The 59,262-nt window shown below is 40.0% G+C and overlaps 10 protein-coding genes and 2 long non-coding RNA genes across 19 annotated transcripts; 6 read left to right on the top strand and 6 right to left on the bottom strand.

Moving 5' to 3' along the window:
• Positions 1 to 376: 376 nt before the first annotated feature.
• LOC120902152 lies at positions 377 to 1,578 on the top strand. Its single transcript, XR_005739381.1, has 3 exons — positions 377 to 767; positions 1,111 to 1,362; positions 1,474 to 1,578. It is a non-coding gene; the product is annotated as an uncharacterized LOC120902152 (long non-coding RNA).
• A 17-nt stretch (positions 1,579 to 1,595) lies between these two features.
• On the bottom strand, positions 1,596 to 20,962 carry LOC120902145 (protein pangolin, isoforms A/H/I/S-like). Of its 5 annotated transcripts, XM_040310680.1 has the most exons (4): positions 19,361 to 20,962; positions 18,315 to 18,660; positions 16,047 to 18,247; positions 14,892 to 14,988 (listed from the first exon to the last, which is right to left on the bottom strand). In XM_040310680.1, the coding sequence occupies exons 3-4, from the start codon at positions 17,513 to 17,515 to the stop codon at positions 14,892 to 14,894; spliced, it is 1,566 nt and encodes a 521-aa protein (XP_040166614.1). In that variant the 5' UTR covers positions 17,516 to 18,247; positions 18,315 to 18,660; positions 19,361 to 20,962. The 5 variants fall into 5 exon arrangements, with proteins under 5 accessions (XP_040166618.1, XP_040166615.1, XP_040166614.1 ...); XM_040310684.1 differs by lacking the exon at positions 14,892 to 14,988 and adding an exon at positions 1,596 to 1,677 and having other exon boundaries at positions 16,047 to 18,660; XM_040310681.1 differs by having other exon boundaries at positions 13,713 to 14,988; positions 16,047 to 18,660.
• A 127-nt stretch (positions 20,963 to 21,089) lies between these two features.
• LOC120902148 (ceramide glucosyltransferase) lies at positions 21,090 to 24,422 on the bottom strand. 2 transcript variants are annotated; one of them, XM_040310688.1, is made up of 3 exons: positions 24,099 to 24,422; positions 23,467 to 23,666; positions 21,090 to 23,388 (listed from the first exon to the last, which is right to left on the bottom strand). In XM_040310688.1, the coding sequence occupies exon 3, from the start codon at positions 22,845 to 22,847 to the stop codon at positions 21,651 to 21,653; it is 1,197 nt and encodes a 398-aa protein (XP_040166622.1). In that variant the 5' UTR covers positions 22,848 to 23,388; positions 23,467 to 23,666; positions 24,099 to 24,422; the 3' UTR covers positions 21,090 to 21,650. The 2 variants fall into 2 exon arrangements, with proteins under 2 accessions (XP_040166622.1, XP_040166621.1); XM_040310687.1 differs by having other exon boundaries at positions 21,090 to 23,666.
• A 2,318-nt stretch (positions 24,423 to 26,740) lies between these two features.
• Positions 26,741 to 29,954, top strand: LOC120902147 (G2/mitotic-specific cyclin-A). The gene is made up of 7 exons (XM_040310685.1): positions 26,741 to 27,182; positions 27,294 to 27,585; positions 27,669 to 27,904; positions 27,992 to 28,414; positions 28,487 to 28,691; positions 28,768 to 29,015; positions 29,108 to 29,954. The coding sequence occupies exons 2-7, from the start codon at positions 27,361 to 27,363 to the stop codon at positions 29,277 to 29,279; spliced, it is 1,509 nt and encodes a 502-aa protein (XP_040166619.1). The 5' UTR covers positions 26,741 to 27,182; positions 27,294 to 27,360; the 3' UTR covers positions 29,280 to 29,954.
• A 1,320-nt stretch (positions 29,955 to 31,274) lies between these two features.
• LOC120902144 (N-acetylgalactosaminyltransferase 6-like) lies at positions 31,275 to 34,161 on the top strand. Of its 2 annotated transcripts, none has more exons than XM_040310679.1 (2): positions 31,275 to 31,746; positions 31,810 to 34,161. In XM_040310679.1, exon 2 carries the CDS (start codon positions 31,862 to 31,864, stop codon positions 33,689 to 33,691), a length of 1,830 nt encoding a protein of 609 aa, XP_040166613.1. In that variant the 5' UTR covers positions 31,275 to 31,746; positions 31,810 to 31,861; the 3' UTR covers positions 33,692 to 34,161. The 2 variants fall into 2 exon arrangements, with proteins under 2 accessions (XP_040166613.1, XP_040166612.1); XM_040310678.1 differs by having other exon boundaries at positions 31,276 to 31,746; positions 31,847 to 34,161.
• Positions 33,809 to 35,098, bottom strand: LOC120902150 (mpv17-like protein 2). Its single transcript, XM_040310690.1, has 2 exons — positions 34,720 to 35,098; positions 33,809 to 34,641 (listed from the first exon to the last, which is right to left on the bottom strand). Exons 1-2 carry the CDS (start codon positions 34,880 to 34,882, stop codon positions 34,220 to 34,222), a joined length of 585 nt encoding a protein of 194 aa, XP_040166624.1. The 5' UTR covers positions 34,883 to 35,098; the 3' UTR covers positions 33,809 to 34,219.
• Positions 35,099 to 35,364: 266 nt separating this feature from the next.
• On the top strand, positions 35,365 to 36,475 carry LOC120902149 (DNA-directed RNA polymerase III subunit RPC7). Its single transcript, XM_040310689.1, has 4 exons — positions 35,365 to 35,541; positions 35,611 to 35,765; positions 35,832 to 35,960; positions 36,037 to 36,475. Exons 2-4 carry the CDS (start codon positions 35,613 to 35,615, stop codon positions 36,409 to 36,411), a joined length of 657 nt encoding a protein of 218 aa, XP_040166623.1. The 5' UTR covers positions 35,365 to 35,541; positions 35,611 to 35,612; the 3' UTR covers positions 36,412 to 36,475.
• Positions 36,387 to 39,522, bottom strand: LOC120902143 (exocyst complex component 1). The gene is made up of 3 exons (XM_040310677.1): positions 37,515 to 39,522; positions 36,915 to 37,425; positions 36,387 to 36,836 (listed from the first exon to the last, which is right to left on the bottom strand). The coding sequence occupies exons 1-3, from the start codon at positions 39,326 to 39,328 to the stop codon at positions 36,489 to 36,491; spliced, it is 2,673 nt and encodes an 890-aa protein (XP_040166611.1). The 5' UTR covers positions 39,329 to 39,522; the 3' UTR covers positions 36,387 to 36,488.
• A 324-nt stretch (positions 39,523 to 39,846) lies between these two features.
• LOC120902151 lies at positions 39,847 to 40,615 on the bottom strand. The gene is made up of 3 exons (XM_040310691.1): positions 40,471 to 40,615; positions 40,190 to 40,359; positions 39,847 to 39,980 (listed from the first exon to the last, which is right to left on the bottom strand). Exons 1-3 carry the CDS (start codon positions 40,511 to 40,513, stop codon positions 39,924 to 39,926), a joined length of 270 nt encoding a protein of 89 aa, XP_040166625.1. The 5' UTR covers positions 40,514 to 40,615; the 3' UTR covers positions 39,847 to 39,923.
• Positions 40,616 to 42,362: 1,747 nt separating this feature from the next.
• Positions 42,363 to 44,688, bottom strand: LOC120904104 (feline leukemia virus subgroup C receptor-related protein 2-like). Of its 2 annotated transcripts, XM_040313865.1 has the most exons (5): positions 44,532 to 44,688; positions 43,218 to 43,332; positions 43,059 to 43,153; positions 42,816 to 42,993; positions 42,363 to 42,747 (listed from the first exon to the last, which is right to left on the bottom strand). In XM_040313865.1, the coding sequence occupies exons 1-5, from the start codon at positions 44,552 to 44,554 to the stop codon at positions 42,553 to 42,555; spliced, it is 606 nt and encodes a 201-aa protein (XP_040169799.1). In that variant the 5' UTR covers positions 44,555 to 44,688; the 3' UTR covers positions 42,363 to 42,552. The 2 variants fall into 2 exon arrangements, with proteins under 2 accessions (XP_040169799.1, XP_040169798.1); XM_040313864.1 differs by lacking the exon at positions 44,532 to 44,688 and having other exon boundaries at positions 43,218 to 44,525.
• A 7,769-nt stretch (positions 44,689 to 52,457) lies between these two features.
• On the top strand, positions 52,458 to 55,951 carry LOC120901260 (uncharacterized protein K02A2.6-like). The gene is made up of 4 exons (XM_040308961.1): positions 52,458 to 52,631; positions 53,030 to 53,333; positions 54,489 to 55,314; positions 55,408 to 55,951. Exons 1-4 carry the CDS (start codon positions 52,458 to 52,460, stop codon positions 55,949 to 55,951), a joined length of 1,848 nt encoding a protein of 615 aa, XP_040164895.1.
• Positions 55,952 to 57,851: 1,900 nt separating this feature from the next.
• On the top strand, positions 57,852 to 59,003 carry LOC120903850. Its single transcript, XR_005739663.1, has 2 exons — positions 57,852 to 58,351; positions 58,416 to 59,003. It is a non-coding gene; the product is annotated as an uncharacterized LOC120903850 (long non-coding RNA).
• Positions 59,004 to 59,262: the final 259 nt, after the last annotated feature.

Raw genomic sequence — 59,262 nt, forward strand, 5'->3', positions numbered from 1 at the left:
TTATTCTCCTCATAAGTCAACTTCGAGATATTACAGGGGAGTAATGCTTCTCAATCTCACATGTGGGAATTGTTTAAAGTAGTCCTTCTTTTTCGCACCTGCATTCTCAAGAATACGTGACGAGATGCGAAACAGAGATAGAGATAGATAGAGAGAGAGAGATAGAGAGAGAGAGAGAGAGAGAGAGAGAGAGAGAGAGAGAGAGAGAGAGAGAGCACTTGCGATTATTGTACGAACTTGTGCTAGATTTGATCCAAGCAGCCTGCGATATTTCTTCCACAATACTCTCCCAATATTTCTTGCTCATTTTTCTCATTTCTATTGTATCCCTTTCTCATTTTCTCTTTTGGCGTACACTATTTAATACGAGGGAAAAAGATGAAGTTAGTTTGTAATTTGTCCGCTAGTAGCCGGGATCGTCTGTTTGCGTGGTATTTTCCCTGCCTCCCTTACAAGGGGAAGCCGTTACAGCGCAGGTGAAAAAGGCGGCAAGGGGTTGCATTCGCGAAAGTTCACTCATTCGTTCGCTCGTTAGTTCCGCGTGTTTCTGGACTCAATTTCTGAGCGCTGAACGCGATCTCGTTTGTATATGTGTTTCCTTACAATCCTCAGCAATATGTATACTGTAAACGGTGAGGTATGGGTTGATCGGTGGTGAGCATGAGGAAAGTTATGAAAAGATTGCAACCCCGTTTGAAGAGCGAGCGAACTTATGCACGGCGTTATAATATAACATCGCAGCGTAACTTTTCGAAACACGCGAAACGGTAAGGAACGTGGAGACTTCTTCTGATTGTGAGCGTTGGTTTGTGTGTGTGTGTGTGTGTGTGTGTGTGTGTGTGTGTGTGTGTGTGTGTGTGTGTGTGTGTGTGTGTGTGTGTATTTGCTGGTGTAGCACGTACGACGAGATTTCCTTTTTTCTCTCAATATGAACTGTATGACTGTTCTTTTCCATCGTTTTCTACAAACCTCCTACATCGCTCTTCGCTTGACCTACCATTCCCTCTTGCTTCCAAGCCCTATATCTCGTCTCTGTGTCATGTACATTAGTCAGATTTTTGTGCCATTGTAATGCATGTACAAGCTTTCCATTCATCCACTTTCTGGCAGTGGAAGAGGAAATGGCGCGCAGCCAAGTAGGTACGTGGGAGAACAGACGATGGATGGAGGGGAAAGGCATGCTGCCACTTGCCAGAACCAGCACACCATATCAAACTCATCCAACAAACCCTAAGGCCGCATCGTCGATGGAGCCCGTTATGTTATAGCATAACCTACCTGCCCACTGGCTTCCGCATTTCCTCTTTCGCGTTGCTCGTGGAACAGTTCAGCCTCGGGCGGGGATGTATTGAAACGGGAAGGGTAAGTTGATGGCAAACCATACCGACCGTTCCTTCGCATCCACCTAACCGTCCGACTCGTTTCCACCGTTCAATTTCCATCTGGATTCCGGATATTTTCCTTCACCAACAGCATCACACGGAGTAACACGGTGGCGGCAGCTGCAGCCATGATTTGGTTTGGTTCAGTACAGCTCGTTTTGTAGATTGTTGCGCTTGCGAGATTTTAATCAATAATAGTAAATTGGAAAAAGGCAACATTCAGTTTCAGCTTCTTTTCAGTTTCAGCAACAAGGTAGTGTAGCGCAAGAAAAACCAAGCGTTGTGACGAATCGTACTAAAACGGCAAATGGACAAAAGATGCAAACGAATGCATTGGCAAATGAGAAAGTTGAAATTTTTGCAATCGCAAAGTGTAAATTTTTGCACCCAAACTTAATTTTTACATCCAATCGAGCTAGTTTGACATTTGTTAAACAGTATGTGTTACGTATGTAGTAGTAAAAAATGTTCTCAAAAAAGCAACATAGTTGCACACTGAGTTTTGGACGTAGTTCGAGCAAAACATTTAAGGCTTTAATTTTTTTATTAAATGTAAGGTACTAACATATAGACATCATATACGGAATATTATTATTATTATTATTATTATTATCTACATTATTTATATGGTTTTTTAGCATGTCCTTGTGTTATTTAATAAATCATATTATCAGTTGTAACGGAATCACCTGACAATTGATTAAACTGATGTACTGAAAGTGTGCAATTCGAATCATTCAATTTCGGCAGAGGCCAGAATCAGCTGGTGTTGATTGAAGTGAATTTTTCGTTTGTTGACTAATTATATTACATATTCAAGTTGTTGCGTAACTGATTAGTTGAATGTTCAATATCCATCCACTTGTTGGTGTATCTATTCATCTCTTTGTAGTTGTAAGCAAATGTCTAATATAAAATAATGGTATTTCAGAATTATTCGCTGAGTAAGAGAAGGGTGAACCGGTGCAGGAAACAATCAAGCTGATCTGTTTCCTTTTTACTTAATGCTGTCATCGAATCTGCTATAGCTACTGCAGAGGCGTGGCAGCAATCGATGTTTGTTTTCCAAATATTTACAATAATAAGCATGTAATAATTCATTCAGTTCCGGCGAGGTTCGAGAGCAGCGAACTAGTGAAATAATTGTTAATTGGAAGCTGCTCAATAATTGGCAGTTTGCTTTCAAGAATATACTTTACAAAACTAAATGATGGCCAATAGTTTGTGGAATAACATAATAAAAAGGTGGAACAATTATAAAACGCGAAATAAAATTAGGAATATGTCTAAAAAAATAGAGACGGGGGACTTGTAGATCATATTGTTACAATTACAGGTAATGATAGCATTTTCATTATTCCATGATTCAAAACATGGTACAAACCCTGCGGTACATGTTTACAACAAGGCGTAAAGGCGCTATTTTTATACTTCATACACATTTCCTGCGGCGCTTCGTGTGTTTGTGTGAAATTTGTTTACATCCGATCACTTCAAATGGCACTGAAACGCTACGCACCACATGAACCAGGTTGTAACACTGTAAACTGCAGGTGGGCTCAGTGGCGAAGCCATCAGTTATCATTGTTGTGACTAATTGTATTAACACTCTACTGATTCACGCGGCCCAAAACAGGTCTGTTGGCGGTTGGTACACCGAAGAGTGTTGATTTATATTGGCGCCAGTGGCATAAGTGACATGATGACAGATCGGGCTAGGCGATATCACGTCCGTTGGTGGAAGTGCAAATTTTTTAATCACTCATGCTTTGTTTCGCTTCTCGAGCGCTGGTACGCGATGAATGCAGCTAGATTCTTTTGTTTCATTTTGAAAGGTGCACTATATTCCATGAGGTGCCGTTCATTAATTGCGAACCAGTTCTATTTATCACTTGCCCGTCGCCTCGAATACGACTGAAGCACCATTTGTTTCCTCTTGTGGTATTGTCCCTACCGGTGCCTTCGGCGATGTCGCTGTTGCATTTTCACCCACAAAACTTTGACACCCTTGGATAGGCAACATAACATGTAACACAAAGCAAAAAGAAATCAGAACCTTGCTATGTCACCGATTTTATTCTTTTCGTTCCGTTTTATACACAACGGCATGGTATGGAGGAGCTGCCATTCGACTGCACCAAGAACCAAAATTGTTATTCCCTACCGAGAAATCACTCACGCACTTGTCGTGGAATATCTTCGGGTAGCGTAGAACAATGGTCTGTGGATTTTGTCATTTTCTTGCACCCTTTGAATGCATGTTGTTCGCCAGCTCCGACCAATTATCCTTGTCTCATGAACAATTTCTTTGGCTTTTTCTATGTTTTTTTCATATGGAATGAAAAAATAGGAAATGAATAAAATACCTACAGGGAATCAATGTGAGAATGATGAACTCGATACAAATTTACAACATTTACAAAGAAAAATGACCGAGAATACTAAGGCAACATATAAATGTACACTGTTTCAGATTTCAATATCTATTTTTTCAATTGCAATCGCCGAATTAAAATGGAACAATTCATTTCGTCAAAAAGTGCTTACAACCCAGGTTGAACGTAAATCTTAAAATTCCATCCAAAATGACTGAAAATCTCGGTGGGTTGGACGATAAAGTATGGTACAATGAATTAGGTTTAAAATTTAAGTGATTAAACATTATACAATACGCTTAACGTAATCCGTGGTCCAACTCTAACAAGGTTTTCAGCTATCTTGCATGCAAAATTGGAACTGTCATGCAATCTCGATTATAAGTACTTTTTATCATTTACACAATGCCTCGACCTCCACGCATAAAATGTGTAGCATAACAATCGAAGCGCAACTGTGTCAAATACCGGGCGTCTCCATGCGTCAACAGTGCATAGCGGCATAGGCACCGTTGCAAAAATATGTAAGTAATAAATAAATAAGATATAGTGTAACTAATAAACCAAGTATTGAACCCTTCATTACAAAAGAATACTTACCCGAATGTGGATTGCATTCATGGTGATCTGTTTAATCATAAACAACGGAGACGTTTAAATCAACAATTGAGTTTGAAGAGAACAAAATTTGAAGTATTTCTCAATTTTTTAATAAACTAACACATAAAAATATCTTAATCGCTTGTCAATGATTACAATAACATGTACAATGTTTTCTTCTAATGTGGCTTTGCAGATCATTGTTTGCCCGGTTTTGAATGTTTCTTTTTCATCCTTAAATGGTGAAATAGTTGTCTTGCAATTTTCGTTTTGTTTTCGAATCCTTTTCTTATACTCTTGTTGTATATATAGCTCGTTTATGTTCACAAATATTTCATTTTTGTATTTACTCTCATTGTTCATCTTTGCATGTTATTTTCGTTATCTTTGTGATGTGGTTTTTGTAAGACAACAAAATACAGAACATGTGTTGTAGTTTCTGTATTTTTTGTGCATAAGCTTTACTTTTGTATTTTACCATATTTCTGGAGTAATAGCTTTTCTATCGGATTCGATTGCTCACGCGTTGTACATACAGCGCATTGTAGACATGTCAGAACTAGCTTGACAAAGTATTTACATTTTTTATCATAGAGTAAAATTTTGTGATTCATTGTTACGGATTTTGCTGCGCCTATTTTCTAATGTTTTCGTGGTTGGAAAATATGTGTCACATTTTCTATCACCATTACCAATAACTCACACCTCCACTGTTCGTCATTTAATCGTTATTTCCATCATTTCGAATTTCACAACATTCTCTTTTTTCCCTATTTGTAACATACACCCTGCTTTTTGTCGGTAGACATGTAGTTTACCATCTTTTTATTAAGCTCCAAAAAAGGATTGTTTACAAAAATTCTAAAAAGTCATTATTTTAAATAATTACTTTGTGATAAATTCGATCGTTTTGCCATTTTTTGTTCATAGTTATCTATGACTGGGTGTTTTTTCACTTTGGCATTTAAATTTTTGGCGTCCTCCCAAGTTCTATGATGAGATTGAAATTGTTGTTTTCTTTAAGGATGTAATTAGCATTCTTTTACAGGTTTACGGCATTTGAGCGACCATATGAACTTTTTTTTTTATTTTCTGTCATAATCAGTACATCCTTCGACAAACTAAGTAATAATATATGCTTTTCAAATACATGCTCGCATTCAGCGATGAGATTCCAATCGAAAATTCTCTAAGGAACATACAATAGGAAAAATCTCGATAGTGCTTCATGATTCTCATTATCGTTTATAGGGTTTCTCTAGCCAACTGAACACCGTAGAGTTCATTTTCAATCTGGTAAATCCGTATATTTCAACATTGGCAACTACATATTGCATGTAGTAAAATCAACTAATGACACATCATTCGAGCTACCATTGCTATCCCGTTCACGACCATAAGATTTCGAAGACTAAATGTGGCAATGCTATTGTGAATATAAAGTAAGAGACTATTACCAAAAAATTGTTTTATTTTTTTATTCGTTCAGAACTACATTTGCCACCTTTGACAAGTGTTTTATTTTGGCATTTTGTCAATAAACATATCGATTTAATAATAATTTATAAACCTATGACAAGTTGTTTTTACAAGGGAAACATATTTCCCGTAATTGTGAAATTGGTATTGAGCTGTCTAGAGAAGTCCTATAATGTGTAATTTCGTTACTGAAGCGTGTCACACACACTTCATAGAATTTTTTTTTTCAAATAGTACCATTCCATTTTAGAAAATTAATATGAATAATTTCACGATTGCAAAATGTCCCCTTGCATGATATCTTATAGTTCAGCGAATTTCCCTGTATTTCTACAATCAAGTCTCATTCTCTTGTTTGCTTCATGGGAAAAAATAAATGTGTTTGAAATGATTCTACAGCAACGTAAAAACCCAACAAAATAAAATAAGCCATAAAACTAATTTAAGATAAACGATAAAATTACTAATAACCAACAAAAAAACAAATTTCATTCTAAATTAAGCAATCATTTGCATTCAATTTTTTGTGTTTTCTATTTTTTCTTGTCTTGTTACCTCTTGACAAGCTAAAACCAAATAATGTTGCTTAATTGTTGAAAAAAATACTTTGGCACAAATTACTCGACGTTTCAATTTCTTGTGTTTGATATATTTGTTTGGTTTTCAACAGGTTTTACATTTTTGATAAGCAGTTTCAATTCGATTCATTCTCAACCATGTAAATTATAGATGCATTTTGTCTATAGTCGTTTGCATAACCGGAGCATGATTGTTGGAATATTTTTTCCATAGTTTTAACGTTATAGACGTGCTTGTAAGCTACATCACCAACAGCCGTTACAGTTAGAGGAAAATATGTTAAACAAACAGGCTTTCATCTTCCTCTCTACCGTATCATTCCGGCTTTATCTCTCTCTAGCTTTCTTACTCGCTCCCACATTCTCCATCATCGTTGCCGCATCGTTACCGTTACCGTGCCGATACCCAGCATAACACTGTTCGGCACGATGGCTGATTTTATGCTATGGGTAAATAATCATTAAAAACTTGATTGTTGATCAGTAAGCCATAGGGTGGGACTAACACAAACAGGGTGTTGTACAAAAAAGAAGATTGTAGGAACTGCGCACTGAATCGTCTTGTCACTCTTACTACTCTTAGGCTACTCTTCTACTGGTCCCAAGGCAAACTGCGATAGAATATACCTGTTACGTTACAGACCAATTGTCCATTTTCGTTACCGTACAGACGAACCAGATTACAAAGCTCAACCACAAATATTTGTAAAATTGTCTGATTTAAGCCTCTTCAACATTCCTACACATTGAAGATAAAAAAAAGTCTCATTCGACCAACTAACGAAAAACTTAATTGAATCACTAATTGAGGAATGACCCAACTGTCAGGTTTTTAAAATAAAACATTTGTTTAAAATGTTCAATAAATGAATACACTCTGTTCCCGAGTTACGCGGTTTCTGCGTTCCCAACGAATCCGCGTAACTCGAATATCCGCGTAAGTCGAATTTCACATTTTTTTACTAAAATTCTATTGATTACTCCGAGTTTTTGATTAAATGTAGTACTTTTATACACTTTATCATTTATTTGTTATGATTCGTGCAGAAAATTCTAATATTTCTGGCTTTTAAGCGGTTTCAATTTGTTAGCAAAAATGCAATTTATACCGATCTTGAAGCAAATTGTATTGATTTGACATTTAATCTGTCAAATTTACAAAAACCACGTATCTCCGAATCCGCGTAAGTCGAGAACCGTGTAACTCGGGAACAGACTGTAACTGCAAAAGAAACTTAAATGACCCAGCAGCAAAAAGTGCGAACTGTATAAACGAACTGCTCCAAACACAATGCTAAAGTCCCTTGTATAGCAGTGAAAGACATGTCTTAAAACATTTCAGAATAACAAATAAGCTAAATCTGTTCGAGGCATGTTATGATCTCTATTGAAAGTAAGCAATAGAGAGTGTTTGTTACCACTGTACCAGACCAGCTAGGCTTGGTGAAGACTCTAAAAGGAAGTGATTGCATTGTACCTGTTATGAAAAACCCGATGAATGCTCATAAATCCACGATTACTTTACAGACGGGGAATATGCGTCGCACTATTTTGAGCAGCGAAAGCACATTTAGATTGCATGAAAACATGTATACGAAAAGCAAAACGAAAACGTTCTCTGTTATTCCATCACAAAACACCAACAACATGTGCGTTAAATTATAGCGTTTCTGAATAAGCAACGCTGGTTTAGAATAAGTAAATACCATTGGCAAGCAAATAACAATGGTAGCGACTTAACTGGTTTGGCTTGTTTTTTAACCTAATTAAATTTTTTTATTTTTTTAACCCTCTACTTCTGTAAAATTTAGAATGAAGCTATTTTCATAATCAGGACGATCAGGTGAGGCGGTCGGCCTTTGTCTGACGGCAGAATTGTATGCAATGTGTCCACAAGAATGTTTAGTGTTTCCACTAATGTTCAGATAAACACTATTTATTCTTTAAACCTTGAAATAATTTTATGGAACATGCATAAACTCCTACAAATAAAAATGGAGGTAGTTAAGGTGAGTTTGTTTCACAATACTTTGAACAGATATTCTTGACTGCTCTACTTTAAAATATATATATATTGTTATTATCAAGAGTATCTGATTATTCTGAGAGAAAATAACGTTTTTACGTTTTTCCATACCCTTTCCATAATTGTTAATGGCGGCACGTGACCACGTTCAGAAGCGTGCCGTAGCAGTGAATGATCAATGTGGTGTGTTTTGCATCCGTTTTTGACAGTTGCCTTTGAAACGGGTAATAAGAGAGTAAGTGCGCGCCGTAACCGTTTTTGTTCCACTAACAAATCACAGCGTGATTTAAATTGAACTTTTAATCAAGGGCCTAAAAACTTTTTTTTTATAATTATGCTGGTCTTATGGTTATTGTTAACATATTGGCAAACATATCTATCTATCTATTAACAATAATGCATGTTACTGGAGTTGTATTCAAATGATTTATTGACCTTATATATATATATATATATATATATATATATATATATATATATATATATATATATATATATATATATATATATATATATATATATATATATATATATATATATATATATATATATGTAAGGTATATAAGTCATTTAAATACAACTCCAGTACCATGCATTATTGTTATTCGTTGTGTTCCATACCTTATCGATTTACAGGTATTTATCTTTTTCTTATTTTTTGTCACTAGAGGTGTGTATCGACTTGTAGTGCAAAAGTATTGGAGAAGTTGAAAAATATATGTGTCAAGTGACAGGGAGCAGGAGGATTTTCCCTGTCATACACATACACATGCACGTACACATTCCCGCTCGCGACGAACTGTGATACCAAACTTTTTATGAACGTTCCGTGCTTTCGCTATTATTTTGCCCTTTATGTTGTAGTGCACATTTTAACCAATCTTTTAACATGCTCATAGTAGGAAAAAAGGGGACCGAAATATGTGTATAGCTACGGTATGTTGCTTTACATTTACAAAGCTCTGAACCCGAAGCGCAGCAAAAGGCATAGATGAGCCTTTTCGTCCTTTTTATGCGCTTAACCAAAAGATAGTGCTAGCGAACAGTGGATTGAAATGCTCTAGATATCCTGTCTAAGATTCCAGATTATGCTGGTAGGTCTACCATTGTATACATTCTTTTTACGAGACGGTTGCACAGATTTTGTAGATTTTTTAGCATCCTGCATGAAATGGTATGCGTGTAGAGAAAAGAGAGGGGCGGTGCCGTGGTACGGTCGTCAACTCGAACGACTCAATAACATGCCCGTCATGGGTTCAAGCCTAGAATGGACCGTGCCCCCGTAGCAAGGATTGACTATCCTATCCGGCTGCGTGGTAATGAATTAAGTCTCGAAAGCCTGAATAGGCCGGCATGTCCGCGTAGGACGTTACGCCAAATAGATGAGATGATGATGTAGAGAAAAGACATGTATATGGCATAGCATTTGAATTAATATTGCATACCAATGTAAAGAAGCGCTAAATAGAAATCAATGGTTGCGTTGTTTACATTAAAATTTGGTGATATTAAATTTAACAAACATAAGACGAGCGCGCTTTACACGTCTGCTCATAGACACTTTGCATGCTTACTTGTTTAGTGAGATGTTTAAGACAACACCTAACCTGTGCCAAACAATCTAAAATGTAACTGTTTCAAAAACTCCAAACTACCAGAGAGATATATTAAGTAAAACTTAACCACATTTGAAAGGATATTGTATATCCACCATGCAGTATAACAAGCGGTATTTAGTGTTCAAGTATTATAATATTTTCAAAGTAGCTGTTACTCGGCTACAAAGAATGTAAACCTGTGGGATGTTGTTATGGCTTATCCAGCTGCACGTGTCGTTGTCGCTTTGTTGTAGTACTGTATTTAGTGACAGAATTAACGAAAATCATCATATTTTCACATTCCAATGCATACAACGCTTTACTATATTGCCTCAGTTTAGTTCTAAAGAAATCGGATACCAGGCCATGTTTCTGCAATACAGTGTAACGCATAGGGGAAAAGGTGGTGGTCGGCATACATCACAACAAAACATTCATCTTTTTGTTTTTGTTTTGCTTTGGTTATTTATACATCGAAGGGAGTACCATACATCGATATTTGTTTATTTAACTTCCGCTTCCTTTCAGTCCCGCCCATACCTATCATCACGCAGAGAAATAGAGATGCTTCATGGCCTAGGTCTGTTCAACACATCCTAATCCTACAATACCGGTTCACTCGCTTATAGTAATTTGTTCAGCATTGTGCCTTTTGATGTTTAACACACGATTACATGTACTGTGAATACAAAATAATGACTCACAATGAATATGTGCAGGTTGATAGTTGAAATCTGGTCAATTTTTGTGAATAAAGTTTCCGAAAACACGTGTCTCGCATTGTACATACGTACAAGGGTGATTAAAATCATTTTTAGTGATCTAAAATGCTGAACTCCCTGCTACCTAAACTTACAAAATTTAAAACAGGCGTCACAGTTAGAAATTTATATTTTTTAATTCCTCCGCAATTCCGTCCCCTCTCCTATCCTACGGTATAGATGCATACATTTCTGGTGTAGTTTTTTTTCATTTTGAAGGAACTTTTAATGTATTCTCATTGAATACTTCTTCTTCTTCTTCTTTGTCACAACAACCGCTGTCGGTCAAGGCCTGCCTGTACCCACTAGTGAAGTGAGCTTGGCTTTCAGTGACTTATTGTTACCATAGCAGGATAGTCAGTCCTGCGTATGGGGACACGGTCTATTCAGGGCTTGAATCCATGACGGGTATGTTGTTACGTCGTACGAGTTGACGACTGTACCACCAGACTGGCCCCATTGAATACTAACAATACCATAATTTCTGTTTAACTTCATTTACAACCGGAAGAACAGATTACACATTCATCCCTCACTTTTATTTTCTTTTTGCACACGAGGCCGCACATGTGATCATCTTTGCTGCCGTCAGTTCGAAAAACGTCAACAACAATAGAGAGGGTTTACATTTTACCACACGCTAGGCTTTCCGCAGTATTTCTCCATCATCATGCGAAAGGATGACAAAAAATCCAAGTTACCTATCAGTTCCCGTGTGTTTGCGAACCGAGAACGAAGCAGGGCAACAGGAGTGCATGAATGTGCCTAGACTATTGTTTACAATTATATTTACATCCTTTTTTCACAACCTTCACTGTGTCTCCTACCACACACAGTTTACTCTCGCTTGCTCTGTTTGTTTCAAATGATACAATGTGGCCTTACGCAGAAGTGCAAGGAGCACTGTGGTTGTTGTTATTGTTGTTGTTAGAAGTTTCCGCTTTTGTTTGCTTTTCTATTGTAAATATGCTTTGGCCCTTTTCATAGCTCGCCCCTGTATGTATCTGTAAGATATACATTGCACTCACCGATTCCCTTCATTCCTTGGAATCATTTAAAGATTAAACCCATCCCCTGCATTGACCCGACGTCGCATGAACGTCGACACGGTATGTGAAACCCTACAAGTAGAGTGAAGCTGAGCCCTATGCCCGGAAAGGAAACCAGCAGCAGCAACCCTCTCGTTGCGAAACGACACACGGATGAATAACTCATTCGCAAGTAAATTCATCACGAAAATAATACTCTCATCACACACTTGTGTTATTTCACATTCTGCAATATTGTTCATTGCACGACACGAAATGGCTTGTCATTCATTTTGAAATATTTTTTTACCAGCCAGTAAGTGTGATAAAATCAAATTCATTCCTCTCATACTAGAAGATAGTGAAATATGGTGTAATTATGTCGAGCGTTGTAATATGTTGTATTTTCGTGTTAATGTAATGATTTAAAAAATCCCATATATTGATCCATGCATTTTATATTATAACGCCCCGAAACGTCTTTTAATACCTGCTTAATTACTTAAATAAATTTAAAACTCTTGTTAATTGAAAAATATTCCCATAGTTGGATTCCGAACCACACAACATTATGGCTTTTTGGTCACTTTACGGCAATGTGTACGTCGCTGAAAAGTACATACGTTTCCCCTCAAACGATTCTAATTTAGAAGATTAAAATATTCATTCATTGTCCCATTACACTACTTACATTGCTTTCCTTATCTTGCTTTAAATAAATGGTATGTTTCCATCTCTATTTATTATCAATACCTACGGTATAGCTTCTTGCGCGTATTACTCTCCATTAAAACCGATTCTGATGATGACGATGCAAAGGGCAAGTCGCGAAGGCGGCAAAAGACGCGATTTAATTTCCCCTAGTTGCTGTGCAGCCAGAGCATCGGTTGAATTCATCTGTCCCTCACAATCCACGGGACGCAATTTTACGTCCGTTTCAAGCCCAGACCGACCATGCGGCAACCCGATTATTAGCAAATGCTCTAATGATGACACTACCAATGGCTGCAAACGGTAGCATTAGAACCGAATGAAACCATTTCATATCCGAATCGGAGGCATGGCACATACACACACATATTTTTACTTTTACCCCTGGTTTAATGCTGGTTCTGAGGGATTATGTGTCTGATTCAAAATAGAAAACCAAAAAAACATCCAACCGAACTGGAACACGGAAAACCAGAGGGAATGGCAACCAAATTAGGAGAGCAAAATGGCGCACGACCATCATGTAGCACCCACGTAAGAGCGAAGGCGAAGAACGACCTGAACTATTCTCTAACGGTAATCATTGAAAGGTTGTATCCAAAAGGAATGATGTAAAGAGGACTCCGGCTTGGTTCCACGGAAGTTTTTAATTAGCCTTGTTCCGGTCTCATCTATTGTTGGGTTACAATCCAGTGGAAGTGAGTTCGAACAGACGGTTCGACACCCTCGTTATCTGTAAAAATGTATCTACCGCAACTTTGACGAAATATTCGCTCTCCAACAAATTAACGTAGTTCCGGTTGAAGTGTTTGCTTACCAAATTGACAGGTGATAACGATTAACGTTATCTCAAGCAAAAAGTGCGAATTGAATTTTACTGTGCATTTTTTAACTGCAGTGTCGGCAGATAATGGATATGCTCATGGGGGGAAATATTTTTACAAAATAGACAAAACACGTCTATATTACACTTGGATGCAAATGAGATTGGTTTGAAACCTGCTATCAATACGTAAAAATGATACTTTTGATGTTAAGAAAACAATTAGAATACTCTCAATTCAAAGCAGTATAATAAAATTAAACCATTACAAAAATGATAAATTGTTTCAAAACCTCCTTCTATTACTTCCGATTGCAATCTAGGCTTTAAAATGCCATAAACAATTCGAAATTTGACATTGACATGTTCTATTACTCGCATTTTGGCTTTTTACTATCAGCTACATTGTTACACATTTTTATTTGTCTCTTACGTGCTAAAAATACCTATTATGTATATCTATATATAGTATGTATATAATTATATTCAAGCAGGATCCCTTCTAGCCTGATTGGGAATCATCTTTGTGTGCATGTAAAAAGATTCTAGCCTGCAACCATTACCCATTAGAAGATATTGACTTATGGATTGACTATAGCTTATTTGCGCTGGTTGTAAACAAACACTTTTGCATGATGATTAAATCAAATGACCGAAAATTTATTCTGGGTGAGAAACATCTTATGAAATATTTCATAAAAGAAACACTCTCTAAAAGGCTTGTGCATCAAACATTAGAGACACAATTAGAGAAGTGTATATAGCCTTTCCATTGCGCCATCGATGGCTTCCCTGTACTGGTATATTAATTCGACTACGTCGGTGGTATAACCGAAAAACATTATCATCTTGAATCTAAACTACATTTACATGTTGTTCAATTTCTAAAATGCACATTCTTTTACATTTGATACAGTTCCAGTTTTAATGCGGCACCGTATTAAGTACCATTCGTAAACTATTTTTGGAATAATTTCTTAAAACAGAAATTAATAGTACACACTGTACATGATCCACAACTTTTGTTAAAAGTGCATTCTGAGTTGTTAATTGCACATAAATTACTTGCAACATGTGCATTTTCTAGAACATCGCTTCATTACTGCTTAAATTATCTTTGGCCAATGGTCTTTTCTACCTAGCATAATCGTACGACGAAGTAAAAGAAATCCGGTGAGTTAAACGTAAGAGTCGATCGATATACACACAGATGACGTACGTAAATATGGTTTAGGTAAGTGAAACATTCGTCGATCTCCACGTAAATTCGTACAAAGACATCGTACTATCGTTGGGTTAGGCTGCCTTGCTTTGCTCTACTTCACACGATCATTTATCTTATGCTTATATTTCCTACACATATACAAAGTGTCGTTTGAAGTCTTATTGAGTAAAGCTTCGCAGTCATGCGTTGCTCTTGCCGGTGCTACTTCTATTAGGGATAGGCAGCCGGTACTCCCGGTTCTCTAAAGAGGCATCATCGTGACGGCCTGTGGGCATGGAAGGTGGGGGTGTGTTAGAGGTGTTTTATTACACCACTGTGCCATAGCTTCCCATGTACTCGTCCGACATACGCGATCCATCGTAGTTGTCAGATTCCTCGTTACGTATACAGATTTTCTTACGCCTGCAATAAAGTGGATCGTTTGACGGTATTTTGATTTCATTTTCAGTTTTAGTTCTTTCACATATGGCTATGCTAATATAATGGTAGATAATAGGAAGGGATGTATTATGGAAAACGGCAAGCGTGTTGCTGATAAAAAAAAAACATTATAATTAATCTAAGTGTATCTTCAGTGTATTTAAGTATTTTTATAAGAAAAAAAGCCACAATTCATTAATTTCCTAGGCACATTTTGATATCAAATTAACCAACGCTGAGTCATCCAACAATAGAGGATGATGTTACATAATAACATTTACTCACACAATATCTTCAATATTATACGACTAATGTATTGGCGATTACAGCAAAACAATAATATTAATGATCTCGTCATCTTTAATTTATACTACCGTTTTGAAAAATTAAAACAAATAAAAAACTATATATTTGCATAATCAATTGCAGACGCAATTCCAACAAAATATTATGAACAGTGCCACTAGAAGCTACAAGAATGATATTGAAAAGCAAGGTATGGTGTAAAAGCCAAAAAAACTGCAATTAATTATTGTTTTTAACGCTGAATTTCATCATGTGTTATCTTTGGAAACCATCTCAAATGCTATTTTTTCATATTGTGCACCATACCATACACCATACGTTGTTTATGTTATGTCTTGGACGAAATAAACGGTACACCATTTGGTCGTATATGCCAGAAAACATGAAATAAGGTAGAAACCATATGTCTAGCCTTCAAGACGCTTTACTAAATATAAACGAAGTTTTTGAAATTGGTTGGAATGATGGGTATTTCCTACATCGATCTCACTCTCTATTTGTCTATCTCTATTCTCTAAATATGTTTCAATTATTTTTAGTTCGAATCAAAACTAGAATATATATAAATATATATATATATATATATATATATATATATATATATATATATATATATATATATATATATATATATATATATATATATATATATATATATATATATATATATATATATATAGAATATAAAATGTCTTATACCAGGAAGGAAAACAGAAACTACCGTTTAGACTTACCTGCTGGGTGGTTCGCTGCCCAGTTGGTCCTTCTTTTTCGCTTTCCGTTTCTTTTTCGAGCCGTATCCATAGTTGTCCCGAGCCGTCCATCCTGGATACATTTCCATGTGTAGTTGACGTTCCTGTCGCGCCTTGTCGTAGTACACGCTCTGTTCATCTCGTGACAAGGAATGCCATTTTCGACCAAGGATCTGGTTTATGGCAGCAGATTCCTTTAACGTACATTCAGCCACAACTTTCGCACGCATTTCTTTCATGTACAACATGAATGCATTCAGAGGTTTCTTGATATGTGGCCGGTTTGGTTGTTGCTGGTTCTGCGACTGCACTTGTTGCTGATGACCTCGCTCGGATGCACACTTTTTCTTGGAACCTCCACTGGATGTTCCGCTCCCGCTACTTCCACCACTGCTAGCTCCGTTGCCGATTGCGCTACCGACACTACCTCCACCACCGCCACCACTGCCGGTACTCCCAACACTCTGGGCACGACCGAAGCGATTCGTTAACTCCTGCGGCAGATCAACAACTGCGGACTTGCTTCCCGGACTATGCACGTGCTGCCGAACACTGTAGTTGTGTCCAATCCCTAAATCTTGCCCTATACCGTTTCCACCCGCTCCAACCAGACCCGTTTCCTGTTTCACCTGTTGCAGACTCTGATTAAGCACGTTATGCGAGTGCACCGAGTTAAGCAGCGACTGCGAGGATTGATAGCGCGAGTATAGATCGCTAGCCAACGTTGTGTAGATCTGTAGCGAAGATGGATATGAGTTGCGGAAACTAGGTGCAGTAGAGTACATGGAAGGCGAATGCCATGATGGCGGTACTGGCAACATGTTGGAGGATAGAATCGATGGATATGGATACTGGCTGGTGGAGAACGAGTACAATGACTGCCTTGCAGAAAGACCGATAGCTTTTGAATCTAGTTGATACGGCAGGATACCGCAATGAGCGGGGGGTGGGTTAGAAAGTGGATCATCGTTGCAAAAAAATTGCGTTAAACCCAATGCACCCTTGCCCATTGAACCGGCCGCCTGCAATGCGCTGGCTGTTCCGCTCGAATACTGATACGGGGGAAGGTAACCCATTCCGCTGAAGCCCGGCGAATGGTCCGGTGAATTTAGTTTTCCGGCGCTGCTAGTACCGGCACTCCCACCACCCGTACCGCTACCAGTTGGGGTGGGCTCGGAACGGCTAACAGGTGCATATGAAGAAGGGCTGAGGTCCTGCCGAGCCGACGAATTCTTCACCAAGTTCTCAGCACTTTCGGTAAGATCGATCAGATTAAATTTTTCCTCGAGTAAATTTTCCGACGAAGCCTTTTCATCCTCTCGATCACCTTCGTCCTTGAATACTTTCACCTCGTCTGTGCTACCGAGGTCATCCCCAGCATTTGCTGCTGCAGCTGCCGCCGCCACCGTCGTAGTCGTGCCGGAATGCGAGCTTTCGTTTGTGTTGGGCATTCTGTGCACATCAAACCGAGCGTTTTCTTTGCGTCGCTTACGGTTCGGTATGGTTCTCGAAATGGCCGTTGTTTTACACCACCTCCACCGCGGAAACCGTCCTGGTGGCCACTGTACATAAATATTGCACAATGCCTCACTCTGCACTGATCAACGTGTTCCACACCGTTAAATCAAAGAATACTAGTCAACACTGTTGTAATCCATCAGTTATGCTTTCACTGGCGTACATCTCCAAGTTTTTAGAGTAACGCAATTGCGACCAAGAAAAATATTCGTCGTAATTTAGCTGATAATCATTAACACGCTCTTGGCAAACCAATTATTCTACCCACTTTTACACTTTTATTGAAAGGAAATGTAGAACATATGATATAATGTGAACTACAGTTTCCCCTAGCACTACTAATGCACACGAATGGAACTAACGTGGCACACTTCTATGTGTTTTACGGGCACTTATTACAAAATGAGAAAACTTTCTTGCCGTGCCACACAGATGCAATACAAATATATACTTTTCACTTCATAACTTCCTGGTCGATTTTTCATCATTTAACTTTCTTGCTAATTGTAAGGTAGACCTTTTTATTCACTTTCCACTGAACTCCACAGCTCAAACGTTGCAGCTTACTTTAGCTTTGCAATTTGTTTAGCGACCTTCACTTTTTTAGCAGCCTGCTCACACATCTATGACTAGATAGGGAACTATTATTATTGCACTTTTTCAGCCTATAGTGGAATGCGAAAAATAAGTCACACTTTTCTATTAATTTCATACGTTTCTTAAGCCTCTTACCGAAACCTGGTGCTCATTGTAATCTTCTTTTAGTATTTTGCTCTACTTCATAATCTTCACAGCACCGCCGATGCAATCACTTTTTCCACCATATTCTAACAACAAAAGCTTATCGCTCGAATGGTTGCATTCTCGCATGTTTCTTTTCTCTTGTGGCAAAAACAAACACCTTCGCACACATGTATATACACAGACACATACTACGTTCACATACGCACGCTCGAAATTGAGTAATGCATTACCAGCAGCTTCGATTAATGGTGCATTTCCAACATCCTGCTGATGGAGACGCCTTGCATGGCGTTCTTTGTTCAATTTTCTAGCAACCGTTGCGATAATTTGACTCCTATACACATGTGTTAGAAAATTTGATATAAGATAAACGATATTAAAATTGATTTGATCAAACATCTGCTGTTTGACTCATTTTGGACTCATAAAAATATGTATTGGGTCTGTAAAACATTTCCAATAGATTAATATGTTCATGTATGATGTTATGTGTCACTCAAAAAATGCTATACACAGTGGATTACAATCTCAATCGACGAGCTGCTTACTCTATTCTTGTTACATCAAAGTCATGCACAGATGGTGTAGATAGCATGTTGACTCGTGGTGCCCGCGCACATAAGCATAAATTTAAGAATGTTCCAACACACGTACGCAACATGCGAGTGAGCAAGGCAGTTCTATAAATAAACGCCAACCCGTCTTCACGCAGGTCTCTCCTCCTTTGCAACTCGGAATCCTCGCACAGACACTTCCATACTCAGCAAGCCCGCTTTGATGCTGTAGAAGTAGCAAAAATTGCAATAAACGCAACAACTCCAGACTGGCTACGAATATGATTTCACTTGCTGCTCAGCTTACTCTAATCTCAGTGATAACAAAATGGTTCAAACAGATATTCCTTTGGTAGCTGGTATCGCTTGGTATTATATTATGGACTTGCTTTTGTACACATAGTAACATCACAATACTTTCTTTCTTTTGTCTACGAACCACGAACTCACAGACAGAGATTATTCCATTTTATGCCTTACCAACAAAGTGAACCATTACAACTATTTCACTTCCTCTAGACATTCACCAACTATGCACTCTTCCTCAATACGCACGTATTTGAAACAATTTGCAATTAGTACTACTCTTCTAATATGGACATATTAGACGTTGTTGTTGCAGCTATTGATGTTGGCCTATAGTCCTGTGATCCTTCCAACACTCGTGTGCTCTGCTCTCACCAATTCCGAGTGTTGTTGCTTCAACAGAGAAAAAACTTGTCTTCGTTAATCCGGGGTTTTTCATTCTAGGAAATTTACGAATAATTGAACACCACGGATTATCCAACAACTGTTCGTTAAAATTCGTTTAGCATGATAAGTTCAATACTAGAAGCATGCCTTATAAATGTTCCTTGTGTTAGTTAAAAAAGATGGTCATTTCCGCAAATTGCAGTTAAAAAAACAACATTGTGCCTATCTCGTTTGCCGCACAACAAAATGCAATATACTCGTCTGTTAAAAAATACTCGCTAATGTAGTATGGTACGTATGTCTCCCTTTAAACATAAGAATGTTATTTGAAAACTTTTAATTACATTTTTACGCAATAATAGCCTCTACATAAATTTGATGTATAGATTTTGAAACGTGGGAGAAGATTTTTTTTTGGAAACGCATTTTAATATTTAAATGACTAAAATTGTCACATTACTTTTAAAAATGTAGTCTCATGCTTTAACAAATATAGGTTCATTTTTGTTCTTATTCTTTATTTCAATGGTACGACCTAATAGCATCGTGTAATGAGGTTTTTTTTTCGCACTTTCGGTTTAATTTCCTTTCATTCTGACACATGTTTATTCTTAGTTCAACGTCTGCAGGTAATCTCATACGGGTTGAACCTACCATCAAGCTCAACCAACTATTCTATAAAAACGCCTATCAAGTAACTTTAATGCCTCAAGCTCCAAGTTATCTTAGGGTAGACAGTGTCAACTCGCACAACTTAACAGCATGCTCGTGATGGCCTCAAACCTCATATGGACCATCGCCCCCGTAGCAAGGACTGTGACTATCCGGCTGCGTGGTACTAATAAGTCTTGAAAGCCTTTATAGGTCGGCATGACCGCGTAGATCGTTACGCCAAATAGAAACAAAAGCTAGGTTAATAGAACATGCTTCCTTGTAGCAATCTAATAATATAGCTTTAAGTTCGTTAAACTCGAATCAGCAGAACTGTCGCCAGTATAATTAACAAAAATAAAAATAAGAACAAGTATTCTAATACTTTTCACATGATTTGGTATGTGGCTTGCTATTAAGATATTATTTTCCTTACTATTTACGTCCACAGTTTGTAATTCATAAGATAGGTTACCGAAGAATCTTGCTACACATGTTCAACCTCTTATTGATAAGAAACAGTCGTTTGGTTGGTTACAAATTTTGGTAAAGAAACGTGATTTCATCGGTTAATATTTAAATCGTATCACACTTGCTTTTTGTAAGCCTTCACTTGAACGCGCATCGCTATCAGTACGAACATTTCGTTAATCCCAGGTTTCTTATCTACAATAGCCAACAGACAAAAAACTCATATGATTAGAACCGGTAGTTTGGTGAATAATACAAATCCGCAAATTTAAAGCATTTATTAAACAACATTAACGGGGATGATGGTTAGCATTGTACATATGTTAGAGAGATACATTCTTGTCAGAAAATTTTCTTTCTCTAGCATTTTATACATCGTATAGCAAGACATTCATTACTTTGTTACGTTCAGCTAATTCTTTTATTTGTTCCAAAGTGGGTTCTAACTTAGTTTTCATAAGATTTATAAATAGTATATACATCAAACAGTGGTAAAGTAAACATAAAAACATAAACTCGTTTAACCAAAACTTATCCACGGTGATCCTTTGATCGAGATGTTTCATCAACATCGCAAATTAACATTTATACCGTATGCAAAATGACAAATGTACTGAATATATTATATTAAACGACGATGGTTTTTACGATACTTCTAGTGAAATAACGAGTGATTTATAAACCGAATATTTGTTTTCGTTTGCATACATTTACTGGTGACATTAAGACGTGGAAAACAATCGTGTACGAAAAAACAAACTGAACAAAAATCTGACACCGTTCATGTATAAACCTATTCCATACAATGCTCTCTCGGGTGGGGTATTTATATTATTCGTACAAATGTGCGCTTGCTTAAAAAAAAATGGCTCACTCATGAAGTTTTTCCTTATGAACGCAAATTGTTCGAATAGTAGAGACATACGCAAAGAAAATAAAACAACGTAAGCCCAAATTATGACTTAATTTGAGATGTTAGTTCGTACGCAACGCCCCCCCAAGCAAGCTTATACACACGAGTTCGCCATCTGATAGCTGGATTCCATAAAGCATTAAAGAATAGGTAGGGTCCGCTGATCTCGCGAAAAGCCCATCCGACGAAAAAGGTAAACTTATTAAATGGTAACGCCCCATTCTGGATGATCGACAGCAATACCCAGTCGGACAGAAACCACACTAGTGTATGAATGAGGAAAAACACCAATGGATTCCATCGGAAAAGTACTTTCGCGGCGCCGCAAGCAAACATACCGACGATGATGCACTCTGACATAGGCTCGAGGAGGATGGTCGTTGGCACCATGGCCACTCTCAGCTTTGCCCATCGTGTAAGGCGCGCCTGAAAGCTGCTAATATCACAAATGCCAGAGTTCTGCCATGCAGGCTGGCTGCTGATCGTCAACTTCCAATTATGATCGTGGAATGCCTTGGCCAGAAAGAAATCTTCGGCCAGATAGCAACCAAACGCCTGGACACCTCCCAGTTGATCTAGCACGTCTTTGCGCATTAAACAGGACATTCCCGTATGACAGTTAATACCGAGGAGATCTGCACACAAGTAGATCCGGGACTGCACTGTGCCGAAGTATATTTTCTCAAACGCTGCTGCAAACCCCTCTCGGTCGCATACGAACGGCATCTGATGCACTAATCCAACCTTTTCCGTCATATGGTTCACCATGTCGGTCAATGTGTCACTCTTCATCCGAATACCTGCATCGGAAATCATTATTAGCTCATATTGAGCCTGCATATAGCCCGGATAGAGATTATTTATCTTTGGGTTTACTCCCACGTTCGAGCCGCCGACAAGAAGCTTAGCTTCGATACTGGGATATTTATCACATAATCGTTTGACAACTTCAACCGCTGGGTCATCCGGGGATTCGATGCAAAAAAGCAGCTCGTAGACCGGATAGTCCATGAGGAAAAAGGTTTCCAAATTGTTCTGTAAATTTGGATCGACTCCCATTAGCGGCTTCAGGATCGACACCGAGGGATACGGAGTTTCTCGCGGCTGTTGGGATGCTTTTTTATGTAGTTTTATCTTCCCATACGTGATGGCAGTCAGATGAATGATCCATTTTCCGCACCAAAATATCAGTATACCGATAGCCAAGCAGTGTATGATGGTTATCATCGTTGGCGACATTGTTTCATGATTGGACTGTTATACGTTCTTCTTTGCACTAATGTGTCCTTATTACACAAACACACACGCACGGCTCCGCTTAGATGCACAAGCAATAGCACAGATACTGTATAATTGTTTCAAAAAAATATGTCTAACTGTTCGCTGTTCTAGATTGTATCAAGTTCTCGCATAATAGGTCGGTTGCATTCACAGTTTTTCGGGACACTTCGTTCGGGACTTATCACGTAACAGCAGGTAACCACCTTTAATCTTTACTTATTCTCAGCTTTGGAACAGATAACAGTTTGTTGCTAGTATGATTAACTCGCTCCGCTCGCTTGATTACTGAACTAGCGGTTGCTGGTTGAACACTGGACAAACCGTGGGCCTTTCAAACGACACAGGCTTTCTGATAACAGATGATGACTCATGCCTTGAAAGTGATAATGCCAGTACAGGCAATGAAAGAGTTGCTCCAAAATAATGCATCCCGCGACGAGACTCACACTGTTGTTGTAGTTTGTTCGACTGAGATCAATCGGGGCTGCTAACAATGTTTCTGCGCGATCCAAAATGTACAACAAATCGCCATTAGTGTGTTGTCTATGTCCGTTCGTCAATTTTTTGTTATCATTACGCAAGATTCAGTAGTCAGATGTTGTGGGTCAAACTTGAAGTTAATTAAGAACTGATGACACAAAGAGATGGTATGCGGCGCTACACCATATACGGGTTAATCGATTGCTCTCCGTTCCCGGAACAGGTCGACGATGGAATGTCAATTCATCTGGCCCCACTCAAACGCTGGTATACTTTTCTTGGAAGTACGACGAAGATCTGTTAAATAAGGAAAAGAAAAGATTTATCATTAAATGCATGTACGCGTGATTTGATTATGCAGCAACTGTAGAAGTCCAGCCTTAATCTGTTAATCTGTAAATGCGATAGGATTGAGTCACATAAATAAACACCTAGAATCTTGAGTTCCCAGTGATTTACTTTTACCCTCATATGATCACAAGTCTCATTTTAAACTATATACATAATACCATTGTGTATGCGACATTGAAATGAATATCTAGCAGCTTTAGATGTTTGAAAACATACATGCACTGTATTAGCTATCACATACTCACACAAAATCACAGAAAGCAACACATTTATTAAGAATATTTTTTGCAGCTAATATTGTTTCTTTCTAAATTGACAAAACCACGCACTTCAATTGTCAGCTTAAGTAATACAATTTAGGCACAAATAACAACTTACCTGAAGAAGTGCTGCTGAACGTGTTAATTATTGTTTTGCAGCAAACATTATTTTTTGTACCCAAGGATCGCAAGAGATACCCAGAGGAAAGAGAGATTTGCAACAAAGCTGGATGTTAGCACACACACCGAGCTGAGAAGAATAGGCAAACACAAAACTGCACATTGGCAAGATTGCAGAAGCAAATTTGTATGTTTGGAAAATGTTTTTTTTTTTTACAAGATTTTCATAGCGATTTCGAAGTTTTAGGAAGGAATTGCTCGAAACTATAAAAACGCAGCCCTCTTATTGCTGTCATGAGAAAAGCTTTGACAAATCACACGCACAGAGTCAAATCAAGGATATGGTTTGGAAAGATCAAATGACAGTTCACAAAATAAATGTTCGATGCAAGGTGTATTGAGGAGATTAGGTGCGTCCTTTGGGGGAGGGTCACCATATTAGGGAGACCTTGGGTTATTTTAAAACCGTTAAGGCCTTATTACACGAAGAAAAATACTGTCACTCGATTTTGGAATCTATCAAAGTGACCGCAGGACTCCACACAGCATAACACGGAGCGCAACATAACAACTGACAGCTGCCAAACGGTTCAGAAAATGCTTGGGAAAGGAGGTAAAGCGTTTCATTAACTGTCGGTCATTGCAGTAGGCTGGTAGTTTTTCTACGAGCAATGAGCGGCCTACTAAGGATATTCAAAATATGATACCAGCAATAAAGCGTTTTCTGAAGCGTTTGGCAGCTGTCAGTTGTTATGTTGCGCTCCGTGTTATGCTGTGTGGAGTCCTGCCAAAGTGTATGAATATCAGGTGGTCTCATAGCCTGTTTTTTATAGCAAAAGTTGAACGTCACTTTTTGACAGCATGGGTGAAAACATTTCCCCAAACAAGCTTTCTGACGACTTGCCTTACACACAAACAATCTTAGAATCTTCGTTATTTGCACTGAAATACCTTAAAAAGCACTCAAAATATATGTTACTGTAAGCTAAACCAAATCTGAACTAATTAAAATCCATTTTTGGATCAAAATAATGCCGTCGATGAGGACACCAATGTGTACTACGTATGTGTTGCTAAGAACAAAGCGAACGGTTCCTATGGAAATTCACTTCACCCATTCTGTCAAAAGGAGATTTTTTTTTATTTCGAAATTAGTTGTCAATTTGTATGGGACGAGACCACCTGATATTCATACACTTTGAGTCCTGCGGTCAGAAAACGCTTCTTTGATGGTAATAAGTTTTGAATATCCTCAGTAGGCCGCTCATTGCCCGTAGAAAAGCTACCAACCTACTGCGATGACCAACAGGTAATTAAACGCTTTGCCTCTTTTCCCAAGCGTTTTCTGAAGCGTTTGGAAGCTGTCAGTTGTTATGTTGCGCTCCGTGTTATGCTGTGTGGAGTCCTGCCGTGAGTTGATACATCAGGTGGGATTATGTAGTGCAATTTGATGTCTAAAAACGAAAAGAGGAAGAAAATCTGGTTTGACAGTTAGATCCATAACAAACTGGATGCGTTGATGATTTTTCTTTGTACTCACTCCAAAGTCTATCCAAAACATTCACAATTTTACTCGATATTTGAGATCAATCAGTGGTCTGTGTAAACTCCAACGGAATCCACCAGCACTGAAGCAAGTGAGATTTGAGTAATGGTCGATGGTGTTGATACCCACGTATCTGACCACACGACCATTTATATAGATTTTTGCTCAGAAAGTTAGAAATATAGTCTTCTGTGGTTATTTATCTACTGCGAATTAGAGCAGCGATCTTTAGCATGCCAAAATGAGCTGCTTAAGCAATTCTGGCTATTTGGGTTACGGCATTAAAAGAAAGAACGTATTGTTTACACATGAAACCAAGATGTTTTAATATGACAAGGTGAAGTTGTTCAGAGTAAAATGACATTTCTCGACATGACATAACTGTTCCGTGGGCTCCGGTATAGAAATCGGGGAGGGCTGGTGTTGGGTAATGAAATTTGTAAGCAGTGATTGACAGATGTCTCCCACAATGTCGCCCAGCAAAAGCGATAAAAATCAACCTTCTAAATACATACACCTTGTATGAAACCAGTTATTTTTGTGTCAAAACGTGTGGAATACTCGGGTATGCCGGTTGCCAACTTACCGTCCAAATAGACATACAGCGACAACGTCGCGCGCGACGACTTCGCGCGCGAAAAAAGTAGCTAAATTTTGCAAACAGAGCTACTCGTCGCGCGCGACAATTTTGCTTCATCCTAAATAATCGAATTATCTAATTTTTTAAAAGCCAGATTAATGCCAAACGCAAAAAAAAATAGATTTGAACACATTTTAACCTATTTTTGTCTGTTTTCTAATAAAAAACAAGTTGGTTGACTGAGTCAAATGAGCTACTTTGATCTACACCGAGTGAAATTTTGAGCTATTTCTCGTCACGCGCGACGTTGCCGCTCTATGTCTATTTGGACGGTTACGTGTGTAAATTTGGTTGCCAGCTCTACGGATAAAGCAGATCTGAATATGTAAAACACCTAATATGTTTTATCCACTTTGTCTCCACCACCTGATCTCTTTAATCTACCTTGGTTCAACTCGACCATATGAACCACTGTGACGTCACAACGCCGCACAGTATATTGCAAACCATTGACTGAGGTGAGACCGAAAAACCGTTGCCGACAGCTGTTTGATTCGTTTGCCTCCATTTTCTTCCCTGTTTAAAAAAGGAAGCGCTTTCTCGTCAAGCACTTCGACGTAGTTCTAGTTTTGTTCGTGTCCTATGTCCCGTATTAGTGATTGAGTGTTTGTTTCGATGTGATGTTAAAATTACATTATATTTGAGGGAAATTTGTTTCATAGTTGTATGAAATTACCCCATCTCTAAAAATAATGCGCTAAGAAGCATTCTCAAGCCAAGCGCTAAGTTCGGCACGCACGCACTAATCTGCTTACAGCATTATTTGCTTGAATGTCTCAGCATTTATAGGTTTTGTCCTCTATATATATATACATATATTGCAAAATAGACGCAATTGGATAAACTGGTGACAATCTGCAGAAATATCTAAACTAATAACAACCTGAAGCATTCAAGTGCGTATATAGTTGGCGAAGCCCACACACACATACATACAACGAAGCTTCCATCGTCTTACGCGAAGCAACCTTAGACTCGCAAAACTAATCAACTATTTTCCTGCTTAGAAAAGTAAAGAAGCAACGAATAGTAAGTTGGTTAACTGTGCGAAAGGTATTCAGAATAGTGTTAAAAATGGCGGCGTTCCGAATTCATGAAGATTTGGAAAAGGAGAACCGCGTGCTGGCGCCTGTAGGAGGAAAGAAAAACGCAATCCTGGCATCTAACAATGGCGCTGGGGGGCTACCAGCTGGAAAAAATGTTATTTTACATTCCATTGGCATTCAGCACCAGCAACAACGGACTATGTTCAGCGTTCTCAGCAATGTCCAAAGCAATGTGGCGAATATGGAAAAGACTGTAAGTTCAAACTCAAATTAGCTGCCTTTGCAAGACATGTGTAGCTAAAGAAACAAAACAAATTATTTAACCATTAATGACAGGTAAAGGAGGGCAAAGTAAAAAATCTACGTCCAGGCGGTGCTGTTCTGTTGCCTAAGTCTGGAAAAGTGAGTGACGAGAATGCTGTGGAAGCTAAGCAGAATATACAGGTTAAGGCTGTTAAGAAATCATCCGCCCCAAATGAACCATTCAAAGGGTTCGAGATATACGACGAGTCGAAAGAAAATGTAAAGGAAATGTGTGTCCCTAAGAAAGATGACGCGATCCTAGAGAAGCGGTAAGTAGTTGGATGAAAGTTACGAGGCAAGATAGAAAAGCAAAGAAGTTGATAATAATGGTAATTATACATTCTTGGTATCCGTAGCGCTCCTTTGCAAGAGCTAAAACATGCAGAACTGCTCGAAACTCCCATGTCAGTGGGAGAAAACTTTTCTCCAATGTCAATAGACAAGTCGACTAGCATAATTGTCGAAGAAGGACCCATCCCTAGGAACGATCGCGAGCGTTTCTTCGAGGTAGAGGAGTACCAGGAAGACATACTACTTTATCTCAAAGAAGCCGAAAAGCGCAATCGTCCGAAGCCGGGATATATGCTTAAACAGACTGACATAACCCATTCTATGCGCACAATTCTGGTCGATTGGTTGGTGGAGGTTTCTGAAGAATACAAACTGCAGGGAGAAACACTTGCCCTTGCCGTATCTTACATCGATCGATTCCTTAGCTTCATGTCGGTAGTTCGTGCCAAGCTTCAGTTAGTAGGCACAGCCGCCATGTTTATCGCAGCGTAAGCATAGCATAGCATAAGTATTATAAACGCATTATTTTATAAAAATCTCACTTCCATCACCAATCGCAGCAAGTACGAGGAAATCTATCCACCGGACGTGAGCGAGTTTGTTTACATAACAGATGATACGTACACCAAGACCCAAGTGTTGCGAATGGAGCAGCTCATACTGAAGGTTCTTTCATTTGATTTGACGGTACCAACTTCGTTGGTATTTACTAATACCTATTGTGTGATGAACGACGTACCCGATAAAGTTAAATATTTAACAATGGTAATATTTAAGCTTCCTTATGTATTTCACTTGTTTTCGAGACCATTGTGAATTCATTTCGATTTTCATTTTGCAGTATCTTTGCGAGTTGTCATTGCTGGAAGCAGATCCATTCCTAACGTATATGCCATCCAAAATTGCAGCTGGTGCTTTGGCATTAGCAAGACGCACTCTCGATTTACCGATGTGGTCGAAGATGTTAGAGAATAATACTGGTTACAAACTGGTCGACATGAAAGACATAATTTTAGATCTAAACAAAACTCATGTTGATGCAGTAACAATGCAACAACAAGCAATACAGGAAAAATACAAATCCAAAACGTAAGCCATTTAGTCTAGGTTTAATAAAAAAAGATGAGCTTCAATGAACAACATTAAAATGTAATTTAAATGTTTTTTTTTTTCATTTTTAGATACCATGAAGTCGCATCCTTACCTGCTACTGAGATAACAAAAGAATCTTTTGATAAGATATGCGCTACATTATGCAATTCTTCTGCTGCAACACTGCTACTTTCTAACACCGACAGTGAGTTGTTGAAGGAAATGGGGCGAGAAAATCCATCAAACTTACTTTTCGTTTAGACGCCGTTTAATTATGAGGCTCTTTTGTCCCGTTAGAGATTATGTTTGCTTTTTGCTTATTTATACTTGATCTTCATGTTTAGACAAATATTCTTGATGTATTTGTGTCATGCATTCTTTCCTTACTTATGTATCGTTTACTTTTTGTATAATACTGCAAAAACCTGTATTATTTTGTATGATTTTATAACGTTGCCGAAACTATGGACGAGTTTATTTATAAACTTTTGCTTATTTAATGGCTTTGTCTTTCTTGAAACGTTTCCCACAAAAACTGTCTTTTCCTGTCATTTTCTGTCAAAACTACATGTTCGTCTAATGCAGACTATTGTATGCCGGTGTTTTTGGCCATGTCCAGTTCAGAATAACAGCACATACACATAAAAATGACCATTAATGCGACGATTGAACATAAACCATGAATATGGAACGTTTGTCGATCTCTCAGTAACACCTTTGAAATCGACGCATCAGTATAAGAACGGTGGGTAATAAATAGGAAATAATGACAAATTACGACGATGGCGATTCATACTGAAATTATATTAAATAAAAAAGAATGCTTAGAAACTAAAAAGCGATACATAGTTGTAACGAAATCTTATGGATTAAGACATTACAATTTTTTGTTAAACATTTTACAGCGAAATAAAAGATAAGAGAAACAAGTAAGAACAATTGCATTTTCTTCTTAATTAAAAATATAAACTACATTTGAACAGCTTCTAATTATTGTCTATCGTAGGGAATTATATGCAAAATTACTTTTCATCCATTTTAGGTTGGTGCATTCGTTCTTATCTTTCATGTTTTTCGGGAACTTAATCAGACGTATTCACTCTCTCGCTGTCTTTTGTTAGCCTGCTCACGAGCCTGGAGCACGCCATCATAACATAGCCCGGTGGCTGATTGCAACCTACCATCAATGTTGGACACCCGATCTCCGACAGGTATTGCTTCACTCGGGGGGGTGTTCTGGCAATCAACTGTTGGGAGATTTTACAGGCTACTTAAATTGCTGACAGGGGGGGAGGGGGGCGGGTGCAAATGATTCGCCAGTCTCGGGGTCCCACGTTCATTATCGCGGAGGCCCTAGGAACTAGTACTCTGTCCACTTGTATACATACTGCATACTATAGACTACCGATCTACGGGACCCCTGAATCGGCAGGGTCGATATCGGCAGATCGGCAGGTAGGCGACCGCCTAGTTCGTCTACCGTTACATCCGCCGCTGTGTGTAGGATGAGGTTTTTACCAACCGCAATAATTCTTAGAACACCGTTCTTTTACTTGCCCACTGCTGCTATTCATGCGAGTGGAGTACAGTTGTTCGCAATGTTTTTTGTTTCCTTAGCAAAAGACCAATGGCGGGCCCCAGGGCCCCCCGCCACAGGCATACGGGAAAGTTCAATGACAGGCTCTGGGGCCTGCCACCGGGCTGAACGTGTTAAGCTGTTTGTTGACGCTGGTAACTTGCCCAGAGATGGCGGGAAACCTCGTCGTCTGTAACATTGCTCTCGCTGGTGTTACTGCTATTGTGGTTGCTTTTACTACAGTGCTCAATGATGCGTGTAAAGGTGCTGAACCAGATTCTGCTCTGTATAACACCACCGCTTGCTACAAATCGCCAGTGATCGATCAACTACCCTTGAGGAGATGCTACAATAATGTCGCGATTGAACCACCACCCTGTCCTGCTGAGCTCTTCGGTGAGCATTCTGACGGCAGACGCGGAATGGATGCGACAGCTGGAACAAATCGTAAAGGGGCGGCGGATGATTCATTGATGCCTCTGTGCGAGATGGATTGTGCAATTTTCTCGCAATTGGACTACCAGCATTATTCATAATAATTAATTGGATTAGGCCTCTTCATATTATGGGATCTTCATATTAATTTCGGTAAATTATTTCGATAACGAATGACTGTACATGCTACTCCTCCAGCGTCCGGTATACAAACAAAACACAATTCATATAAATGTCAAATGAATTCACCGGAAACATCTAATGACGCGAACCACTTGTTGCCATCTTGCTCAGCATAAACAATAATAGAGCGATATAATCACCTTTAGCAACTGAAATGCTCCTGCAGTGTTGATCAATGGCAAGGAAATAGCCTTCCTCGAACAGAAAAAAAGGAATTTTCCTTTAAATTACCAAAGTGATTGTTTGAGCATAACTTGCCAAGAAGTCCCGTTATACCGGTTTGGAGCTTCTTTTTGTGATTTGTTGTTTTTATCATTGCCTGCCTCTTCGATTCAGTGAAAGGCGTCGCTGGTTAAATTTTCTACAGATTGAAAGCCATCTGGTCTCCGTGCGAAGAATGAACCGTGTGGAGTTCTTATTTGCTATGCTTTCTGCACCGTGTAGCATTTTTACCTCGTTCTGAAAGCAAGTGAATTGTTTGTCCAAGTGTGTGGCTGCATTGGGGCACAATTGCCAGCTCATCATATTGAAAAGGTTAGTCACGATAGCGATATCGGCACACGAGTGGTATTTATGAGTAGTATTATCCATTTTTAGCCATAATATTTGATTGTTGGTGGTATTCTCTTTGCAGGGGTGCAGCTCGGAGATGAGGAGAAACTTACTTACGCTGATAAAGTACTTGTTTGTATCAGGAGGAGCGTTGTTGTTTATTACATTGCTAATCCGTTCATTTAGCGACAATGCTAAACATACTCTGGATGGGGTGTTTGGGCCGGAAGCACAAATGCAGAAGGAATCACACGCAAGAGAAGGATCCTTCTTTAACAATCCATCTAAGAATGTGCATCAGAAGCGGATCGATTGGCATAACTATGATCTCATCCATGAAGAAGCCAAGCGGAGCGGTATCGGGGAACATGGAAAAGCAGGCCAGCTTGATAAAAGCGAACATGAGATGAAGGATAAACTATTCAAAAAGAATGGATTCAATGCAGTATTAAGCGATAAAATTTCTCTTAATAGATCGCTTCCCGATATACGGCATCGGGGATGCCGAAAAAAACAGTACTTGAGTGAACTTCCCACTGTAAGTGTCGTCGTTCCATTCTACAACGAACATTGGAGTACTCTGTTACGGACTGCTTCCAGTGTCTTGCTGCGGTCGCCTCCGGAGCTCATCGCTGAAATTATCCTCGTTGATGACTGTAGCACAAAGGAGTTCCTGAAGCAACAGTTGGATGAATACGTCACCGAAAATATGCCAAAAGTGAAAGTAGTAAGATTGCCAGAACGCTCAGGGTTAATTACTGCTCGACTGGCTGGTGCTAAAATTGCTACAGCTGATGTGCTTATTTTCCTGGATTCCCACACGGAAGCCAACGTGAATTGGTTGCCTCCATTGCTAGAACCTATTGCCGAAGACTATCGCACATGTGTCTGTCCTTTCATCGATGTAATCGATTGGGATACGTTCGAGTACCGAGCGCAGGACGAAGGAGCCAGAGGTGCGTTCGATTGGAAATTTTTCTACAAGCGTCTACCACTTTTGCCGAGAGATTTGCAAAATCCCACTGAACCATTCGAAAGTCCAGTAATGGCCGGCGGACTGTTTGCAATAAGTGCAAAATTTTTCTGGGAAATCGGAGGCTACGATGAGGGCCTGGACATCTGGGGTGGAGAACAGTATGAGCTGAGTTTTAAAATATGGCAATGTGGTGGCAAGATGTACGATGCGCCATGCTCGCGCGTCGGTCACATATATCGCGGATACGCTCCGTTCGGCAATCCGCGCAAGAAAGATTTCCTCACGCGAAACTACAAACGTGTGGCCGAAGTCTGGATGGACGAATACAAGGAATATCTGTACATGCGCGATCGCAAGAAATATGAAAATACGGACGTAGGAGATATTTCACGACAGCTGGCGATACGCGAGAAACTGCAGTGCAAACCATTCAAATGGTTTATGACCCAAGTGGCCTTCGATCTGATTGAGAAGTATCCCCCAATAGAGCCACCAGACTTTGCGAACGGCGCCATACAGAGCGTCGCCAATGCAGCCCTCTGCGTGGATACGTTAAATCATGGCGAAAAACAAACAATTGGGTTGTACTCTTGCGCTGAGGACAAAAAACAACCACAGCCGAATCAGTTTTTCCAACTATCCTGGCATCGCGATCTACGTATCAAGTTCGGTGAGCTTTGCTGGGACGTATCGGAGAGTGTGCCAAATGCCAAAATTCTACTGTACCATTGTCACGGCGGGCAAGGCAATCAGTTGTGGCGGTATGAACCTGAGACGCAGATGTTAAAACAGGGCAAAAATAATCGATGCCTCGATATGAACCCGAATAACCGAGAAGTGTTCGTGAATCCGTGCGAACCTACTAACCCACGACAAAAATGGCGTTGGGGTTTCATAAATGCGACTTCTCTAGCTCAATGGAATTCGTACGGCGCTAAAATAATCGAGTAGATAAAACGTATTATATTTTAAAACAGAACTGCTGTACATTTGTTGCTCAGTTCTAGTTGCGAAGTAATTAGAAAGTTTTGCATTGGTCGGAAACTAGAAACATTTGCTCAAAGCTGATGCAATTTTAAATAAATACTTTATTTCTATTCTGCCATAAAAAAGTGCTGTAAGATAATAACTGTTCTAGACATTGTACAGTTAGGACAAATATGAAAAACAAAATGATAACGATACTTTGTCGCTGGCCGGATGAAAGCTCCTATAGATTTCAGCTGGCAAAGTATTACTCTGCGCTTACCTAGTTGCTGATAGGCCTAAGAGAAAATACTGTTCTTGTATTAAATCTAAACAGCTTCCATCTTTAAACAAATATTTGACCATAGGCAACGTAACAATAGAAGGAATAGTGAAAGATTTCAATATAGCGTGCGGGTAAAATAAAACAATAAATAGGGAAAAAATAATCAGTAGAATTATTCCCATGTATGTGTGTTAAGCTGTCGATTGTTGCCGATTTCACTGTTCATATCATTCCTGCTTTATCGATTTCATTTTTTGTGTTATCTCAGAAATGAAATCATCGTTATGTTTGATGTAGCAGAGAAACACATTGTACAGCATGGTAATGGCATTAATATAAAGGACACGATATTTTGGGCTAAGTAAGTAGAAGTTTATAAACTGTGTCGGAGGCCAAACAAGCCAATCCGCTGTATAGATAGTCCAGTACTTGTAGCGCAGTTCGGCGTTACAGTCCTTTACAGAAGCACCTTCTAGAAGACCAGCGCTGTATAAATATGTAACGATGAAGACGGGTGATATAACAAGCTGATCGATGGCAATCTTTTTGAGCACTGTTCGTACGGTAGCGCCGGGAAGATATGCGTCCATCCATTTGTAAAGATAATGATGCAGCGGGCCTTGGGAAAGTCCTACCAATGTCATATTTACTGTGCCATGAAACATAAAAAATAAACTATAATAAAAAAATTGCTAATAGCCCTGAAAAGGGGAACAGTAATGCTTACAGGCTCGCTGCCTTTCGAGGCCTTCTGAAGCCGATGTAGTTTTCTCCTGTCGTCGTTCAATTTCTTGAGCTGCAACATCTCCCGCCAGCATCAGTACACCGGAACTAATAGTATTAGTAACTAGAAGATATCGCCCAAACAGCAGTTTCCAAACTCCTCTCATCACAGAATGATTGTTATATGCAATTGAATATCGCAATTATTTCCTCAAACTTTTACCACACTATTTGGCCCCCACGATAGTTATTTTTGAAATGCAGACGCACTCAACAAATCGGAAAGATAAGCATTACATGAATGGAACGAGCAAAGTTTGTTTACGTTTGTCTAAAAAAAAAAAACTTGCGTAATCACCAGCTGATCAGAAGTCAACCGCATTCATTACGCGATAAGCCAAAATGATGTCGAATTTTTGTATCGCATAACCGAACCTAAGCAATGAATTAAAGTGTATAAGTACAATCATTTTTGTATTCCATCATACAGCTATATTCGTATTTGTATTTATATTTCAACAGCTAAAATGTGCATGAAGAATTACAAGTCATGTAAAGCATATGAAAGAATTTTTCAAAAATATCAGACTAATTGTTCTGGCAACACTGTTGCACAACATGACAGAAAACGTCTAAATTTGAATGACATTATGATGTTTACAATTGAAATGTTAATAACATTGGGTGATGAAAATAACTATCCAGCATTGCCGCATATTATTGATCGTATGCAAAGCTCGCTTACTACGGGAGCCGCTCTAGTGTTTAGCAAAGCAAATCATCACATTTCTCTATAATCGCTAGCAAGTTACTGCATTAAACGAAGGTATATAATGTACATGGTTATGATAAGTAAAGCTAAGATTAGTAACGCTAATTGAACATTTTCGTGCAGATATGGCTGGAAGAGGTCGTGGTAAAACAAATGGGACCTTGACGCAAGAGCAACTGCAATCTTTGGGAGTCACAAGCAAAGAAATGCAGACCGTAACATCGGCAGCTCCACCTCCGTTGTATCCAGCATTGCTAGCGAAACCTGTACCTTTGGAGGTAAGATTGGTAGCGCAAGATCGTTGCGAGACAAAATTCCTACTACATATTCCACATTCGCCTTAGTCTAGCGCCGATCGGACTTACAAAATACTCTGGAAAGAAGATTTTATCTCGTATCTACGTGAATCGACCTACTACACTACAAAGAAAAGTTCTAAACTTCATGTACAGCGATACAGCGATAAAGTAATTGTAAGTACCACTCCGTGCCACATCAACGTACAATGTGCCTGATTTCGCTCATCTTTATGCTGTGGATTCATTTCAGAATGTTATAGAGAACGATCCGAAAACTAAGCGAGAGGGAGATTTTCTTTGGAAACTAATGCCTGCGGAACTAAAACCAAGCTACAAACGAGTGAAAAATTCATTGGGACCAACAAATGCAAAGCGACAGCGAAGTGCCGCTGATATTGATGCAAAGCTAAAAGCACTAGAACAGAAAGAATCATCTGGCGACCGTTCGGATATTGTTAAAAAAGAGAAAAGTGACTCGGAAGATGAAAAAGATGGCGATGATGCTGATGAAGAATTGGTTGATGAAGAGATGGATGACGACAATGATTATGGTAATAACTATTTCGATAACGGCGAAGCATATAATGACGAAGACGATAATTTAGACGATGGGCCAGTTTATTAAAACCGAAGCGCTCTTCGACTTGTATGGATGGGCTGTTTAATAAACGTTTTAATTATGTCCTGGAGCTCTTCTTCGGCCTAATGTGACTGTGCTATCTCAGAGAAAAAATCCAACAGGTCGTTGATGGTAAACTCTAGAGTTATCATTGAACCGGCATAACAACGTTGGATCCATTGCTCTAATGAGTTGTATTGGTTTATAAATTCCTGCTGCATAGCTCGCCACACTACTTGTAGCAAGTTTTCTTCCTCACAAAGATGTTTTTCTACCTTTTTGTACAGTTGCTCAAGTCCCTTCTTTACTTCACGGGCTGGATAAAGACTTATTACTTTACGTAATTCTTGCTTAGAGTACGCCATTTGGTAGCTAATTTCGGTATCTTTCACACCTTGCTGCACACGCACTTGTATTCCTTCGAAAAATTGCTGTAATTATAGAACCATTGATTAAATATATGTCTGCATATAAATTATGACAGCTTCTCTTTACACAATAATCCTTACGTTTAGTCGTTCTAGCGGCCGGCCAAAGTATTTAGTAACGTATGCTTTCTGTGCATCATTATATCGTGTTTTTGCTTCCTTTCGCAATGATTCCAAAACTGGAATCTTTAGTTGAGATAACGTGGAGTGCATTCGATGATAGTTTTCCATTTTTACTACTTGGTGCGGCGTTTTTGAATGTTCGGCGGCGTGCACAGGAATGCGTTCGAAAATTGCTTCCACCAGTTTAAGGTACCATTTATCAAGATCATTTCGGCGCTCCGTTTTCTTAAAAATGTTTTCAGCGGTTACGGCGAATTCTTCAAAGTTTTCCACGTAGGGTAGAAGGCCACATTTAGAGCGCTTCGGAAGCTTAGATTCATCAATTGACTGCAACTGTGATTGCATAAATTTATCAAAGCTTCGTTTCACGTGTATAAGAGCTGAAGCAAACGTCATGCTTAGAAAGGACTGTGCGTCTTGGGCCGACATTACATGTTGTGTAAGACGCACTAGCACGTACAATGAGTAGCTAAAAGAAATAGTTAAACAATTTAAATTATGTTGTATATATTTTTCGAAGGAAAATTACTTCCATAGTCATCTTTCCAGTGTACTTACTAGTTATCTAGTTTTTCAAAACTCAAGATAAAATTGTTTATTTCCGTTTCAAGGTTAGCAAATAATTCCCCCATCATACGGCGGACATCTTCGTTAATTTGACGATCAAGCCTTCGCTGTGGAATGTGTGGAGCTGTATCTCGTTCATCCTTTTGGTTCACTGTCTCGTTACTAGCAGCATCCAGTGTTGTTTGCGTATTTTTAGCCGTAGGACTAATTACGTCCAATTGAAAAAACGCAATGCAAAAATGCTGTTCGCTTAATGCCACTGGTTCTAGTTCCGCAAGCACCTTTTCCAAAATTGAATCAAATCGTTGCCGCTCAATTGCTTCTGCGCCTGGAGACCACATCTCTTTGCTGGTACCTAAAATGCCATACGGCTGTGCTGGTTGTTTGTTTGATTGTGGACCAAGTTTTAATTTGTTGCTTATTGAACTATTGTTAATATCCTCTCTAGAGCTGAATTGCTTTAGTGTCAGTGCTTGTTTAGCGTTTTCGAAAAATATCTGAATGTCCCGGTCGTAAACTTTGCTTAATGAAGCAGTGTAAACTTTAATAAGGGCATCGTATGCCTTTCTATCCATAGTTTTCATCCAGTGCATAAGCTCCATGAACGTACATAGCTCTTTATGCACGTTCTGGTGCTTTGGAAGCGACAATTCATTTGTGAAAGGTGTTTGCGAATCTCCAAGATTGCCAAGATGGATGAATAGATTATTCAAATGACGGCTTATTGTTTGCGAAAATTTTGCCTTCCATTTTTCGAATCTTTTGCGCTGATCTTGAACAGCTGTAAGGCGCAAAAGTGCAGGGTCGATGTCACTGTTCATTGCCATCTGCAGTGCTTTCCCTGCTGCTATAGCTGCTGGCAAACCCTTTGGAGTTAGATCAGTATCTGTCAGCGCAAGCTGGTGAACATGCGGCAAATCGAGCTGCGTAACTACTTTTTCCAGTTCTAGCAACAGTCGAACATTGTTGGTATTGGCAATCTCAATCATTTGATTCTTTTCTCCCATCTTTTCCATCGTATCTCTTACGTGACAAAGTATTTCGTCGTAGTCGTCTAGCCGTTTTTCTACCTTTTCAGCTTCTTTAATCGCTTCTTCGATCCTTTCCATTAGCATTTGGACTTGTTTTTCTGACTCTAGAACGCTTTGTATATTTGCACCATCCAGCTGCAAAAGGTTATGACTCAAATCATCCATAAACAATTCAGCATTGCTGATCGCGTAATCGCATTCTGCAACAAGTTTACTAAGGTGCGCTTCTTCCTTATCGGTCAGGGCGTGGAAATCCTCATTCTCAAACCCTTCAATTTCATCTTCATCGTCCGCAGAAACTGCGCCCCCGTGATTGGGGTATTTTTCATCAATTTGTTTTTCCGGCGATTTTTCCGAAAGCCACTGTTTGGGGATGTTTTTGAACACGGCCTTCTCTCCAACGGTGCAATGCTTATGAATTTGTTTCCATAAAACCGTAATGAAATTTTGTCGTTCATGTAGATTGGCTGCAAACCATCGATACGGTTTATCCAGCAACATATCGAAGTCATGCGTATCCGTAGCTTCGTTGCGACCATCGACGCACTTTATCTCCTCCAATGACCAGGAACGCTTTTTCTTATATACGGCTTTGTCGTACTGTTTTATCTGGCAAACACTAACTATAACACTGGGTTTGATAGTAGAAACGATACACAAGTAAGACGTTTTTTTCCTTTTATGCAATTTGCTAACATTGCACACGGATAAAATGCGTTCATCAAGTGCATCGAACAGTTCCTTCTGGAAGATGTATTTTATTCCAGCTGCCATTTCACAGAATATAAACCAGCACTTGTCCCACCAGTTAAATGACAAATGGCAATTTTTCCTTATGTAGCGCTTATTCCAGATTTGAATAAATGATAGAATCCTAGTGTTTTTGCTCCGTATTAAGCACAGACGTCCCGTTTGTATAGATAAAATTTTATGATGTGGATCGGTGGTCTGTCATACCACAAATGTGACGCATTAGCAGCTGTCAAACTCAATCTCACTCAAACACCGCAAATAATCTAGAACGAATATACGGACAATTGAGACAATTTTTTTTTTCGAGAATCTGCGAATCATTGGATCTGGAAATTTTACATTCAAGTTGTACGTCATTAACGAACTGCTTAATATGCTATATTCAGCTTTTTTTGCCATATAAGAAAGATTAAAATTGGTGACACATCCAACTGGGCCATTTTTATGAGAAAAAAAACAACGTAGCTCATCCTTCTCCTCCATGTATGTTTATCCAAGATTGTTCTTTCATTTCATGACTGAACTCATACAACATTAACTATTTTCATTTAGACTGATTTATTTTCACGAAACATCTAATATGTTGTTTACAACACGTCGCCATCCTGATCCCCACTTAGTCCAGGCTTTTCGGCGGGCTGTAATTAAGGTAGATCAATCCGCTCTCCTTGGCCTATAAAAAGAATAGTTCGTCAATGATGCTTTTTTTACGTATGCGAGAAGTTTACACGTTCGTACAGGGCAACCGGGGTCGATCTAGCGAGATGTCAAATCGTATGAAAAATTTATCTCGGTCGATCTTGGTTGCACTGCATAGCAGCAAAATGAATGGATACCATTCATTCCATTCTCTGTGAGTAAGAGTAACTCCGTTATACTAACCACAGTCAATGTGATGCCAAAGATAACAATACCCGCAGCGAGCACGGTATTGTACACCCGATTCTTGCGTCGATGTTCTTCGAAGAAGTCCCCTTCCGGGACAGGCATGTCGTTCATGGTGTACACACGGAAGTTGTTGGGGCCATGGTATCCACGGGACAGAAATGCCGCTGGTAGAGTACATCATGGAGGATGATTATATAATAACCGAGCAAATGAGCGAAGAGCACTAATTTTGTTTTGCGCTATTCCTCATAACAATTGATCCGTTTATACATTACCGTTGCGGATGGATAAGTTTGCAATAGAACGAACGGGCAGCATTTTCCTTCCTCCGTAGATGTTTAACAAAAACGCAGGAGATCCGATCAAAGCAAGACACAATTTCGATTTTCAGCAAACCTCAGAATTTTTGACAGCTAAATAAAAAAAGAAATGACATTTGCTGAAGACGTTTACAGGTATTCTCCGATATACGCCATACTCGATATACGCGATTTCGCTATACGCTATGTTTAAATTTGACAGTTCTTTTAGCAAAATGTACTAATTTGACACATCGAATGCCACATGCAAAATAAATTCTCTTTTGAACGATTTTTAAAAACCCTTTCAAAAGGTATAAAATTGTAATCTTAAGTTTAAATCAGATCAAAAAACTAATTTAATGGCTAAACCTACCACTTCAAGCAAAATTATTCGAGAATTAGCTATAATTTCACTGAAAACCGCGTAATTCGACATACGCTAATATTCGAGATACGCTATTACCTCCAGTCCGCATTAACAGCGCATATCGGGGAATACCTGTATTGTCATCACATCAGACGTTTTGCTAAGTGTGGCCAGATTTTAATGGCGGTTTTCGGTAGGAGCGTCAAAATTTTATCGGTAGTTTTCGGTTGGAGTTTCAATTGGAATCGTTAGTTTTCGGTATGTTTTGAAGTGATAAGTGGAGGGAGGGGGGGGGTTCATATATGCACGAGAAAATACATCCTTTTTATCTAAAGGAGATGTAGATTTGGTTCATAGTTATGCTGACCAGATGAAGTTGATGAAAAAATGGGATACATCCCAACCCAAGTACAAAAGCGCTATAGATTAAGGTTAAACGACTGGAAAATCAAATATTTATAGAAAAAAAACGAAAGCTCCATAGCTTCATTGATTTGCTCAATAGATGGAGTATTACAGTGGAGCGCCGTTTATCCGGGCTTCTAGGGACTTGACCTCGCCCGGATAAGCGAATAACACGGATAATGAGTCAAATGATATATTTTATCACCAATTCCTGGTTATGTTTTGGAAATTTTTCTTATATTTTGATAAAAATAACCCACTTTTTACTAACTTCATGTTTTTCCAAGGAGAATATTTAAAATTTGCCATGCATTATAGTGTTTTTGTTATGAAAATGTGCTCTTATAACCGCTTTTTCAAATATCCTCCTCATAACGCAATGTCACTTTTGTATTGAACTGTCATTTCTCAACAGCACGGATAAACGGAATCCCGGCTAAAAGGTACCCGTATAAACGGCACTCCACTGTACAGTCTGTTCCCGAGTTACACGGTTCTCGACTTACGCGGATTCGGAGATACGCGGTTTTCTAAATTTGACAGATTAAATGTCAAATTAGTACAATTTGCTTCAAGTTCGCTAAAAATTGCATTTTTGCTAACATATTGAAACCGCTTAAAAGCCAGAAATATTAGAATTTTCTGCGCGAATCATATCAAGTAAATGATAAAGTGTATAATAGTACTAAATTAGATAAAAAACTCCGAGTAATCAATAGTATTTTAGTCAAAAAACGTGAAATTCGACTTACGCGGATGTTCGAGTTACGCGGATTCGTCGGGAACGCAAAAACCGCGTAACTCGGGAGCAGACTGTACTTACAACTCCCCAAGTGCCACAAATCCACTAAACGACCACTAAACGGCTTCTAAACGACTCAAGCTCTCTACCTAAACGGAATATAGAAAGACTTCGTTTAGCAGACGGCAAACGACTCATGCATTCTAAAAATAGCAAAAAAGCTGGTGGCGCTATCTGTTGGTGGGATACCCCAACCAGTTGAGCTTCCTCGCTTGGAGGAGAGCTTTCTCATTTCCTCTGTACTGTTGTATGGTTTCGCATTGAACAATCATTTATTTAATAAGGATCATGTGATTTTTTTTATATTTATGTTTTTAAATGGTTTATTTTTTTGCAAAAAAGCAATTTCCTTTACATTCTTGGAGCAAATTGTACTGGTATGACACAATATCCAAATACGCGTATGTCGAGGTCCACGAAACTCGGGAACAGACTGTATAGATAAAGATGACTATTGACCACAAAGCTAGATATTCTACTATCAACTGCAGCCATCTATTTTCAATTTTAAGGGAGAATCTTCATAGATTGAGATATCACCGTAGCGTACACTAGCATCCTCAGCGAATTCCCTCGCAGCCTCGCTTTCTATTTCCAAATGAGTATTATAACGTCGTAAATCTGATCGAATCAGAGCGATGATGTTTCCGTCTAGTAAGAGAAATGCTGCGAAAACCTTGACACAAAAGATTATAAATAAAAGTATGATTTCTATTCTAAAAAGAAAACTTCTTTTTTACTCACTATGTTTCCTACAAGATCTCCGAGTATTTTTTGAATTCCTGATATCATCAATGTTATAACTATACCAAAAATCTGCGTAGAAATATTTAAAATACCCATTACTGGCCCATCAGGTTCGGGAAATGTGAGCTCAGCCGCAAACTCATATCCTATTGGTTGAAACCCTGTCATGAAAAAACTAAGAAATAACCGTATAAGTTTTTTTTCTGAATATTATTCATTATTTAAATGGATAAACTTTACCCAAGAAACACGGAGGCTACTGCCAACAATTTTTTGGACCGACTTTCCAAAGCCAGTGCAAATATGACTAAAGTGACTGCTGAGAGCCGACAGACCTGTGAATTATAACAAAGCTGTTTGTACATTTAAATTTGATTACATCAGGTTATGTGCACCTACCCATACAGCAGTTGCTTTATACTTGTGGCTCGTGTCAAGTAAATAACCAAAAACCATCGAGCCGATCAGTCCTAATACAATTAATGCTAAACCTATTCTTCCAGCATCGGTTGCACTATCAGGAAAATAATTTAGCACGATTTGATTGAGCAATGTCGAGAACGCATTGAATAAGCCTACGTTAATGCCATACGCGATTACCAAAATTAGATAGTTTTCATCTTTTAATAGTCGTGCTACAGATGGCCAGTAGTCTTTGCGTCTTGGTTTCATTGTTCTTTGTAAAGCCTGCACATGGCTGGGTGCAAATGGTGGTTCCGATTTAAATACAGCTATTACCATACAAGCTATCATAGTGGAGATTCCAGCTACTCCCATAAGAAAAACTTGAAGATCAATACTAATTGCACTAAGCTCTTCATGATTTACAATAACCATAGGTGTGAGAAAAAATCCAATGGCAATTCCTAATTGAGCTCCAAAAACTCCGAACGCACATACTGAAGAAGCTTCCTCAGGAGAAAACCATGTAGCAGATAAACGCGAAGGAATGCTGAGTAAAAATACTTGCGCAACTGCTGAAATAATTTGACCAATAATAACTATTTGAAACTGAGACGGGTCTGTTGAAAACACTTTTATCCATGCCCCAAGCGCTGTTCCAACTGTACCAATAACTGCGGACTGTCGCATGTTTCTTACGTCCATGACGTATGATACAGGAAACACAGCAATAATATAAATCACCATAAAAATCATAGATGTCCAGTCGATCCATGCTGATGAAATGTTATAATACTTTGCCATTATATTGGCCACTATACTGTATTGTATCCATTGCACATATGATACAGCTATATTAAGAATGGTCAAAACTAGCAAAAACCACCGTCGCTTGTAGATTTGAATTTGCACTGAAGTAAAACTATAATTTTCAGGAATGGGCAGTGTAGATTGTGAAACACTTTTAGTTATTGTTTGATAAGCTGTTGTATGTTTAAATTCCGTATGAATAGCAATATCATCGAAAGGCAATTCCACTCCCATCTCGGGCAGTTTTTGCCTCATCCCACTATGAATCGCTTTTGGAACACACAAAAAATTTTCATTCTGTGATGGAATGATGGGGACCGAGAGCGACTTTTTTCGATTCAATGAACATGCACTTTTGTTTGATGTAGTGAATGAGTGCACTAAGAAGCTAGATTCGTCGAGAGTATGTTTCACATCCATTTCACAGTCCATTCACAGAAACACTTTCTCTATTTCTAGGGTGAATTGCAGCAATGTGTAGCACCAACGTCAAACACTCACTGGTCTGTTGCTACACGTCTCATTAAAATATAATTCTTTGTTGCACTACTCGTGCATGCATCTTTGATGCATTTAACAAACCGTGAAGTGGTCTAGGGAAGCTGACGAAGGATGAAGATGAGCTGATAAGATTGTTTTGATTGTTTATCTTTCACATGCCCTCCTCGTTTCAGTGTTTGCTCTAGGCGATAAGATGCCGTACACACTGTTGCTGAAAAATGTGGTATGAGAAGGTATATAGGTATATTGTTCTAGGTATTGTAAGTCTCGAATGTTAACAGCGTTGTATGAAATATGTTGAGCAAATTATTAAGAACATCCAACAACTTTCTAGTGAGAAACAGCCAACTTCTCTTTAGTGTATTAGAAATAGGATAATGAAATAGTAAATAGCTATAATGAACATTTAACAAAGACTATCATGATGTACATTTACGGTTTTCGAAACGGATTCACGGATAATGGGGACCGAAAACGACTGCAAAATACCGCGTATGTCTAATTTCCGTGTAAGTCGAATCTCGTGATTTCCAGCCAAAATATGACTAATTTTCTTATACAGGTAGTCCCCGAGATACACGGAACCTCTCTTAGAGAACGGTCAGAACCTCGCCGCATGCGGCAAGAAATGAGTTTTCTCAATTTTCTAGTTTTTTAAGGTATTATTATGATATTTAGTTATTTCTTTATAAAGATAATCATTATTTGATATGATTTTAGACATTTTACATCTGAAATATAATCGCATGCGGCGATGCGGCAATATCAAATGTTTTTGATTTTGCCGCATAGCCGCATGCTTCAGATTCGCAAGTGCTGTCATTAACGTCAAATTCCATACAAAAGCTTGGGGCAAAATCGCATGCGGTGAGGTTCTGACCGTTCTCTTACGCGGATTTTGAGATACAGGCGGTGCCCGAGATACACGGTTAATGCCAACGAGAGAGACAGAGAGAGAGATAGAGAGAGAGAGAGAGTGTGAGTGAGTGAGAGAGAGAGAGAGAGAGAGAGAGAGAGAGAGAGAGAGAGAGAGAGAGAAGTGCCATGATTTGGTGTGTTCGTAAATTAAACATTCTTCAATCGATGGACAATGCCGTCGAGCTCATTTTACATTCATAGCTTTGTTTTTTGTTGAAAAATGCAGGCAAATTTTGTGTGACGTTTTTTTTTTAGAAAACATTGGTATTAGTATAAAATGACTATATTATTAACGGTAACGATAGGAAACATCATTTCTGAGTGAATTTACAAGAAAACAACGAAAAAGCCGCATCACAGTTGATTTTAAACGACTTTTTCTAAATTCCCTTAAACTGGTGCACTTTAAGGCTGGAAATAGACGAACCGAGATCATCGCGGTACCGCGAAAATCGCGTATGACTTGAGCTGCCAATTAAGTTATAAAATCTGACAGATAGGCGAGATAATCGCGGTTCGTGTATGGAACCATTCGAAGTCTGGTGACGGTTGAATGTGCCTAGAAGAAATATTTTTCTATCAATTTGCGAATCAAATTATTTATTTCACATAGTGTATGCAAAATAAAATACAAAACTCATTTCTCGACACGAGTTTTCACACAAATCCGCCAGAAAAAGTAAAAATAATCGGTTCGCGCTACCGCGAAAATCTCAGCAATACCGAAGTTGGGTATCTCTGCGAAACAGCAGGCGCGATTGGAGGCGCGGAAGATTTTACAGTTCAACTGTTCTACAACTGTTATAAACAAGGGGCGAATTTCGCGGTACCGCGACGATCTCGGTTCGTCTATTTCCAGCCTAAGAGAAGTTTAAGGCTCCAGTTTAAAAGACTGTTCCTATCGTTATAGTTGGTCATGTAGCCATTTTTTAATTAAATAATATAGATTTTTTTATCAAATAACGCCACACAAAATTAGCTTTTGTTTTTCATCAAAAATGGCTAAAAACATAAATGAACATTTAGGCTCTTTCCCTCCCCACGTCTTACAATTCATGCTCATGCTTCATCCATGATGTTTCAAACCAGCCATCGTCCATCGACAGAAGAAAGTCTAATTTACGAGCACACCAAATCTTAGCGCTTTCAACACACCCCGCTGTGCAAAGCAACGGAAGGCGTCCCGCTGTGCAAAGCAACGGAAGGCGTTATGCCGTTCTGAGAATTTTATCATGCCCTCTTTTTCTCTCCAACGGCAAATTTGTCGAGCAGCTCGTCGAGCTGCCCGTCCCTGGCTCCGCCTCATACCCCTCGCCTGAGCGCGCTGCCGAAGGTTTGGATGTGTTGGTGTGTCAGACGGCCAATCGCTGTCAGCCATCGTCCGTGCTTTTTCCCTCGATAGCGCTATCTCTTTCTCGCGTGTGGTCAATGCTCGCGAGCTGTTGTGGCGCCTAAAATGCCGTTAACAAACATTGCGGCGATGAAGTTGCATTGTCACAACTCAAACCAAAAAATCGCAATGAGTTCAAACACTGCAATATAAAAATGACTTAGGAATCGCTAGTTTATGCAGGAGGATTTGTTGTGCATCGCGCAGAACTCTAATTCGCATTTACACGTTCAGCCCGGCGCTGATTTTCGCACTTTCCGTTCCACCAGCATCAAGAACGCAACCTGATTGTGAAACCAGCATCCTGGATGGGGCGGCGGGGGATGGCCATGGGACCCCTACGATCATTAGTCACAGACCCTAAAATTGTTGTCGCCATGGGGGGAGGGGAGGTGCAAATGGTTCTCCAGCCACGGAGCCCTAACGACCATCTTTCCGGGGACCCTTGTCGTTAATACTCTGTACACTTGTAGAGATCATCGGCGACCGCCTAGTCCGCCTACCGTTAGGTCCGTTAGGTTAGTCCTGAAAAGGCCGGCATGATCGCGTTGGCTATTACGCCAATAATAATAATAATAATAATAATAATAATAATAATAAAAAGAACTTAGCATAGCAGTCCACACCCGGGTAAGAGTTTGTCTTGACTTTGTTGCTGCCGGGTCTACCGCTGTGGCGCGACAAATGCACGGAATGCACTCGACCAAAACATGAACCTACCGATCCGAACCCATTCCAAGGAATTGCCGGTCAATCGGCGTCATGATAACTACTCCAAACCAACAAGACACCAGATTCTGGACGGACAGGTGCAGTATCATACGCGCACCGTAATAAACAAATCCAGAATCCTCTTTTGTATGGATTCAATTCAAAATGTTGTTTCCACTTGCGCCCGCTAGCTGAATTAGAAATAAATGTGCAATATATCACACGCACGTTTGCTTAGATCGTGTGTCTTTTTAATACCCCCAACAGCAGAGCCGAGCGCGCGCTCAAGCGATAAGGCACCTACGAACGCGCGCACGCGAGAACGCACCTACGAAAGCGCGCATGCAAGCACGCACCCCCCACCAAATCCCCCTCCCCTTCCGCTATCATCAGCTATCATATAGCGCATCATCATCCAAAGCGCCGGGCGGGGTGGGGGATCGCGGCATGATAGAGTGAATGGTCACTTTCCCCGCGCTGTGTGTGTGTGTGTGTGTGTCGAGACACAAAAATTCGAGAAAGATTTCGGCACATTAAAAAAAAAATTATAGTCACTATACACTGTGCTACATGATGCTTAGAAGGTCGTTGAAGCATGTAACATGTACAATTTAAAAAATATTACATTAGTGTTAGACGTTCTCGTACGCTTGTTTTAAATAGGCTACTTCACCCTCAATTGGCAGGGGCATCGAATGGTCTCATCAGCAGCGGCACGAAATAAAATAAACCATCACTACACCGATAACACTTTGAATCCCAATCCAGCTTCTCCCACAGCGTCTCAAGGTCACACACGAATTAATAAATGCTAACACCCACCAATAACAATACACAACCGCAATGCAATTGCTTAGATCGTGTGTCTTTTTAATACCCCCAACAGCAGAGCCCATCGCAAAGATGCCAATGCCAATAGTTGTGTTGTCTCTCAGGTAGCGAGATCGAAAATGCATGGACTTTGTAGCCGCAGCGGATGAAAATGTACCCATCAGAATCAAATAGTATTGGGGTTTCCAAACACACACACACACACAAACACACAAACACGCGCGCGCAAACTCACACACAAACACGCACGCGCAAACTCACACACACACACACACACACACACACACACACACACACACACACACACACACACACACACACACACACACACACACACACACACACACACATACACACACACGCGCGCGCGCGCACATGCATGAAAGCGCGCACGCCAGCACGCACGCACGCACACACACACGCACGTACGCGCGCCCGCGAGCATGAAAGCGCGCACGCCAGCACGCACCCACGAAAGCGCGCTCGCGAGCACGCAACCCCGAAGTCGCGCAAACACGCCTTACCCCCCCCCCAACGCTGGCCAGCGCAGATTTGGCCTGGTCTCCCGCGCTGGACTTCAGCGATTCCCGCGCTGGGTCGAGCAAGTTTAGCGCCATCTGTGGGCGAAATGGACGAACTATTTATGGCGGCGGAGCAAAACAAAACGGTCAAAAAAATTTAAAAAAATTGGTGCCCATTTTTTCGTCCGCTTCTTCTCCCTCCCTCGCCCTGCCATGCCTTACTTGCGCTTCAGCCCGTGCCTTCGCCTTCCGCCGCCAGCTGATTGGCTATTGCGGTGTATGCGTTGATACTCATATGTGCATTGCGGTTGTGTATTGTTATTGGTGGGTGTTAGCATTTATTAATTCGTGTGTGACCTTGAGACGCTGTGGGAGAAGCTGGATTGGGATTCAAAGTGTTATCGGTGTAGTGATGGTTTATTTTATTTCGTGCCGCTGCTGATGAGACCATTCGATGCCCCTGCCAATTGAGGGTGAAGTAGCCTATTTAAAACAAGCGTACGAGAACGTCTAACACTAATGTAATATTTTTTAAATTGTACATGTTACATGCTTCAACGACCTTCTAAGCATCATGTAGCACAGTGTATAGTGACTATAATTTTTTTTTTAATGTGCCGAAATCTTTCTCGAATTTTTGTGTCTCGACACACACACACACACACACAGCGCGGGGAAAGTGACCATTCACTCTATCATGCCGCGATCCCCCACCCCGCCCGGCGCTTTGGATGATGATGCGCTATATGATAGCTGATGATAGCGGAAGGGGAGGGGGATTTGGTGGGGGGTGCGTGCTTGCATGCGCGCTTTCGTAGGTGCGTTCTCGCGTGCGCGCGTTCGTAGGTGCCTTATCGCTTGAGCGCGCGCTCGGCTCTGCTGTTGGGGGTATTAAAAAGACACACGATCTAAGCAAACGTGCGTGTGATATATTGCACATTTATTTCTAATTCAGCTAGCGGGCGCAAGTGGAAACAACATTTTGAATTGAATCCATACAAAAGAGGATTCTGGATTTGTTTATTACGGTGCGCGTATGATACTGCACCTGTCCGTCCAGAATCTGGTGTCTTGTTGGTTTGGAGTAGTTATCATGACGCCGATTGACCGGCAATTCCTTGGAATGGGTTCGGATCGGTAGGTTCATGTTTTGGTCGAGTGCATTCCGTGCATTTGTCGCGCCACAGCGGTAGACCCGGCAGCAACAAAGTCAAGACAAACTCTTACCCGGGTGTGGACTGCTATGCTAAGTTCTTTTTATTATTATTATTATTATTATTATTATTATTATTATTATTGGCGTAATAGCCAACGCGATCATGCCGGCCTTTTCAGGACTAACCTAACGGACCTAACGGTAGGCGGACTAGGCGGTCGCCGATGATCTCTACAAGTGTACAGAGTATTAACGACAAGGGTCCCCGGAAAGATGGTCGTTAGGGCTCCGTGGCTGGAGAACCATTTGCACCTCCCCTCCCCCCATGGCGACAACAATTTTAGGGTCTGTGACTAATGATCGTAGGGGTCCCATGGCCATCCCCCCGCCGCCCCATCCAGGATGCTGGTTTCACAATCAGGTTGCGTTCTTGATGCTGGTGGAACGGAAAGTGCGAAAATCAGCGCCGGGCTGAACGTGTAAATGCGAATTAGAGTTCTGCGCGATGCACAACAAATCCTCCTGCATAAACTAGCGATTCCTAAGTCATTTTTATATTGCAGTGTTTGAACTCATTGCGATTTTTTGGTTTGAGTTGTGACAATGCAACTTCATCGCCGCAATGTTTGTTAACGGCATTTTAGGCGCCACAACAGCTCGCGAGCATTGACCACACGCGAGAAAGAGATAGCGCTATCGAGGGAAAAAGCACGGACGATGGCTGACAGCGATTGGCCGTCTGACACACCAACACATCCAAACCTTCGGCAGCGCGCTCAGGCGAGGGGTATGAGGCGGAGCCAGGGACGGGCAGCTCGACGAGCTGCTCGACAAATTTGCCGTTGGAGAGAAAAAGAGGGCATGATAAAATTCTCAGAACGGCATAACGCCTTCCGTTGCTTTGCACAGCGGGTTGGCAATCGACAGCAACGGTTGTGTTTACTGCGCTCGCTCAATACGCTCAATACTGTGCCCTAGTCCGTCCTATACTAGAATTTGCTTGCGTTGTTTGGTGTCCAAACCAAGTGACCTATATAGACATGATAGAAAAAGTTCAGAAAAAGGCGCTATGTTTTATCGTCTTCCTTGGTCAAACCAAATGCCACGCCCCTCGTACCATGTCAGGTGTCAGTTATTAGGTCTCGAAACTTTAGAACACAGGAGAAAGAATGCTCAATGTATTTTCATGCCTAAATTATTAAATGGGCTTATTGATGCACCTGAAATTTTAAATCTGATCAGTTTTTCTGCACCTACTAGGGATCTTAGAAGCAGGTCTTTAATCAGGATCCCATTTCGATCTTCTTCATTTGGCGCTAACGATCCTTTAATTAAAATGTGTGTCAGCTACAATAGACTTGAATCATCTGCAGATTTTCATATCCCTGTTTCTCACCTTCGTCAGTTGTAAAGGGCTAGTGTTATTTATGTTTAAGTTGTTTACTAATTAAGAATTTGTATCTGTTATTTAGGCCTATTGCCCGATAACGTTAATAAATAATAATAATAATAATAATAATAATAATAATAATAATAATAATAATAATAATAATAATAATTGTTGGAGACGCTAACCTGTCGGCATAAACGCGTTGCGTTGTTTGACGTTTGCTGCTTGGGTCGGAACCGAAGCCAGGAAAGTGCGCGCTCTTTGTATGCGATCTCCACGGTGTACGGACGTGTGTGTGAACCAGAATAATTTGTAACCCTTTAGAACTATCTGAATTACCGAAATACAAGAACTTTTACTTCGTAAATACAACAACTGGCGACGAGAATACCACGATGTCGAAACCACCTGCAAAAGAAAGCTCAGAACAATGGATAATTGAAATGTTCAACCAGCAAAAGCAAATGCTTGATCAGCAGCAGCAGCTCTTGAACAGTGTATTGTCGGCGATGAAAACAAAAATGATGATGGATCGGAGAAAGCGATCGATGCCATTGCGGGGCAAATAAAAGAATTTCACCACACGGAGGATACAAACTTCGAGGCTTGGTATAGCAGATACGAAGGTTTGTTTCTTGACGATGCGAAGCGGTTGGATGACGGAGCAAAATTGCGTCTTCTTCTTCGTAAGATTGGCGTTACGGAGCACGAACGCTATATAAGTTCCATCATGCCGAAACAACCGAAAGACTTCGATTTCAAAAACACCGTGGAGAAACTGAAGAAACTGTTTGGAGACCGTGAGTCCATCGTGTGCAAACGGTTTAAATGCTTGCAGCTAGTGAAAGAGCCTCACGAAGAGTACGGAGCGTATGCGTGCCGCGTAAATAAAAAGGTTGTTGAGGCGAAGTTGGCGGGGATAGCAGAGGAGGAAATAAAATGTCTGTTGTTTGTCTGTGGTCTAAAACGGGATGCGGATGCTGATGTACGAGTTCGGCTGCTCTCAAAGATGGAAGACAACAGTGAAATCACGTTAGATCAGCTAACCGGTGAAGCTCAACGCCTGCTTAACCTGCGCCAAGATAGCAACCTTATCTCAAACACTGCGCATGAGGTAAACGCAGTGAGAAAGAATGAGACGAAACAACAAAACATCAAAGGAGGTGGCAAGGAAGCGAAAGCAGTAAGTTGCTGGTTGTGCGGAGGGCAACACTTTGCACGAGAATGTTCTTTACGTCACACAAATGCGAGGACTGCAACGAGATAGGTCACAAGGAAGGATTTTGTGAAACGGCGTACCGTAATCGTTCTCGCTATCGCAATAACAAAGCGAAGGTAAGGGTGGTGACAGTGAACAAAATCCAGGCTGGCCGAAAGTATGTCACTGCTGCGCTAAACGGACGCGAGCTGAAACTGCAGTTGGATACCGGTGCAGATATCACCATTATATCGCAGGGAAAATGGCGTCAGATAGGAGGTCCCAAATTGAGTCCAGCATCCGTTTCAGCGAGGACAGCTAGTGGAACACCGCTTAAGCTACTAGGTGAGTTTTGTTGCAAAATGACGATTAACAAACAACAGAAAGAAGCGTTAGTTCGTGTTGTAGAAGAGGAACTGTTACTTTTCGGAGCAGACAGTATGGATGTTTTCGGGCTTTGGAAACAGCCACTTGATGCCTTTTGCAACATCGTTGGGTGTGTTAAAGATGCCGCAGCAGCTGTGATTCAGCAATTTCCATCGTTGTTCTCGAACGAACTTGGTCGTTGTGATAAGATGAAAATTAGTCTACAGTTGAAGGATGACGTGAATCCTGTATTTCGCCCGAAACGTCCAGTAGCGTATGCTATGCAGTCGATGGTTGAAGATGAATTGACCAGGTTAGAGGGTAATGGCATAATAACACCCACTGATTCTTCGGAGTGAGCAGCTCCGATTGTGGTAGTACGGAAGGCGAACGGAACAGTCCGAATATGTGGCGACTATTCGACAGGTCTGAATGACGCGCTTCAGCCGCATCAGTACCCGTTGCCTATACCACAAGACATATTTACAGCCATTGGAAAATCAGCTGTTTTTAGTCAGATTGACTTAGCAGAAGCTTTTCTCCAAGTGGAGGTATGTGAAAGGAGCCGTGAGTTGTTGACGATAAACACTCACAAGGGGCTTTACCGTTTCAATAGATTGCCACCGGGAGTAAAGACAGCACCTGGTGCATTTCAGCAAATCGTTGACTCAATGTTGAGCGGATTAGAAGGTGTCGCGGGTTATATGGATGACATCATTGTAGGCGGTGCTGATGAGGAAAGTCATTTGAAAAACTTACGCGCAGTTTTGATTCGTATCGAGGAGTTTGGTTTCAAGCTACGGGCAGAAAAATGTTCCTTTTTGAAGCCCCAAATCCGATACCTTGGACATTTGCTAGACCGGCAGGGTATACGACCAGACCCAGCAAAGATTGAAGCGATTTTGAAGATGCCAGCGCCAACGCAGCTCAGCGAAGTTCGTTCGTATTTGGGAGCGATAAATTACTACGGTAAATTTGTGTTTCAAATGAGAGATTTGCGTTACCCCTTAGATCTTCTTTTGAAAAAGGGCGGAGAATTCCAGTGGACAGCTGAATGCGAAAAAAGTTTTCGCCGCTTTAAGGAGATTTTAAGTTCAGACCTTCTCCTGACCCATTATGATCCTTCCAAGGAAATTATTGTGTCAGCGGATGCTTCATCAGTAGGTCTTGGAGCTACGATCAGTCATCGGTTTCCAGATGGTAGCATAAAGGTTGTTCAGCATGCTGCTCGTGCTCTAACGAAGGTGGAAATGAACTACAGCCAGCCGGATCGCGAGGGTCTTGCAATCGTGTTTGTAGTAACAAAGTTCCACCGCATGTTGTTCGGACGCCGCTTCATCCTCCAAACCGACCACCAGCCGCTCCTTAGAATCTTTGGCTCACGTAAAGGAATTCCCTTGTATACTGCAAATAGACTGCAGCGCTGGGCATTAGCACTACTTCTTTACGATTTCGCAATCGAATATGTTGCGACAGACAATTTCGGAAATGCCGACATACTGTCCAGGTTAATGGACCGACACGAGAAACCGGAGGAGGACTACGTCATTGCTAGTATCCAGCTAGAGGATGATATTAATCATCTAGTAACCAGTGCTACTCAAGCCCTACCGTTGAACTTTAAAGATTTGGAGCGTGGTACACAAGCAGATCCTTTGTTAAGGAAGGTGTTCCAGTTCGTCCAAAATGGTTGGCCAAAGGGTGAAGAGAAGACTGAAGACCTAAAGCAATTCTTCGCACGACGAGAGGCCTTATCTACGGTTGGAAAATGCCTCTTATTCGGAGAACGGGTAGTAGTTCCCGCGAATCTTCGGAATCGAGTGTTAAAACTGCTACACAAAGGTCATCCTGGAGTATGCCGCATGAAGGCGCTTGCAAGAGGGTATGTGTATTGGCCGAAATTGGACAGCGAAATCGAGAATGCAGTGAAGACGTGTCAGTCGTGTGCAAGTGCGGCGAAATCTCCAGAGCATTGCACACCAGTAGATTGGCCAAAAACTACAGGCCCCTGGCAGCGTATTCACGTTGACTACGCTGGACCTATGGAGGGAGAGTATTATTTTCTGGTTGTAGATTCCTACTCGAAATGGCCGGAAATAATACCAACGCGTCAAACCACAGCACAAGCGACAGTTCAAATGTTACGGGGATTGTGTGCACGGTTTGGTATACCAGAAACTGTCGTAAGCGATAATGGAACACAGTTTACAAGTTCGGAGTTCCGTGACTTTTGTATGGAGAATGGTATTCATCACGTGCGGACTGCGCCATACCACCCGCAGTCAAACGGCCAAGCCGAAAGGTTTGTTGACACGTTTAAGAGAGCGGTCAAGAAGATTCGGGAGGGTAGAGGTGAGATGCACGAGGCTTTGGATGAATTTCTTTTCACCTACAGGAACACGCCGAATAGAATCTTGGATCAAAAATCGCCGGGGGAGATGATGTTAAATCGCAAGGTTCGAACGTCTCTGGAGATGTTGCGTCCATCATTTCGCGATATTCGACCAGCGGATCCAGTGGTGGCCGACGAAGCTACTAGGAGGAGTTTCTCCATAAACGACCGTGTCTACGCAAAGCGATACCATCGAAACGACTGGGAATGGGTATCTGGAGTAGTCGACAAGCGCGTGGGTAACGTAATGTACATGGTCAAAATCGATGGCAAGACCTTGCGCTATCATGTGAACCAGCTTCGGATGCGTAATGCAGAGACCAACGAAGGGCGAACTCAGCAACCAATGCCACTGAATGTGTTATTAGATGCCTGGGATATGTCTGGAACAACGGTGTCAGCATCCTCATCTGAAACATCGGCAGCGACTACAACAAATCTTGCGGAACGTGAGATGACACCTGCGGATGGTACAGAAGCAAGCCTACGCCGCTCGACGAGAGTGAGGAAGCAGCCTGCGTGGTTGGAGGGGTATCATCGCAGTTAAAGCGGGGGAATGTTGGAGACGCAAACCTGTCGGCATAAACGCGTTGCGTTGTTTGACGTTTGCTGCTTGGGTCGGAACCGAAGCCAGGAAAGTGCGCGCTCTTTGTATGCGATCTCCACGGTGTACGGACGTGTGTGTGAACCAGAATAATTTGTAACCCTTTAGAACTATCTGAATTATCGAAATACAAGAACTTTTACTTCGTAAATACAACAATAATAATAATCGAATTATCCAGTTTGCTTACGAGCCAGACTAATTCAAAACTCAAACAAATAAATTTGAACACATTTGAACATAATTTTTATGTATTTTAAACAAAATTCGTGTAAGGCAGCGGTCTAATCTTGTTGCGCGCAACATTGTTGCTGGCAAAATGTATGGATTTTGACAGCTAGCGCAACTTTGTTATCGGCCAAATTCAAACCAATTTGAATTTCGTTTGGCAACATTTTCTATTTACCTTGGTCATGGTGATCGGGTGTATGAAATGACACAGCAGCAGCATTTTATTGACATCCGCTAAAATTGAATTTTTTGCATTTATAAGCCTTTTTTGTGTAAATTTTATTTTGTCAACACTTTATTCAACAAGTGAATGTAAAAAAATAAACTTTGAGCTGCTAATTGGCATTTTTTTCACGCTAAATAATGTCAAAGCGAAATGTTACCAGCAACATTCATAGACCACCTCAGTGATATGTTTCCGAGCAACAATGTTGCGCGCAACAAGATTAGGGTAACTGTACCAGTTTTCGGCAGTGTACCTATTTTCGGCAGGGTAGCTAAAAACGTGAAATTCTTCACAAATGCGGTAAAAATTTCACAAAATACAATTTTGTAGTGAAGGTGTACTTATTTGATATTCACATACGAAGTTTCACACCATTTCATTACGTATTTTCCTAAATATCAAATAAATTGTGCTTTTTTTCGGCAGCTTTGCTGTCAGCCAATCGTTCGGCAGGTTTTGTGATTAAGAGAATCAGAACAGTAAAACAATGAAAAAGTGGTGTATATTAAGGATTTTATGCTTATTTAATTTATTCTAACTTGTTCGGAATTTTAAAATCACGATAAACAGGTTATTTTTCACTTTAAATGCTGCCGAAAATAGGTACACAGTAAATGTTCATTTTTGACAGCTCAATGTTGTGGGCTCCTGCCGAAACTCGGAACAATAACACACTTTGAATTTGGCTGAATATTCCTTTTAAAATTGATCAGAACACTACAATGCGTATGTCGACACATAATATGACCTTTCTTGTACCAAATATCACCAATTGTACGACAAACAATGCACTAACTTAAGAGAAAAATAAATATTTGTAAGCCAGTTCGCACCGTACGCTATAACCATCAAACTGTCAATGGCTGCTCTGTTTAAACGTCGCATCAAAATGGCTGTCAAATCGGGCCAAAATAAGCAACATAAAATTAATAATTAAAGTGCTTTTTAACACCAATCTTAGGAAAGTAAGAGTGTTACATTGCTTTAAAAATTTTTTTGTACATATTCACATTGATACAAACATTTTCTGACCCGTATTCGCGCTGCCGAAAATAGGAACACAGCCTGCCGAAAATAGGAACAAACTGCCGAAAATAGGAGCAAAATCAATGTTTGCATTTTCACGAATATTTATAAAAAAGGGTTTTGAACCGGCAAATAAAAAATATTGTAACATACTATGATAGTTTATCAACCAGAATAACAACACTTTCAAGAAAAATAATGAAAAATATTGATGTGTGAGCAATTTTTGTGAAACTGCTGCACTAGCCTGCCGAAAACTGGTACAGTTACCCTAGATTGCTGCCTAAGTTGATTGGGTCAAATGAGTTATTTTGATCTACGCGGAATGAAATTTAGAACTACTTTTTGTCGCGCGAGACGTTGTCGCTCTATGTCTATTTGAGCGGTTACACGGGAACGCATAAACCACGTATCTCGGAAACAGACTGTACTGTTTTGGAAAATTAAGATCTGAAAGTCATGAGTAATTTCCATTGTGCTGGTTATGATTCACTGTCACCTTGTATCTGTCATTTAGTGAAATCAACAGCATCATTGCAAAAGCTACGATGCCTTGCCCCAAGCGCAAATTAAAACCAAAAATAAGGTTCAAAGTGTCGCAAACAAAACTTTCGCAAACTTTAAAGAAACTAAAAACACCACTAGAATTGACAAATAGTTCGGGAGCATTTTCATCCTGCAACATTAACATTATAAAACAGCTGAACACCAACACTTTTCCGCAGCCCATCGAATGGAGACATAACTGGTTGGAAGTTTTTAAAGATACCATCACTCGTCACAATTGGGAAGCATTCATAAGGACTCTCAGATTGGCTTCTCAAAATAACACATTTTGTGGCCTGGACAACGTATTACGGGTTTGTTAACGATAATAATGTAAGCTTAATTTCATATTTTTAACATACACTATTTTTCTTACAGAACTCTTTCTTAAGCATTCTTACACATAAAATCTACATGGATATAAAAGCTTTGCGTTTATATTTGTACACAATTGCACCATGTCGTAATGAGCATGATATAGAATTTTGTATTAAAACTATACTGCGGATATTCAATGGCGATCAAAACAAACCCGTACAAAAAAACGGAGGAAAAACAATAGATAGCGCAAGTAATTCGGATGTTATTCAAAGCTAAATAACAAATTCGCACAATAAGAGGTTCACAATTACGATACATTTACTATTACAAAGCAAACTTAACCATCTTTAATTTAGCTTTAATATACAATTGAGATGATCAACCGGTATTAACTATTTTTGTAATATTTCGTCCTAAAATACCTTATTATTATTGTTATTATTATTATTACACGTTTTTTCTACTGGAGTAGCTTATTTTTGGCCATGAATATGTAATGCTCGTCACATCGTCGAATTTTCCGAGCATTATTCTTACTAATTCTCAAATTCATCTTACCCTCTAGATTGCGCTCTAGAAAATACGCAAGATAGTGATGTCAAACTTCTTATATGAATAACAAATGAGTATACTTTTACTAAAAAATTGTGTTTTAAGACATTTGTATCACATTTGAGCATAATTTCACGTTTTTAGTTACCCTGCCGAAAACTGGTACAGTTACCCTATGTAGTCATATGAAGTTCCTACAAGTGGCAGCAATTTCAGTTGAAGCAATACCCTCGCGGGTGAGCCGACTGGCAGTTCATTTGTGTACGAGGGAGTTTACACCGGATTAATTTGCACACACTGTAAGTTCTATTGCCCGCTACAGTGGTAATGAAGGTTTCTCCCTCGGTTAAAC

This window comes from Anopheles arabiensis, chromosome 3 (genome assembly GCF_016920715.1).
Source record: "Anopheles arabiensis isolate DONGOLA chromosome 3, AaraD3, whole genome shotgun sequence".
In the NCBI taxonomy this organism is placed as follows: domain Eukaryota; kingdom Metazoa; phylum Arthropoda; class Insecta; order Diptera; family Culicidae; genus Anopheles; species Anopheles arabiensis.

What these genes read in the sequence shown, in the direction of transcription:
- LOC120902145 (XM_040310681.1), bottom strand. Translation starts at nt 17,515, where the DNA reads ATGCCCAACACAAACGAAAGCTCGCATTCCGGCACGACTACGACGGTG. An exon ending in GGCAGCGAACCACCCAGCAG is followed by an intron (nt 14,989 to 16,046) that starts GTAAGTCTAAAC and finishes ACTTTATTGCAG; the next exon opens with GCGTAAGAAAATCTGTATAC.
- LOC120902148 (XM_040310688.1), bottom strand. Translation starts at nt 22,847, where the DNA reads ATGTCGCCAACGATGATAACCATCATACACTGCTTGGCTATCGGTATA.
- LOC120902147 (XM_040310685.1), top strand. Translation starts at nt 27,361, where the DNA reads ATGGCGGCGTTCCGAATTCATGAAGATTTGGAAAAGGAGAACCGCGTG. An exon ending in GCCGCCATGTTTATCGCAGC is followed by an intron (nt 28,415 to 28,486) that starts GTAAGCATAGCA and finishes CACCAATCGCAG; the next exon opens with CAAGTACGAGGAAATCTATC. An exon ending in GAAAAATACAAATCCAAAAC is followed by an intron (nt 29,016 to 29,107) that starts GTAAGCCATTTA and finishes TTTCATTTTTAG; the next exon opens with ATACCATGAAGTCGCATCCT.
- LOC120902144 (XM_040310679.1), top strand. Translation starts at nt 31,862, where the DNA reads ATGAGGAGAAACTTACTTACGCTGATAAAGTACTTGTTTGTATCAGGA.
- LOC120902150 (XM_040310690.1), bottom strand. Translation starts at nt 34,882, where the DNA reads ATGAGAGGAGTTTGGAAACTGCTGTTTGGGCGATATCTTCTAGTTACT. An exon ending in CCTCGAAAGGCAGCGAGCCT is followed by an intron (nt 34,642 to 34,719) that starts GTAAGCATTACT and finishes TTCATGGCACAG; the next exon opens with TAAATATGACATTGGTAGGA.
- LOC120902149 (XM_040310689.1), top strand. Translation starts at nt 35,613, where the DNA reads ATGGCTGGAAGAGGTCGTGGTAAAACAAATGGGACCTTGACGCAAGAG. An exon ending in CGAAACCTGTACCTTTGGAG is followed by an intron (nt 35,766 to 35,831) that starts GTAAGATTGGTA and finishes CATTCGCCTTAG; the next exon opens with TCTAGCGCCGATCGGACTTA. An exon ending in GATACAGCGATAAAGTAATT is followed by an intron (nt 35,961 to 36,036) that starts GTAAGTACCACT and finishes GATTCATTTCAG; the next exon opens with AATGTTATAGAGAACGATCC.
- LOC120902143 (XM_040310677.1), bottom strand. Translation starts at nt 39,328, where the DNA reads ATGGCAGCTGGAATAAAATACATCTTCCAGAAGGAACTGTTCGATGCA. An exon ending in TTTGAAAAACTAGATAACTA is followed by an intron (nt 37,426 to 37,514) that starts GTAAGTACACTG and finishes TATTTCTTTTAG; the next exon opens with CTACTCATTGTACGTGCTAG. An exon ending in GGCCGCTAGAACGACTAAAC is followed by an intron (nt 36,837 to 36,914) that starts GTAAGGATTATT and finishes CTATAATTACAG; the next exon opens with CAATTTTTCGAAGGAATACA.
- LOC120902151 (XM_040310691.1), bottom strand. Translation starts at nt 40,513, where the DNA reads ATGCTGCCCGTTCGTTCTATTGCAAACTTATCCATCCGCAACG. An exon ending in AAACTTATCCATCCGCAACG is followed by an intron (nt 40,360 to 40,470) that starts GTAATGTATAAA and finishes GTACTCTACCAG; the next exon opens with CGGCATTTCTGTCCCGTGGA. An exon ending in TTGGCATCACATTGACTGTG is followed by an intron (nt 39,981 to 40,189) that starts GTTAGTATAACG and finishes TTCTTTTTATAG; the next exon opens with GCCAAGGAGAGCGGATTGAT.
- LOC120904104 (XM_040313864.1), bottom strand. Translation starts at nt 44,462, where the DNA reads ATGGACTGTGAAATGGATGTGAAACATACTCTCGACGAATCTAGCTTC. An exon ending in GTAGCCTCCGTGTTTCTTGG is followed by an intron (nt 42,994 to 43,058) that starts GTAAAGTTTATC and finishes GTTATTTCTTAG; the next exon opens with TTTTTTCATGACAGGGTTTC. An exon ending in GAGATCTTGTAGGAAACATA is followed by an intron (nt 42,748 to 42,815) that starts GTGAGTAAAAAA and finishes TTTTGTGTCAAG; the next exon opens with GTTTTCGCAGCATTTCTCTT.
- LOC120901260 (XM_040308961.1), top strand. Translation starts at nt 52,458, where the DNA reads ATGGAAGACAACAGTGAAATCACGTTAGATCAGCTAACCGGTGAAGCT. An exon ending in GTGGCAAGGAAGCGAAAGCA is followed by an intron (nt 52,632 to 53,029) that starts GTAAGTTGCTGG and finishes AACAAACAACAG; the next exon opens with AAAGAAGCGTTAGTTCGTGT. An exon ending in TGAATTGACCAGGTTAGAGG is followed by an intron (nt 53,334 to 54,488) that starts GTAATGGCATAA and finishes ATGTTGCGACAG; the next exon opens with ACAATTTCGGAAATGCCGAC.